Source organism: Phoenix dactylifera, chromosome 8 (genome assembly GCF_009389715.1).
Source record: "Phoenix dactylifera cultivar Barhee BC4 chromosome 8, palm_55x_up_171113_PBpolish2nd_filt_p, whole genome shotgun sequence".
Taxonomy (NCBI): Eukaryota; Viridiplantae; Streptophyta; class Magnoliopsida; order Arecales; family Arecaceae; genus Phoenix; species Phoenix dactylifera.
The window spans coordinates 3,602,107-3,673,624 of record NC_052399.1 but is presented as its reverse complement, the minus strand read 5'-3'; the positions used below and the strand labels follow the sequence as shown (position 1 = coordinate 3,673,624).

Below are 71,518 nucleotides of genomic sequence, written 5' to 3'. Positions count from 1 at the left end.
AAAGGCTTGTCATGTGGCCCTGTCCACAAGTAGAAAAACATACATATCATGAGGCATTTAGACAGCTGGTTCGCCTGTCCCAGTATCGCTGCCCTCCAAAAGAGGGCCCCTACCCCACCCTTGAGAACATGGACAAACAGCCGCTGGCCTTTTCCTTCGTCCATCTCTCTCTTGCCTCGTTGGAAATGGTGCAGCTTCTCTAGAATCTCTTTAATAAGGCCCAGGTGGGACTCTGCAGAGCTTCGGGACCCACGCATCACAGTAGGGTTGTTTTGTCGCTTGTCTTGATGTGGAGGACCCGGTCATCCCCTTTGTGGTGTATGTTCTGTCATCTCTGGGAAGGGGAGAACTACTTTGTCCCACCATGAGATGGAAAGCTTTCCATTGCCATCCTAGGTTTCAAGCTGAGCCTAAGATCTCATCATCTTCCGTGATGACTTGTTTTATTCCCAGCAAAAAGGCTCTTACAACCCTAAGCACGTGTAATTGATATACAGCTTGCAGGAAATCCCGATCAACTACTTGCTTATATCCAATCTTCATTCTTTCCAGCCACCATTTAATGATTTAAACTGCTCGTATTCTGTACAAAATATCACTTGACTAGCATGCGCTCTCTTCTTTCTACCTAGGAGAACATGCCTATAATAGTTCGAACATCCTCTCGGAAGGCCTAAATATTTGTAGACACACAAGTAGCAAGCCTAGCTGCAAACAGAGGAGCAGCTTCCACTCACCAAACTTCCAGCACCCAAAACTACCAGTTGACCATGGCCTACAACGGCCCTCCAGTTTAATCTTTCATTAACGCAGACCAACCTCAATTTCTTCCCTGTTTTGTCATATCTCTGCCATTTCCATGTCCTTCAGTTGCATCCATGATGTTCTTCAAATATCCTTCATGGGAATCATATGCTTAAAAATCCAGCCTCTAATTACTCTCTTGTTTCCACCGAAGACAAACTTAGTATAATGTTTCATAAACACCACGATCATTGCTCGCTTACCGATTTCTTTATGATCTCTGTAGGAACCCATAATGCAGGGCCCCTTTGTGTGAAAGATCCAGATTGACTGTTGTCCGTAAGTTTTATGCATTCTCAAGTTTCATTTTATATTATATAATTTAATTTTTCTGACTGAATTTTAGATAAATCTTGGGAGTAAAAAGTACATTCACCAATTAGAGAACAGCTAGAAAGAGTAAGAAATTGATAAACAGTACTTAATGTTGCATGCCTTCAAAAATTCACCATAGTATTACAATATATGCTAAGAAGACCAGCATGATATGCTTACCGTATCTCGTACTAATAAGATATAAACGTTTACAGTATAGAGAAAATCAAATCTGATGTATTGCAAAATCCTGTAGATACCTAGATATTTATGGAAAGTTGAAGAGGTCTGTCGCTAATGGCTATAACTCTGCATTATTTTCTATGCACGAAAGTTATGTCTTTGGGCACAAGAAACAGGCATCCTGATATCTTTCATGAAAGCTAAATAGCTTCTTAATATCTCAGGAATTTGGTCTACTGTTAAGGGTGCTAGACGTTGATATTTTTTGCTAGTGCTGTGATAGTATATGCTAGTTTGGAACTTTTTTAGATGTCAAATGGCATACCATAGGCTATAGACACATTGCAGAAGGCTTGTTCTTTAGAAATCAATACATTATTGCGTTATAAATTTCCAAGTAAATTGTTCTGGCTGATATATTTTTCTTCTTGCTTTGTTGAAGTATAAACCATTTTTATCCTACTCAAAAGTTTGTAGTACTGACCCATACCAAGCGGTTCAGTGCATACCATACCATAATGACCCAATATGAAACTAGTACGGTATAATAGGGTCTCAGTACATCCACATGCCAAGCCACATGATATAGTTGCTGTGCCAACTCCAGCAGCTTACCATATGTCAGTACAGGAATGCACCATACCTATCCAACTCATATTGATAAGCGATAGGTATAAATTCCACTGCCAAGACTAAAAATCTTGACTCTAATTTACACATAACCTATAGTCTTTCCCGGCTTCCTGTTATCAGTCAATCCTCAAAATTATTCAAGCCAAATCCACTAGCCCCCCCAAAGAAAGAGTCAGATAACTGCAAACCATCAATTCCTATGATAAAAATGCAGTGTCCCAACTACGATAAGGAAGAAAAATTCTAGAAGCATTGCTAACCGCGGCACTTGTGTCCGTCTTAAGCTTCTCTTGCAAGCAATCCATAAAAACAATGAAGAACTTGAACCCCACTCATGATAACTATTATACTCATCTAACCAAGGTCCACCGAACTAGTACCGGAACCTGTACTGGTCGGCGCCCGGTATGGTTCGGTACCAGTTCCGTACCGAACCAAACCGGTAGGGCGTGCCAGTTCACGAACCAGCATGCCCTTTTTTTTTAGTTTTCAAAAAAATTTAATTAGTAATCATTCTTTTTGAACTTTTTCAATGAATTTAAATCTAATTTGATTTTTTGATTTTTGGATTTTTTTGATATTTCTTTGATCCCGGTTTAACCTAAATGATACGTCGTATTGCTTTAAAATGATATAAGTCATAAAATAAGCAATATAAAATATTTTCAAACCAAGTAGTGACATAAAAATCAAAAAATAATACAATCAATTATATACATTTAAAGTCCAACATACATACCAATATCTAAATCGGGTTGAGTGGCAATGCCTCGTAGATATCCGGATCATCAGCATAGTCAAATGGCACATCAGCCCACACATCTAACCAAGCGGTATTGTAGTCTTGTACGTTGATCCCATAAGGAACGTACGCCGGATTATAAGCACTCTCGGATCTCTCGCTAAAGCTCTGACTCTGAGAGGTGTCCTCTAGTTGATAATACAACTATAGATTTTTTGGAAGGAGAAGCGACGAAGCCGCTTTCAAATTACATTGGGAAGGCCTTCTCGGGCCTTTCCAACGCCACCTGATGCCTTTAAAAGTGGTCCATACCCAACCTGGTTCGCACCGAGTCGGCACCGAACCGGCCGATTCTGGTTGGTCCAATATCGGCTACGGCTGGTAGGGGCTGGAACCGAATATGAATGACGAACCGACCCGGTTTCGCACCGGGTCGGTTCAGTACTGCCTGAACAGGGCGATTCGGCCTAGTTCGATAGACCTTGCATCCAACACTATCAGTGGTTGACTACAACGTTCAGCAAATATGGTGTATTAAGATATTCCGTTATTACAATTACTGAAGACATAATTTACCTTACAAGATTTAGCATATATGTCATATATTAACAAGATTACACAATTAGAGTATCTCTTAATAGTCTGATTCGCTTTGCTTTGTTCTTGAAAATATATTACTCACAACAAGCTAGTTTAAACTAGTAAAAATTGTTGGCCCCCCTGCCTCTCCATGAATGTAAAGAAAAAATAAGGAACATAAACACCCAGAGAAAGAGAGAGAGCTGGAAGCACATGCATTTACACAATAACAGGGCAAATAGTCAATAAAATCTGGGCATATACCAATAAAATTAAAGGAAAAAATGATAAATTAGAAGACAAAGAAATAGAGAGCACTATACTTGGGGAAGTAATTATACTGTACAAAAGAGCGACAAGTGGTGTGTGGGAGAAGAGGCTTGCAATTTAGTTGAAGAGAAATGGGTATCCATAACACCTAAAGTTAGCAATCATATAGACAAATTAAGAGCTCATTAAAGTTTCAGAGATAACCAAGCAATAAGACATAGGCATGCATCATAGAGAAATCCGAACAGAAGTTTGAAAAAGAGAGGCTATGCAAGATCATTCAAAAATGTTACTGAATAACCACACAAGATGAAGGAGCACAAACAGAAGAAACAAAGAGAATTTATACAAAAGGCAAGGTGGAAAAAGAAAACACAAGCAACAAATATACAAGATTAGTCTACATGTGAAAAGATAAGATACCCACCATCATATTTGATCATCACCAAGCAATATGCTTAAAATCCCTACCACCATACAGAAAACACAACTGAAGGATGAAGCTTGCCATTCTAGCATCTATTTTTCTCTGGAACAACACCCTTGCCCAAAGTGTAAATCCTCCATAACAATCTACAACATGATGGAAATTATTTGTGCCACAGAATAGTAGAAGATTAATGCAGTTACCATTTATTGCCATTTAATCTGATATCCATCAGATGGTCTCACAAATTAAAAATCAAGAATAGAAAATCAATCCATTTACACAAGTTACAGGTACTAGCTATGAATATACCTTGATATCTTCTGGCGTCTGCATAGGTGACAGATATGAGCTTAGCATATATCACTATGAGATGAAAGTGAATAGGCTCTGCCTAATCTGTTTCTCAAAAACAAGAGAGATATTATGAGACAAATGAGCACCAAGAGAAACAACTTAAAAATAAATAATTTGGGAGAGAGATCATCAGTTGACTAGGCAAGCAAAAAATATAACTCGAAAAAAACAAAAGGCAGTATGTTTTATTAATCAGTGTATCATACTACACCAGAAACCAAAAGGCCTAATCAATTGTAATTGCCATGGAACCTGTTTTAGATTAGTAATATTACCCCTTTTACTAGTTGCAGATTTAATTTAACTTTTCCTATTTCAAACATAATAATATGCCCCAAGAATAGTATCAAATCAAGTATTTCATGCTTCTGGTTTGTGCATCATATCTAGAGTTGTGCATGTGCAATGCATGTGCCTTTTTTTTTTCAGTAATTGATGCCCGTCCGCCTAGGCAAGGAGAAGAAAGCGTGCGAAGGGAGGAAAAACTAATACAGTGGAAGCATAGAGAGGTGAGGATTTTTTTTTTTTCAATTAAGGTGGGACCCGACTTTCCATGTAGCTGGACTTTCTATGACTAAATTGCCCCTCTTTGGGTTCCAATACCAAAAAGAGAAATAATATGTTTCAAAAAATCCAGAAATACTCTTTAGATTCATATCCTAGAAAGTAGAAAGTAAGTTTTCTCTTTTCTACTGAAGTATCAAATCCCAAATTTATCTCCGAACCCTGAGCCCTCAGATTCCCCCTCTCCCTTCCCTCCAAATTTTATATTTTCCTCTCACATTGCCCACTCTTCTCAAGCCAAGTGCATGGCAATGCTGAGCACTAGATTAAATAAAAAGTAAAATCACCGTATCTGAAAAATCAAGAAAAAATAATATCTAGATCTGAAAAAAAAACATAAAAGAACAATGAAACATCCTTACAAATTGTTAAAAGAAAAAAAGTAGCAACCCATCGAAATATCCAAGCAACCAAGAAACCAGAATATACCAAACTAAAAATCAGGATATTTATTTGTAAAAAGAATTTTCTAAAAGGCCTACCCTATCTAGGACAAAAGGAAAATCACCATATGTGAAATAATCAAAATCTAATCAAGAATGAAAGCCTAATTAGTTCTAAAAAAACGTTAAAAGTATAAGAATTTCTACATATAGAAGAGACAGATATCATACATTATTAAAAGGAGACACAACGCGAATAATAGAATGCTGTCAAAAGACAATAACATATTTAAGACACTAATCAGAAGTTACTAAAAATTAAAAAAATAATATTTATTAAAAGATTTCAAGAAAGGCCTGCCCTATACAAGAAAGGGAAAATCACCATACTCAATATAATAAAAAAATCAAAAGAAGAAGGCAAGAAGATTCCAATAGTCTTAAACATAAAACTAACTGGAAAGAGACAAGATAAAAGAGAGAACAAGAACTGCAGATCTGAAAGAGACAAAAGCACATATATTGTTCCTAGAGCAAACAAACATACCAATAGGCTATCATTGAAAGGCTTAAACTCATCAAGAGAAAATGTTCAGACTGCTCGAATCATACGTCTAAAAGAGACTTGTAACATAAGTTTTTCAACAGCTCGTTCAGATTGCTCGAATTTATAACCAACCAAGAGCTGTTAAAGAATACAAAATCCATATGGTTAGGATAAGATTTCGTCAAAAGGTTTATAAGAGAAAAATGGAAAATCATCATATCTGTAATTTAAAGAATTGAAATCAAGAAAGAAAGATGAACTAGTTCCAAGTATGAATTACAAATCTAAGGACAACAAATAGCACATTATATATTAATCAAACTTGAAGAAATAAAAGCAATAATAAGTTATCATCAATAGGACTTAAGTTATCAACACTAGAATCCTGTACATGCATCCTACATGCACGTTCTTTGCACCTCTATCTATTGCCTCTCTAATTATAGAGATGGATATAATTTTTTACACAAGAGAGAGAGAGAAAGTGAATGCTTTCTATTTACAATGCTACTTTTATCCATTTCTTCTCTAATTATAGAGGATTAGTTTTAACTAAGAAGAGTTTCGGATCTATAAGAATTCCAATTAAAGAAGGATAGAAAGATTTTTTTTCATGGGCGTTGTGCCCGAGGTGCAGATGGGAAAGAGATTAGAGAGCACCATATTATGTTTATGGATTGGAGCCCTTAGTGTATGCAGATTGGGAGGCATATAGCTTGAGGCTCTAAGGCCGAAGATGTGAATAGGTGTGCAAATGGGTCGGATCGGGCTGGGTCATGAGTGACCCCGACCCAACCCGGTTTTTTGTTCGGGTCTTAATTTTGGACCTAGACTCAACCCAATAGAAGATCGGATCAGTCCACCGCTACAATTTTTGACCCAATGGGTCATTCGAGTCAGGTCGGGTCCATGTATAACCCGGATCCAACCTAAAAAATTCGGGTCCAGCTCGGATTCGGATTGGGTCAACCCATCCATAGCTTCAGAACTTGTTTGCACCTCTGTGGGCTGCGGCCCGCAGGCCCAAATATTTTTACATATTTGGATCGGGTCGAGGCCAGGCATGTCGTAGGATTGAAAATCCAAAATTATCCAAATTTCAAATAGGTCGGGTCGGGTCTGAATTCAGTAAAATCAGACCTGACCCAAAAAAAAAAAAGAAACGGGTTCAATTTTAGGATCCGACCCGACCCAACCCTACCGGTTCTCCAAAACAGGTTGGGTCGGGTCGGGTCACAGATCGACCCGACCCATTTGCAGCTTTAGATGCAAAGCTGGCCTCAAGCCTTTCCTGTTATATTAGTAGATATTTATAACACCAACTGGAAGGTATTATATGATAAAAGATCTCTATTGTCATGAAAAGATTATATAAAAGACTTGTGCTATACAAGAAACAGGCAAATCACATTATCCATAGAGTTAAAATCAAGAAACATTAACTTTCTTGAAGAAAGTTGTAAGAAACTAGAACTACAGATCTAGATGAGATAAAACAAAACATAAACTTTCAGAAAAATAATATAATAATAATAGGTGATGATCAAAATGCTTGGACTTACTTCACATTCAAGAAACACCATATAAATAGAATTAAAATCAAGAAAGATTAACTTGTTTCAAGAAACCTAGAAGAAACTAGAACTACACACTAAAAGAGACAAATAACATATACTTTTAAGAAACAAAAAACATTAATAATAGGCTATATGACTAATATGTTTGAACTTGCATCACATTCAAGAAACCATCTAGAAACATACAATGAATAAAAGATTTTTGTACTTACAACAAGATTTTACCAAAGGCCCAGTCTAGAAATATAAAAGAGCCAAATAACATACACTACTAATAGAACAAACAACACCAATAAATGGCTATCACTAAAGGCTTGAAGTTATCAATATAATTGAAACACTAAAAAGAAGGTAGTGAAACATAAAAATATTAAATCTTTTCTGACACAAGATAAAGAAAAAAAAACTTTTATATTAATAATTGAAATCAAGAAAGATTTGCTGGTTTTAAGAAACTGATAGGAACAAAAATTGAACAACTAAAACCAATAGCAAGCCATCACCAAAATGCACAAACTTGTCAAATTATTCAAGGTGCCAACAAGAAGTTGTTAAAGAACAAAAGGTTCACACAATTAAAAGAAGTTTTCATTTAAAAGCCTACTCTATAAAAAAATGTAACAACAGAAAATCAGAACTAAGAAAGTAAGACTAGGTGCTTCATATATATATCAACCCTTACAAATCCAAAAGATGCATAACATGCAATACCATAGACCAAATATAATTAATAGTAGAAAGTTACAAGATATTCAAGACAACAATCAACAATTTCAGAAACATTTCATAACAAAATTATCTTGTATACCAAGACTAATTTTTAAGATATTTTATAAAAATAAGAATTACACATCTGAAAGAGACAAAGAAGATAAACTATTAAAAGAACAAAAAAAAAAACCAACACCTGGCCATCGTTAAAAGAATTTGAATTTGTCAAAATAGTCAAGAAACCAAGTAGATACAAAAGAATCAAAAATTCATATCATTGTCAAAAGATTTCATTTAAAATCTTGTTTTATGAGAAAAACGAAAAAGCATCATATCTGGAACATACAAAATCGAAATCCAGGAAGAAATACTTGATGGTTGTTAGAAAAAACTAGAAAAAGGAATTGTATGTCCAAAAGAGATGAATAACTTATATGTTTTAAAGAATATACAAAGGTAATAATAGACTATCATCAAAAGTCTGCCAATGAATACAGTTATCACAAAAAGTTTTCATGAAATCTCACAAGTCAAAAAAGCAACATACCTAAAATCAAGAAACAAAGTCAAGCTGGTTATATTTAAAAATACATATATTAAGACAAGCAAGAATTGGAACTCCGGAAGAAATGAATGGCATATGTATTTTAAAATCACACAGAGAACTGAAGAGAATCTCTCTGATAATTTGTTTGAAAAATCAATCAAAACTAAACCAAAATAGAAAAGCACATAAAAGAAAAATAAATACTGAAATATGTAGAGCAACTGTTAAATCCAACCCAAAAGAAAAGTAAAACAGGAAACACATCCGTTATAGAACGTATATTGAAACAAAGAAACCCGAATAAAACCCAAGAAAACCAAACTAATGGCAGCCAAATAGACACCAAACAATGCGATTGCTAACTGAATCAAGACAGTCTTTCGTGTCCAAGTAACTATACGGCCAACACGATCGTACAGAACCGAATCGCAGCAGAACTCAAATCCACAACGACGATATTAAGAAATAGAGACAAGGAAGTCAAGAAGACGTACTGAAACGCAGATTCGAGAGTTCCGACATCCTTGCCTCGTTTTCCGCCGGAGCCGGAGCCAGAGCCGAAGCCGAAGCCTTCCCCACGACTTCCTCTTCAGAAGCTCTCTGTTCCTCCCCTCCTCTTCTTCCAGACATCAAGCAGGAGGGACGGAGTCTTGGCAGCTCGAGCCCAAGAAGTCGTGAAAGATTGACTTCCGTCGATCCGCACAACCGCCATTATCCAACCCCTTCTCTCCATCTATTATTCCCCATTTCTTTGGTAGGTCGTCAAAGAAACCCTTCAGCCTCCTCTTATGCCGCTGCCATTCGAGGAGAGAGACCTTGGAGCCCTGAAGCATCAGAGGACTAAATAAAGATGGGCAACGGAGGAGAGGAGGCCGATGCGTCGCGGATCTTCCCGGAGGCGAGCTGTACCCTAAAATGCGTTGACTGACTCGCTTGTTCACGTACTCACGATGGCGGCGATGCGCCTTGCTTCTACGTTTTCTTCAGCGCTCGCTCCTTTACCATCTTAAAATGGTGCTTTTGCGGCATCAGACTTCGTGTCTCGGAGGTTCCATCGGCCTGTCATACGAATCACGCAACGACGAGACACAACCTACTCCTGAAAGTTATTGGAAGGTGGTCCGATGGGGTGTATTTAACTCATCATTTGGTTCCAGTCGTCCTAATCAACGCTAGCCTTGGTAGGACTGGCTTGACCAACTAATAATGCCAATAAGAGGATTTAAACACTCCAGTGTAGCAGAGAAAGACCTCACGGGCTTTTGACACAAAAACATTTCAGCAAGGTTTCGGCGAAACAAGAAAAGCACTTGACATTCTTGCAAGCAATGATTGTTGCTGTTCTTGTCAGGTGAGTCGATGGTGATCAACAAGAACGAAGGCAAAAATTTCTGCTGCAAACCCAGCACTTCTTGGAAGATATCGTTCACCATAGATTACAACAACAATAAAAAATAATAATAAAAAAAAAAAAACTCGGGGATCGAAATCTTCAAGCACAATAGAAAATTATTTTATGTAAAAAAAGGCTGCTATACAGTTCGTTCCTTTCAGCATGAAATTACTGGGGGAGAATCAGGGTCCATAACATTCCAAATACTATTAGCAGCAAGAAATTTACACCCTTTCATCTCCTCTGGAAATTGAGGCACTTGATTGCCAGTGCAAATACCACAGCAAACATGATGCAGAAACCAACTACCATTACTGCAGCGATGGGCAAGAACTCATGCCTGAACCCAAAGTGGTCTTGCAGAAACGTTCTCACGGTAGTCGAGCGTGCACCGTCCGAAAGAATCATGAGGCTGTCGATGTCCCCAAATTGGGAGGTCAAGAGGCCATATAGAGTCCAAGATATTGGATCAGCCCAATAATACCATCTCCACCATCTAGGCATCCTCTGCATTGAGAAAAAAGCAAATTTTCTATAAAACATTACCCAGATGGCAATAAATGATACAATGGTAAATTTGGACCAAAGAAGTTGACAGGCATGCTACTTAAAACAGAACCAAAACAGAGTGGATGAAGTGGTGCTTCAGGGTGCTTTCTAATAACCACAAGATCTTAAAAATCAAGGGGGAGGGATTTGCAGACAGCAGTAGGCCATAATGGCTTAGGCAATGGAGAGGGCCTGTGCATAAAATAGCTGGCAAAGAAATGCTTTGGCGTTTAAGCAGTAATACAATTACATGCTTAGGAAGAACAGCATGAAGAAAGCATAGAACACCCTGATTGAGGTTATAGGTGGTGAACCATTATAACATGAGCATATACAAGGTAAATAACAGCAAACTCCAAAAGCAGCATCCAACTGGAGCCCAGGAGGTTCAAGCGCCATGGAAGACCAAAGATACCACAAAGGAGCCAAGGAGGGGAGGACATAAGAACGAATGCTGTTAAATGGACGATGTTCAAGGATATAGCTCTCCACCTGAATGAACGATGTACATCAAGCTAAAGCCAGGTAATCAAGCAAAGCCTTATCTGTGGTTACACCGAACACACAGAGAGACAGAGACAGAAGCACACTGAGAGAGAGAGCCGCACTGTATATAGCCTGCACAAGATAGCTTTTTCCATTTTTTTAAAGCTAAATTATGGCCTCCCAGAAAACATGGTACACTAATAGAATACAAAGAGACACCTAACTTAGTTTCAACTCGATGCAACTAGGGAACACTCCTTTGAGATTCCACAAGACTTCAAAAGAGTAAACAAAAGAGAAGATTGACAGGGTCTTATAAAAAGAAGTGGTTCTCTCCACAGGACAGATTAAAAATCAAACACCATTTCTAGATCAACAGAAAAGGAAAGAAAAAGATTACATTAGATGAGCAAAAGTTGCTGGTTCTTACCTTGTGCGTAATCATGAATCCACTAAAGAGATTCCACAGAGTGTAGAATGGCGCAGCTACTATTGGAGCCACAATATGATTCGGAGTGATTGCGATTGTCATCATACCGAAGAAGGTGAAGTACAGCAAAGTGAAGTACATAAAGAATATATACCATAAAAACTTCGTAACTGTCCATTCGAATGAGCCCAAAGAATAGAATATGGTCCCATAAATAAGTGCTTGCACAAGAACATACGGGAACTCGATAGAAACCTGCCCACAGAACAAAATGCACCAATTAGGTGATTAAGGTCGTCTTATATTGAATACATAAGTCCCTGAAAAAGGTCAGACCTGGGCAAATGCAAATGGTAGTGCAGAGTACATCCCTGCTGCTCTTTCTCTATATGAGACAAACCGTTCGATGGAAACCATAGGTTGAACAGCAGTGGCATTGGTAATTCCAATAAATAGGACAGCAGCATACATGGATCCCATGGCATTAAAGATATCTTGCTGTGTCTCCCTGTAAGTTTAGATTAAAAATATAGTCTAAGAGAAAAAATAACCAAAAGAAAAAATATATTTTAACCAACTTGCATAGTTAATAATGTATTGCAAGAGTCAATAAAGCACCAAATGATTTTCATCCATAACATATTATAAAGAATGAAGAAGTGATGAGATGTTCAAAGGATTACAATTAGATTCTCTCATATTGCGATCAAACATTATATGTTTATCAACACCAGCCCTCGGTTATTCCCATGTCAATCATTATTGGAACACAGACACAATACATTTTTGGGTAGGGCTATGAGGAAAAAAAAACAATTGAATTTGGTGCTGCTACAGAAATCCAAAGCAAACATTTTCCAGCAGGACATGTATCCAATGGGTGGGCCTCCCATAAAATTCATCCTTAGAATAACAGCTCCTTGGAGAGGAAAGGATAGAACCAAGACTATTTCAGGTTCAACACACGCTCCTAAAATCCTGATCTATTGCAGTGTCGGTTCTAACTAGCCAAACATATCCCAAAGCAACTCATACCTTCTTAAAAAAGCTAAAACCAATTAGTTAAATTATGAATTACACATGTATCACCCAGCTTGAAACGACAATAAAAAATGTTTATGCTATAAAGCAGATCATAGAGAACCCTTGAGAAAGTTGCATTACCTACGAAAAAAAATTGCAAAAATATTCATGAGTACCTTCTAGAACCAAATCCCCAACAGATTGTTCCAAACATCACTGAAATGATAACAGTGTAGAAGAAACGAACTGCTGTATATTGAGGATTCCTCCAATATGACAGATTCTGCTTCCAAAGACCAGCAAGATACTGGACAAGATATGACTGCGAATACTTGGTCGGAAAGCTAATCTCCTTTGATTCGCTGTTTGGCCTGCTTAAATTTTCAACTAAATTTCTATTCTGTCTGAAACATATAGCACCAACAGAATTAGAACAAAATAAAGGTTGAAAAAACATCACTAATCTTTGAAAAAAACTACACTTACTGGAAAAGTCTAGACTTCCGATAGTAATCCGCAAAGTCCAAACAAAGACGATTTTCTATCAATGGATTAGTCACCTCAAGCATCCATGCAGCGGGATTATAGCCATCCTTGATCTTAGGTACTCCAGGAATTGCCTAAACAATCATAGTGATTTATTTAAGCAAAGGGAGAGAAGCATTTTTGCAATTATTAAGAAGATAGCATGCATGACTACAGAGTCTACAGACTAAAGAAAAGAAAAGAAAATACCTCAAAGAACTCAATTAGCTTGCAGGAATTGGGGCCTAAAGGGCCAGCATATATAAGTTCTCCTCCACGCTTCATAAACAGAAGCTGTAAATACATACGTTGCATCACAAATTAAAACAAAGAACAGACATACTTCCTTTGCTTGTACATTTGATATGCCACTAATAATTTACATAACTTCCTTGAGATCATGCTACCAAAAAGTGAATTTACATCTAAGCAGTCCATGGAATGTATGTTAATTGGTCGGTGATATTAACGAAAGCATAATCAAGTCATTTCGAGGTCGGTTGGATGGTTTAAATTGGAAAAAGAAATTATGCAGCATTTTTATGTACAAATGCTTCCTTGGATGTGAATAATCAAGTAAGGTCAAACAAGCAAATTTACATACAACTGCTTTCTCAGATATGAATACCACCATAAATCAAATCCTAAATGTAAGGGAAGAGATAAACCTCGTCGAAAGACTCAAAAATGTCTATGCTTGGTTGATGAATTGTGCACACGATTGTCCGTCCAGTGTTCACTATATTTCTTACAGTTCTCATGACAATTGCTGCAGCTCTGGCATCCAATCCTGATGTTGGTTCATCCATGAACACAATAGAAGGATTTGCAACAAGCTCCACAGCAATTGTTAACCGTTTGCGTTGTTCTGTGGACAAACCATTGACTCCTGGCAGTCCAACAAGGGCACCACTTAACGATGTGAGCTCAACAAGTTCCATCACCTCTTCTACAAAAACCTGCAAAAAACCATGGCATTCCAGATAACAAATTCTGAAGTCAAAACATTAATTTGAAAATAAAACTAATTGGTTATCAAAGTTTTACCCTTCTAGTCTCCAAGACAACATGAGAAGGCAATCGGAGCCATGCTGAGTAAAGAAGTGACTCAATAACAGTCATACAAGGAGAATGGACATCATTCTGTTCGCAATATCCAGAGATTCTTGCAAAGGTTTCTTGATTTTTTGGATAGCCAGATATAGTTATGGTCCCTTCTATCAGTCCTCCAGTCTTCCTACCAGCTAAAACATCCATGAGTGTAGTTTTACCAGCCCCACTGACTCCAACAAGTGCTGTGAGTATTCCTGGCCTAAAAGCTCCAGTGACATTAACCAACAATTGCAGTCGATCCTCTAGTATGCCTTGTTGTTTCAATTCCTGCTAGCAGTACTGGATAAGAATGAAGAAATATTTAAAATTTTATTTAACATACGCAGCGAAAAAGAGAGCAGCATAAACCTACCACAGGCACATCCACATAGTAATTGATATTGGTAAAACACATAGACAGAGGTTCAAAGGGTAAAACCATGCCCTTCCTTTCCTTACCATTTGTTTCTGCATTTAAAATAAGTAATGATTAAAATATAAGTACTGTTACATGTTTCAAACCAGACTACATAGCTGAGCAATAACAACACAAAACCAAGCAAACTAAGTAAAATGGTATAACCAAGCAGTTTACTCTAAGCAAGTACAGTTGACTGCAATATCAAACCAGAGTAATGGAAAGGACACTAGAGATGTTGTAGCTTATTCAATTATGTAATGGTCACCAAAGACTCTTGCAGCTTGTGTAGCTCAATAACCATTACAAAAAATCAAGAAAACTAAGTGAAATAGATTTCACTTTTAAATTAAATATAAAAAGATAACAGCAGAGCAATTAATCTGCACAAAAGCAAAACCTCGATGCATAAACAATGAACCATGGATCCTGCATTTATTACTCGAATGTGACAGCAAGGACATCAACAAGTCTATGTACTGCTTGCCCATCTTTTTTCACAAAAACCAGTCCACGAACTCCAAGAAAACAAAGAAAAATTTTGACCTCTCAGATTTTCTCCATGTGAGGCACAGCATCAGACAAATCATGTTAATCAAAAATAATATCTCTGACCTGTCAGCATGCTTTCATGCAAGTAGGATCTTAATTCAACAATATGTCCCTTCCCTTTCCTCCTTTGATCCCTCTCCTGGAGTTCCTCTTTAGAAACCACAGCTTGTTGCTTCCCCAGAGCTGCGTTAAATTTAGACAACATAATAGCAACTCGATTAACCTTAGCAAATAGAAGGTAAAATAAACTTGAAATGCATTAGCAAATCCAGAAGGGAGCTTACGACTGAGGTAAGTCAAAAACAAGGTGAGCAGGATGTTGAATATGACCGTATAACAGAACAATGCACAAACGCCAATCCAAAACCAATAACTCTCCGTAAATAAACCATATCCTTTAAGTACTGCCTCGCCTAATGAAATATTAAGATTGGCAAGTTTCTGCAACAAGAATAAGTTATAACATGGTAAAATATCAGTAATTCATGCAATAGGATACCTCTCCAATAATTTTCCTTATGGTACAAGCATACTAAAAATAACAAAAGAAACATATAGCCAAGTAAAATTATAAGGTTTTCATGACATCAAGGCATTTAACAAGCAAAGTTTAACACATGCCCCAATATGTCATACCTTTCACTATCTCCCAAGAAGAGTGGCACACAAGGAAGGAAGCATTTTTTGCTTCTTATATTCTAAATTTCCCTTTGAGCAACATAATTTATATGCATCATAGAATGCATTTAAATAGCTTTCAAAATTTGATATATTATACATTATCATAGTCGATCTGTGTGAACAATCAAGATAGTTTAAAGTACGTGACTTGCACCAAAAACATTGATTATATTTTCTTCAAATTGAATGATCTCACAGACCCTGTTGCATAATCATGTCTTGCTCGAGTAAGTATATTAGTTCCCTTCTTTCTAGATCTTCCCCACTAAACTAGAGAAGGGCACTTGTACCAATAGTAGTGAAAAGTTGAACTGACAGTCAATATATCTGGTAAAGCTTCTATAAAGGTGTAAATTTGACATTACCGACCATAATGTTTTCAACATACAGCCTTGAAAGATTTTATGAGGAACCATGACCAGAGATGACCACTAAACCAAGGACTGCCAATACAAGGACTCCATTACCTTGTTCCAAGAATGCCCAAGGAACTCATTAACTGAAAGAGCATTCTGAGCATACATCAAAGGAGAGATCCAGTAACCCCAAATCCACCAGTTTGGAATGCTATCTGTTACAAGTAAAGCAATAAACATCAGTAGAAAAGATAACATCCACCATACAAATACACACATTAAGGGGAAAAAAAAGTGTTTTTTGATAAATCATTACCTCTAGAAATGATAAATCCTCCAAGAATCATGACAACCAGCATAGCAAAAGATCCAAAGGTATTGGCAACTATCATATTTCGACCCAAGGATGCCATCACACGGAAAAGAGCCAAAGACATTTGGTGCAAAAAGAAAAGCAACAGGAACTGCGACAGGAATCTGCAAATCAACACACTATGGTGACTCTTTCTAAAAGCAATCTCCAAACTTAACATATAATTTCATCAAGGATATGAGCAGCTATTACCTCGTAATTTGTGGATCATAACCAACCACATAGTAAGTAACTGCCACCCACATCACAGACTCTGCTAGTGAAGTTGGAATGCTTAAGAGCCAAGAAGGAAGCATATAAGTCCATGGTGGATAAAAGTGCAAGTCCCTATGCTTGTAAAGCACTGGAAGCTTTGTTATCAACAATGAAACTTCAGTGAACCCATTGAACAGAATCATTATCATTGCAAAATACAGTGCCCCAAGATAGACAATTCCATCATCTACAGTCCTATGGTGCATTGTTGTCCGGAAGAACACTGTCATTGTCACAAGAGCAACAAGCAGAAGCTGCAGAACAGCAATAACAGTCACGTTAAAGCATTTCTTAAAATTTGAATTTGTATGTCTCAAAGTATACTCTCAGATCACACTTCAATATCAAAAAAACTAACAAAACTCATAAATGCCTAACACATTAATCAACTTAGCCAAAATTCCTAAGTATATCATCCATTCTAGCAAATTTACATCATCACTGAATTTCAGATCAGCTTGAAAGCTCATAAAGCAACAGCTACCACATTAATCAACTTAGCCAAGATTCATCAATAGCTAAATCACATTATCAGATAAAGAAAATCGTTCAAAAAATAAATGAAATGACATATGAAATAATATATGTTGATGCCAAAAATTAACATGCTGCCAAGTACGCCATTAGTTAAGTTAAAGAAAATAAACATCATTATAAAATTCTAAATCCTGTATTATAACCAGAATTTTCTCAAATTCTATTTGCTTTACGATTGCAGCAGTTTTTTATCATTAATAAAAGAAATAGTTTACCCAAAATAAAAGAAAAGACATAAAACCATCATGCTATATTCATAAATTAATTCCATGAATGTTCTTCTCATCTTTACCTGAACAAATTTGAAGACATAGACAAATGAATTTCGTTTCATCAATAACAGCTGCCAGGCAAAGTTGGCCTTCAGAAGCTCAAACCTTTTCACACCATAACTAGAAGTTGATAGAGCTGCAGGATGGTTGCGAAGACAGTTATATGGAACAGCCAGTTCCTCGTATAGTCTCTTACCGACACGAAATGAATTGAAAGCATCTGCAAACTTCGATACAGGTATAAATTGGTACGGACAGTCATGTGGATACCAGTACTGCCGCTGATCTTTCTTGGATGTGACCTGAAATGACAAGTAGCATAATGAAATGAGATGAGCTATATATCAAGCAGAGGATCCTGAACCACATATAGAAGGCCAGAGATATGAGTTCTTACTTCTTGCAAAAAGTCAGCCACATTTTTCCTTTCAGGGCACCTAAAGCCCATGGCAGCAAAGAAGTCAATAGCAGCATCACGGGGTCCCTGATAAACAATCTGACCTTCAGATATAAGAATGACATCATCAAATAACTCATAAGTTTCAGGAGCTGGTTGCAGCAATGATATGATCGTGGTTCCATCAAGCGCATGGGTAGAATGTCTAAGATACTTGATGATTTGATAAGTGGTTGAACTGTCAAGCCCAGTAGATATCTCATCCATGAATAATACTCTAGCTGGCCCAACTAGTAATTCACCTGATATAATGGTTCTTATGTGATATGTATCATTTGAGAAAGAAGTCATGGAATATTTACCAGCAATTGTGAAACTGATAGATAATCAAGGAAGAGAAAGACGAAAGTTGAAGAAGACGTATGATAAGTAAACTATTTACCTGTTGTAAGTCGTTTCTTCTGTCCACCTGAGATTCCTTTAACCATCTCATCTCCAACAAGTGTGTCGGCACAGATGTCCAGCCCTAAAATCTTGGCTAGGTAAAACTTAGCACTTCAGAAAACTTAGCCTCTTATAATAATCACTAGGAAACACTTAGATCCATCATGCAGCTAATATACCAGAAAATAACACATAGCATGCAAGTCTCACACAAATAATGCAACTCATAAGAAATTGCATGCACTGATAACATTCAGCTCATTTGAATATGACATTTTTCACCGCCTTTGGTTTCAGATATAGATGTGAAGAATTCATAATCTACGTGGCAGGTTACTAAACTTTGTCCAATAATTCTCCCACTTAAATGTGGTAGGCTTCTGGGATCAAGGGATGATTAATTGAATTTTGAGGAAGTTATGTAACTGCTCCTCAACTGTAAAACCTAACAAAAATCCTCTGTATCAGTGCAGAATTTTTGATCTTGGCATCCCTAAACAAGAGAAGCACCAATTGAACCAAAGAGGCTAATCAGTAAGTCAAAAGACATAACTATTTGGTTATGAAATTTAAACCCTTCAAGGTTCCTAAGACTTTTCAAGGGCCTAGATAAAGGGAGAGTATGCAAGTTTTGACATAGGGAAGTGTGAATCTTTAGGACATACATTTTGAGCCAGAAAGTGAAATTGAAACCCAAACTGTAGCTCTGCATGCAAAGCAACTCCTCGCAGCTATCTTATAGATATACCCATTATGGATATGGAGTTAATAAGTAGGAGATACATCCAGACATGAGCACTTCCCAAGGTCCTTATCAGTTAAAAACACATGTATGTGCATCCTGGATGCAGCCCCCTTAACCTTTGTAAATGATACAAAAATTCCATGATTTTAGGTGACACAGTCGCTCTTGAACATATCAAATCGTTAAAAGAAATTCCAGATTTGATGACTTTAAAAAGCTAACTAATAGCTATAAGCTAACTAAGGGGAGAAGGGGAAAAAAAAAGCAGTCACAATCAAGAATAAAACTGCATTGAAGAAAAATGAACTTTCAATTATGGCAAGCAATAAATGCTGAAACTTTAAAGACAAAATATCTTGTTTCTAGACAGAAAGTTTCTCAAAAAGGCGGATATATTCTTGTAATTCTAACATCACCGTACCTAACAAAATGATTAGATGTTATTGAAAAAATGTAGTTATTTAAAAATTAAAAATTGTTCAGCTGATAATTATCAGTTCCCCTTATCCTATTAACATGATGGATCACTAAAATTTGATTCATGTTACAATGAGAAGCAAAAGTTCACCATGCAAGTTTCCAAAAATACCAGTCTGGTACAGCTAATGTCTGCAAGAAATCAGCACCTCTAGGTGTAAAGAATTGCATGCTTCAACATGACTGAAGGCAAAATGACCTAAAGAATGCTTGATATAATGACTAGTTGACTGCACACAGCTTTCTTAACTTTCAGAACAGCCTTACGCTGCAATGTAGCAGTCATGCTATGGAAGTACGAAAACTGCCAACAGCTTTCCTAACATTTTTCCAGAACAGTATCAGTATTACCAACAGATACAGAAATCACATTTGAAGATAAGAAAACACACTACTGATGAGCTAGCAATTGCTAAGTGATATTACTTAATGATAGAATATGGAGACATTCAAATGGTACAGGCATATACCTTGAGTATATATTCCACTACAAAGTTTGTCTGTTTGCCCTCTAGTGCTAATGCCTGAAAAGAAAACAAAATGAAGTGTATAATCTTTGCAAACAACTATGAAAACTATAAGATAGAGCCAGCTACAATCACGAACCTTCATAAATATATCCAGATCCTCATCAGGTTTTATTCCCGCATTCTTCTCTCTTCTTAAAAGTTCCATAAGCATGTCTAGATGCAGGCTCATGTTTCAGCAACAAATCAAAACCAAAAACAATTTGGATATCAAGATTTCCCAAGCTTACCATATTTTATTCCAACACCTTGACAATGTCCTGCAAATTCTAAGGTTTCCCTCACTGTCATCTCTGAAACATGCCAGTCTTGCTGACTGACATAAGCAGAAGTTCGTTGAGGAACAAATTCATCTAGATTGTGCCCGTTGTAAGTAATGTTCCCTGACATCTATAAAAAAAAAGAAAGAAACTTTGTTAGTCAGCCAAGATAAAATCAAAGCAGTGCAAACATAAGGTACTGCATTTGCAAGAAAATAGAGTATGACACATTAACTTCTCCGAATCAATAAATAGGACCACATGTGATGATCATAGCTATAATGATGAGGAGGAGGAGGACGATTATAACAAGGTAATACACAAATTTTATTTTTTTTGGTATAGTATACCCAAGTCTTATCAACCCAAGCCATGTGAGAATCACCTGCATCACTCTTTTAGTTTCATTGGGCAGCTGCAACTGCAAGAGTGAGAAGACATGGCCGAGCAACAATAAAAAATATGAGGCATTTTAGCAAGTTTTGCTTGCTGATGGGAAAAGGTTCGAGTGAGAATGTACTACAAACAGAGCAATGATAACCCTCCAAATTTTGCATTCAAGTTATGTATAATGTACTCTCCCTCTCGCTAGACTGTGCAATATGGATAGCTTTTTTAGCATGTTTTTCAGTAAGAGGATGAAACTTTTACCAATACAGGTAGAGTGTGTTCTAGTTGCGAACCCCCCCCCCCCCCCCTCCTATCTAAATCAGCAGAAGAAACATAGTGCCCTCATTAGTCATCACAAAGCCAATGTTAATACAAGGCCACCAATACAGCCAAATACAATTAAAGTTGCTTAGCTTGTGAAACAGGGAAAGGTGGCATACCTTTAGATCAGAACCAAGCCGTCCAGCAAGAGCCAAAAGCAAAGTTGTCTTTCCAGAGCTTGGAGGTCCCAAAAGCAATGTCATTCTGCAAACACCAAACATAAGCACCTGATAAGAACTAAATTACATGACAAAGAAAAAGTTATAATTGGAAGTCCAGCTTCTTTTTACCTAGAAGGACGGATGATCCCACTGATGTTATCCAATATTGGCAATTTTGTTCTCCCGCCTGGGAAGACCCTCAAATACCTTAGAAAGGCCTTCCCCCAAAAAAATAAAATAAAATATTAGATCAGAGAAGCAACAAAAAAAAGATAACAAAATCACTCAGACTACGCTAGGTAAGTGAAGAGGCCAAGTAATTCACTAGCTACGTTGATATACCATTCATGATGCTAGCTTGTCAGCAACACGAGTAAATATAAGCAGACACTTGAAATTGAAAGATCAATTTGCAGAATGAATGTTGTACAAATTACTTGAATATAAAGATGCAATACATATCCTACCTCTGTCATGTTGAAGACAAAATTGGGAATTGTGGGCAGCGCTCTACTTCCCACATGAACATAAGCATCTACCTTCAGTTCCTGAAATCGGACCTCGATCTTGGGAAATTCTAGACTCACTCTGTAAAACCAAAGGCAAGAAATGACACAAGCAAAGAAAATACCAGCAAAGACAACATCAACTCTATAATACAACTACAAGTGTAAGACGAAGTCAAACTCACATAAAAAAGCACCCTTTTGATTTTTTAATCATGCAGGAAATGCATCAAATTTCTACGTGAGACAATGGACAAGTGTAGAGAAAATGCCCCCAAGTAACCAGAGAGAGTCATCAAAAAGGTGCTGGAATCATTAGACTGGAAAGAAGGGACAAATTGCATATATAGACTAGGGTCAATTCAGAAAGGCCTGAGACAAGATAGGCATATAGAAATTAGAGATATCACGACAAACCATATAACAAGTAAATGATTGCATACGAGGAAAGATACCAAGCTTGTCAACAACGGGGAAAAAAACAGTAAAAAACTTATGTGAATAAAGCTAAAGAATTGGCTAGAACACTGGTTTACAAAAGATGACTACGAAAATTCATAAGCGCCACCAGTACCAGCTCTACATGACTACATACCCGGATAAAAGATTTCTTTGAAAAATTTCCGGAACTCACTCATATAAATAATTCAATTATAACAGTAGTACGGAAAATATTTGTAAAACTTGAAATATAGATTCCAGTACCAAACTGTGATAATATTTGCTGCAAGCAATACTACAGTCTTGCATAAAACCGAGGGAAAAGAACATTGACTTCCACTCCATGCTCGCCGCATTAATATTTGATCCAAAAAAAAAAAACTTGTACGCTACCAGGAAAAGCACGAATTCGCATGAAATAGAGGAAAAGAAATACTGATATGGATTCGAACAGGAAGAGAACGTTTAAAAACTTTATATTAAAATTGAGAAGAAAGTAAATAAATTTTGGATGCAAGAAAACTAAAAACAAAAGAATATGTCAAAGGTTAATGAAGATCAAAATCCCCAAAGAAAATGTAGCTGCAAAAACAAGATAGCATGCTTCGATCATACTCGAAGTGGGGCCAAGATTCCATGTCGAACCAAAACGCAGGCACGACAACAACGAAAGAAAAATAACGAAGGGAAAAGAGAGAAGCTCACGCGTCGAATCTTCGTCGGATCCGCTTGAAGAACTGCTCGGCATCACCAGAATCGCCAACAAGGCGGTCGATCAAGTCCGTGCGGTCCCCCGCGGAGAGGCGGGCGACGTCGACCTCGGAACGAACCCCGGCGTTGGCCCGGAGGATGCCGCGGCGGACGCGTGCGAAGGTGGGTAGGCGCTCGAGCGCGGCCCACCGGAGCGCCTCCTCCTCCTCGTCCCCGCATTCCCTGAACGAGCTCGACCTCGAGAACGCCGCCTCCGCGGAGTTCCACATCCCGACGATGACGACCACCTCAGTCGCGACGAGGACGATAAAAGGCTGTGGATACTAATAGAGCAGGAGGAGGAAGGAATACCGCAGTAGCAGAAGAAGAAGAAGAAGAAGAAGAAGAGGTGAAGAAGGACGGATGGGTTGTGGTGATTGCTTTCACCGACTTCGTAGGCTGTGAGGGGGGTTGGTAGGTCGAGCATTTATTTCCCCCCCTCTTCCAACTCCCTCTCTTTCTCGCTCGCCTGCTGCCGTTTTCTCTGCCTCTCTCCTTTCTCGCGGGTCCTCGGGGAGGAGTGAAGGGCAAGTGGGTTTAAGCCTGATTTCTTGATTTTCTTGATTTCTTGATTTCTTGATTTCTGCCTGCTCTGGCGGTTGGTTTGTGACGTTAAAAAGCGTCTTAAGCGCGAGCGCGTGCATGTGATGCGCGTCGGAGGCATTAATTGCCGGAGAAAAGCGACAGGCGCCAGAGTAGGCCGTTGGTTGGGTTTGTTTTCACCATCGCCAGTTTGGTTTGGGCGCAAAGCTTTTTTTTTTTTCCTCTTAAAAATATAATTTTTTAAAAAAAAATTTAAAAAAAAATATTTAAAAAATATTTTAACATATTTAGTTGTCCATAAAAAAGTGATAGATTTTTAGAGTGCTTATGTTTGGTTGATACCCACTTTTCTGAAAAAGTTATGCGTAATTCCTATTATACCTTTAATAAAAATTAGATTTTTAATACTTCTTTAATGCTAAAGGAGCTTTTTTTTCGAAAAAGAATAAAAATAAAATAATTTCCGGCTCACGGAAAAGTAATTTTTCTATATTTCTTATGAAAAAAACTTTTTCATGAAACATGGGAATCATATTCCCATGGAAATACAACTTTTACATCTCTCTCCTTTGAAAACTCCAACCAAACAAAAGGCATCTCATTACTTTTTCGTTGATCATACTTTTCTTCTTCTTTTCCCACAAACCAAACGGGCCCTTAGTTTTTTTCGTATCAATCTAGCATGAATAAAAAGCCAGCAAAACCAAAAGAAAGAAAATAAAGAAGCAGTACAAAAATAGTTTCTTGACAAGACTAACAAATTTTTCTTAAATGCTGAACAGCAAAAACGGCAACCTAATGTGTCATCCTATTCACCGCATAATATATACATACAATTCAGAAGGTATTGCATTTCTCCACTATTTGAAGTAAATCATAGAGCATAGAGTTTTCACCATTGGTGCTTTGCCCGCCCAGTGATGATTCGATAAATTTTGATTTTTAAGCTCGCATCGCAGCTACGAACAAAAGTTTACAATCAGTAAAATAAAAAAAATAAAAAAGCAATATAAAAATAATCTCTTGACAAGATCAAATGAATCGCTTCTAAATGCTGGACAGTAAAAACAGCGATCCAGTCTGCCACTCTATTCACCTTACGATATACATATACAACCTAGAAAACGCTGCAGTGCCTGAAGTATATCACATAGCATCGCAGAAGCTTGCATCCATTGACACATTGCGCGAGACACGTGACCTCGGAGATGGGCTTCGTACGTGGTGTATCGGTCCATCACTTCTTAAAAAAATGATAAGCGTTTTAAACCAGATAGATTATATTACTTCGGCCCCGCGACATGGTGCAATGGACCTTTCTATGACAAGTAGTATGGTGTTGAACGTTGAATTTAAAAAATAATAAGAAGAAAAGGAAAATTATGATCTCCTTTTTTTTCTGAAAACATCTCTGAGAAAGTGCAAATAAGTAGACTGGTTTTCCATCTTTGCAGGAATCCAGTAATCATCATTTCCATGCACAGAGCAATGCCAGGGTAATGATCAAGTATGATATGAACCCTCGGCTTAATGATCTGTGACCACGCAAATTCTAATCAACCATGCTAGCGTCGCGCCACATTAAGAGATACCTGGTGCGAGGAAACATGAGACATGTAAAAGGATATTTGTAGTAGATAGATAGATAGATAGATAGATAAAATAAATGTTGGCTAAAGAATAGATTGGCTTGCTAATTTCTTGGCAATTATGATGTGTACTTAGGTGAACCAGAGTCTGGGAGGATATAATCTCAGTTCTCCATGTTCTCTCCGGTCCAACCACGAAGCTCAATAAAACATGGCCGTCGTACGATTGGCAGACTGGCTGTCTCCAGTTCAAGGTTGAAGCGGAGAGAATCTAAACTTATCTATGGTACCAAACTAAACGAGAGTGCAGGCTCTTAACGACCCCATTGGAAACTCTTAGGCCATGGACTAAGAATGTGGGCCGCTGAGCTGTGTACATAGGTCAGGGAAAGAGGCAGGGAGAGATCGTTTCAAATTTCCAAAAAAATCACCACAAACAGTGTCGGCAATCACTTTGATTTCCAATCCTGAGTGGTACTCCCAAAATTTCATCGTATGATTGCAATTATTTTGGTAGGAATTCTTGTCTCTCTGTCTTGTGAGACCATAGGGTAGCAATTGTACTGTATATAAATTAAGCGACGAGGGGACCAAGAGCGTACCCGTGCGCTCCGATGGCTGGGAACCACACGGCACGCTGCCCTCCTCCTCTTCTTCTTCTTCTTCTTGTTTTTTTTTTTTTTTTTTTGGTAGATTGGTAGTTTGCGTCAAACGAACATGAGTCCAAAGAAAAATAAAATGGCACAAAGGTATAGAGACAAGATCAGATCATGTCTACAAAACTTTTTCTAAATAATGAGCAGCAAAAGAGGTAACCCAATCAGCTGTCCTATTTGCCTCTAGATACACATGAACAATCTGCATAGAAATGCAACTGGATACTGATCTCCGGATGTCCCTGAGTAATAGGTAGTCATCGTTCTGCCGCTTAGCCTGCCGAATCGACTCAATCACTATCGAAGAATCTCCCTCTAGGATGATGCGACACTTCTCGCATAGGTGGTCTTCTCCCATACCGTCATGAGCTCAGCTTCAAAAGCAATCACGTCGTTGGTGCGCTGCCCGCCAGTCGCAATCAATCTAGAACTGTAGTTTCGAATCATAAATTTTGTTTCTTTTATATTTTCGTCTGCTAAGATACTGCCGTCGAAATTTATCTTAAGATGATCAGAAGATGGAGGCCGCCGAGAAACAAAAATCATGCAAGGTAATGTAGAAGCGGTGTGGAAGACTCAGATATTCCTGACCCACCCTCGGAGGGCGACTGGGCAGCGGAAATGGCACGCTGTCCTTTCGAGGGCCAAAACTCAAACACATAACGCGCATTCATTGGGGTGGGTGGAGCCACTTCCTCGCCCACGGAAGGGAAAAGCATTGATTGATGCTGTTCCGAATCCCTCCATGCCAGGGTAAAGGTAGCCAGCTAACTCGGGAGAGGAGCGAAGGAAAAAGTACGGTCAAAATATATATATTTGAATGAATTTTTAAAAAAAAATAAAAAAATAGAATTTTTATGAAAATAAAAATTTATATTTTATGCATAATAAAATTTAGATAGAATATGAAAAAATCACCCTCTACTAGCTATAAATTGAAGTATTTTTTTTTCAAAAATATTTTTAAGTTTTTGATAGAATAAAATATTTTTTAATTAAAATATTTTACTATATATACATATAGTAAAATAGATGCTCAAAGCTTCCCAAACGACCTTTTTCATCCATATGACCTATCATGGCCTTTGCTATAATTTTGGGGTTCCTGCTCCTTACTTTCGGAATCCGTCGGTGCAAGGTGGTAGTAACGAGTGATACATAGGCATCCCTGTTCAACCACGCTGACCCATTTAATGGCTTGCAATATGGTTGGGTATGATCTTAATGGAGTTTAAAAGATTAGAAAAATGAGATCCTGGGGCTTGCTCCAAGAACACACCTCTTTGCTCGGCAATCAATATCCTACATCTGAGTCTTTTTATAATGCACCTCCAAGTGTGTTAATCTAGATAATTATAACATAAATAAGTTTTTTTTTTTTTCTTAATAAGTAGGTAACAAATTGATCCTTCGTACCATTAATATACTATTTTTGAGCAACTTATGCCATGTATTTTTTGTAAACAAATTTATGCTACCTAATAATAATGCCATGCTGATAATTTTTTTGAACTCGATTTAGTTAGCACCATCCAATCGAATCCGATTCAATTGTTTACTCGTTTAATAAGCTAATTTTTAAGTTCAGCCAAAGTCAATTATAGCAGTCAAAAACTTTCGCATAAGCTTTTTATCGAGATACGTGGTCTTTACCTCTAAACCTTATTCTTCGACTGTGTGATTCATGTTCGTTTGGCATGTTGTCTTAGATTTTTTTTTTTTTTTTAATCTCCGCTTTGCTACAAGATGGAGCTGGTCCACAACTTTTGGTTTCATTTCCAACCAAAGACGACGACTGATGGAGACGGATTGGAAATGATGCTCATGACGAGCATGACTTGTGGCAAAAATTTTGATTTTTAACTGCTTATTCGCTGATGCATGTGTTCAGAAAATACCACAATCACGTATATCAGCGAAGAGTATATTTTGCATCTCTTGTAAGCAAACACTATACCAACAAGCCTGTTGATATTCTCTTTGTTGTAGTTTTTTTACACATTAGCTCTTACAAATTACAATCTATTTGATTTGAATATTGTTCGTCCTTTAGTTTCTAAAATTACTTGGTAATGCCTGAAGTACATTTGTCAGACATACAAGTCCTTCCCCTTGACTGCTTCAACCATGGTGTGGTGAAGACCTAGAAGCTTAGCAAGCTATGAAAATGATTCATATATCTTTGTTTGCTTTTCAAAGGAAGATCATGACTCATGTCACGTTTTCCCTTAGAAGTTAAAATCATGGACGCGGAACTCTTGTCTCCCTTTCGTTTCCACCATGTTCCTTGTGGCGTTTATTTCTGCGAGAAAAACTCCAAATTGCCTTACAATATCTTTTCTCTTGTCTCTTTTTTTTTTCTCGGGACATTCTCAGGAGCTATATCAACTTTGGTGAATATCATGTTGTCTGAATTCCAAACCGAAGTCGGAGCACAGCTCGGTTGCCCCTGAAATCGGCAGAACCCAAGAAGGACGAGGTGGCCGAGGTGTGAGGGAAGTCTGGCTTCCTCTGAAGATGGCCTGCAAGAAGTCTGCTTGTCAAAAAGTTTTCTCCAAGAATCCTTCGATGCCTAAGTCAGAATAAAGAGGCGACAATATGTTAAAAAAAATTTTAGCAGAGTGGTCTGGCCCGGATTCGTCCACCCCAGCCGAGGAGGCCCATCAACTTTGGCCCGCGCCTCTAGAACCTCGAGGTGAAAAGGCTGAGGTGAGAAGGCCAATTTGAGAAGACCGAGTAAGAAGGTCGAGATGGAGGCCGACTAGAAGAAAGTAATATTGTACAGCAATCTTTCCTTTCATATTTTATATTTCCGACTGTTGTCGTTGATGAATCCGGACCAAGGTTGAAGCACTGCTTAGACAATCATGAGGTCGGCTGGAGACAAGCTGAGTAAGCTGGTTGAGGTATAGGACACCAGTCTCTTCCCGAGATAGCCTGCAAGAAGTCCGCTTGCCAGAGAGTTTCTAGCGGGGGAACCTCCGATGTCTAAGTCAGAATAGAGAGGCAACAGTATAGAAGAGATAAAATTTTGGCAGAGGACGATCTGATATCGTGTAGTGCGTGTTCTTGCATTATCTAAGGTCCCAGCTAATAGCACAACCTTGATGTGGGTGGCATACAGTATTGAACGCGCATCGAATGAACAGTTGCCACAATAACCAATGCTGTTACGACGGTCAATTGTCAGAACTGTCAGTCCTTATCAGCACATGTTGATTGGATTTTTAGACTGTTCACCTCAGTTGGTTGGCTTCTTAGCTGGAGCTAAAGTTGCGTGCTTCCGTCTATACCGAGATTATTGAGGTCGATCTTTATCCGAAATCGAGGTATCCAATATTTTTTCTATCATCTATCATTGTTTTAAAAAAAATTTCTAATTTAAAGTAGGGAAGGATTCGGCCGGAGACAGTCCGGTAAATTTTTCTATTATTTCTATGTATAGTTCGGTTTATCTCTGTCAATTGACTGATGCACTCCAAACATCCAATAGGGCAGCATTTTGCTATCAACACCTTCCGTTAGTGATGGAAACAGGAGACCTACACGTACCTTTTGTGCAGCTGGGTGCATGAGTCCAGCTTATTGAATAGCCATAATACTCTACCGAAGAGGAAGAACTGTGACAGGCTAGATAGGGAAATAATAAATAGACCTTAAGAAAGAAGGGGAGAAATGGTTGGATGACCCTTTTAAGTACAAGAGAAGAAAATACTAGTGTTGACGTCTTATCTTTTTTTTGATTCTCCTCATACTACGACCAGTCGCATACGCTCTTTCTTCCTCTCTCACACATTCTTTCTCCTCCAACCCCTCCTAACCCGGATAAATAAATACTAAAATATCTAAGATAAACACTGATCATAAAATAATAAATATATATAGGATTAAAAAATATAAATTTTATAAAAATAAATAGAAAAAAGTCCGGCTACTCTCATCAGAGTTACCTCGTAGTAAATAATAAGAATGGAGAAGAATAAATAAAAGTTCAGAAACAATAAATATTAAGTGCTCAAAAATAAATATTAATTTGTTAAAAAAATATTAATTTTTATTAAAATAAATACTAAAATGTCTAGTATAAATACTTAGTTTGTAGAAATAGACACAAACACGAGAGTGGGAGGGGACAATGATGTGTCATGTCCTATCTCATTAAGACATATGTACTGTATTGAAAAAAAAATATGAGTACTATTCCATCCTATTAATGCTGCCTTTTTGGATTTTTTTTTGGATGTAATGATGATTGGGGGGAGGGGAGGTTGTTAATGGTTGTTTAGAATGCCTTGAGATGGTAGTTGGATTCGGATTTGACTCCACTCAAGACACGTCTTAGTTTACATAAATTTTTTTATTAAAATAATTTTTTTTAAAAAATAATGCTTGAATATACTATATCTAAAAAAATAATTTTTTCATATTTAGTTGATAAAAATAATACATTATAAAATAATTTATATTTTATTAAGCATCTATTTTTCTAATATATATATATATATAATACCTATTATATTTTTAATAGAAATAAAGAACTTATCTCATTTTATCTAAAATTTTAGAGTACTTTAAAAAAAAATACTCTTATTTTCAACCGGTGGAAAAGTGAATTTTTTTTATTTTGACATGATTCTTCTTTTCCATAAAAAGTAAAAAACTTGTTTTTCAATTTCAACTAAATATGAGATATTTTTTATTTTTTTATTGATCATATTCTCTCTCTCTCTCTCTCTCTCTCTATATATATATATATATATATATATATATATATACCTTTTCCTTATTTTGGAATCCGTTAGTGCGAGGTCGTCGTAACTGACCCATTTATTGGCTTTCAATATGGTTGGGTATGACCTTACAGCATAATGGAGTTTTCTTCCTTTTTTTTTAAGTGGATTTACTGTTCGATGAAGTTTTCTACCTAAAAAACAAAAAACATCAAGGAGTTTTCTTAGACAAGTGGCTTTAAACTAGAAAATATTAGACAAATGTGACCCACAGATAAATAAACTTAGATAATTATAATGTAAATAATTCTTTCTTTCTTTCTTTGATAAATAGGTAACAAATTGGTCCTTCATACCATTAATATACTCTTTGGAGAAACTTATGCTACTTATTAATAATGCCATACTGATAATTTTATTATTTTTGAATATATCAGTTATACCGGCCTAAAATTTTCACTTAAGCTTCTTGTCGAGATATGTGATTTCTACCTTTAACCTAGAGCTAATCATGAGCCGAATCTCGGATATAAGCTATATTATTTTATTTTTCTTAACATCCAAGTTTGGCCTATAATCAGTTTTAATCTAACCCTTTACTCATTTACTTGGATTTTTTTATTCCTTCACTTTGCTCCAAGATGGAGCATGTTCTTCATACGATGGTCCTAGTATGGTTTTCTCTCTAATGTGTTGGTTTAGAAAATATCACCATCACATATATCAGGAAGAGTAAGAGTACATTCTGCAGCTCTTGTATGTAATATTTCTGACCTTAGTGCAAGCAAACAAGCACTATGACAGACAAACCCGTGACTTTCTCTTGCTTAAAAGTTGTTTACACATAGCTCTTGCCAATTGCAATCTACTGGATTTGAATATTATTCCTTTATATCTAAAATTACTTACCTTTCCCTGAATTACATTTGTTAGACATACAAGTCCTTTTTTTCCCTTGGCTACCTTAACCATGGTGTGGTGAAGGCCTAAAAGCTTACCACCGAGTTGCGCAAATGATTAGTGTCTCCTTGTTTGTTTTTGAAACAAACGAAGATCATAAACTCAGGTCATTTTTTCCCGTGGTGATCAAAGGTAAAACCATGGATGTGGAACTCGGCTCCCTTTCGTGGGGGGGGGGGGTTTCGTGTACAGGTCGCAGGTTTTCGTGTGCCTTCTCCGACCCATGGGCTCACTGCCTCACGTATGGGTACGTCACCTCAACGCCACCTTGGTACAGATGGAAGGACAGCATATCTGCCAACAAGCCGTCCGGACGTGGGACATCCGGTGTTCTAATTTAATCGACACCTGTGCGTTTCGAACTCGGACAATTCAGATGAAATTATCGTTCCCTTACTATTAGGCTACCACCTTGGTGGCTTTCCTACATTCTCCTTGATCTTTCTTTCTGCGAGAAAAACTCGTAACTGCGGACGTGAGCCTGGGGAGGACACGAGACATGAGTGTATGTTCATAAGAACTGAGATGTAAATATAAGAAAAGAGAGGAACAGGATGCATATTTAAAAAAATATCATTTAGAAACTAATATGGTAAAAATAATTATATTGCATCATTAAAAGGTTAAAAAAATAACCTTTTTTTTTGGGACTATTAAGTCTGTTTGGAGAAAAAACTCTCTCTCTCAGATTAGGGGTGGCAATCGGGTCGGGTCGGATCATAAAAGGGTCGAGTCACATATAGGTCGGGTCAGAAAATCATAAACTTGAACCCGACCTGTTTATTAAACAGGTCAGAAATTACAACCTTAACCTGACATGTTTATTAAACAGATAACCCGATCCGACCCGTTTAACCTGTTTAATAAACAGGTAACCTGTTTACCCAATCCGACCCAACCTGTTTAACCTGTTTGCCCACCCTGATCCGTTTAACTTGTTTAGACTTGTTTAACCTGCTCAACCCAACCGGTTTAACCTGCCCAACTCGACCTATTTAGACCCGTTTAACCTGTTTAGACCTGTTTAACCTGTTTAACCCGTTTAACCTGTTTAGACCTGTTTAACCTGCCAACAGTTAAACGGGTTAAACGGTTTAAACGGGTCAGACATCTAAAATCCATATCCGACCCAATTAATAAACAGGTTAAATGGGTCGACCTGTTTACGACTCGAATCTGTTTAGGCCAAACCCAAACCTATTTATGGCGGATCGAACACGGATCAGATTGGCGGGTCGGGTCATATTTTGCCACCCCTAGTCTCTCTCTCTCTCTCGCATACACACTATAAGCTACACGAGGTACAGTCGATCTTCTTTATCACCGTTTTATTGGCATGCATCTTAAAATATTTCAAACAATCTTCAGTATAGAAGTAGCAAGTTATAACTTGATTAATAAACAATTTATTTTAAGTATATATAGACTTAACGTAAATAGATTTGGATAACCAATAATCAATCTATCCAAATCTGCTTATTAAATGGATTGGATTCAGATTTATATCTTTAACTGTTTAATCCATTTTGAATCGTTTGATAATTGGATGGAATTGTAATCGGACACATTTAATCCATTTAAGACTTATTTAATTCATTTTAAATATGCTGTTTTTGTCATATTTAATCCGACTTAGTTAACTTATTTAACCCACTATTTAACTCATTTATGTCATGCGAAACTTACTTGACCTATTTAACCTATTTAATCTAACTTAACCTCTTTAATAAATGGGTTATACGGCTCAAGTTATCTATTTAATAATTAGGTTATGTTGAGATTTTTTAGATTTTTTTAATCTGTTTAATAAATAGATTGGGTTCCAGTTGACAAATTTTTGATCCAATCTGATTTGATCCAATTGCCACTCCTATGGTAACCGGCAAACCCTATTGCATAAAAGAGGGGGAAAAAAAAGCATCAACTAGTGGAGCAAGATGCGCTGCCACAATAACACACATCCCTCGGGATGCATCCTTCTTCATGCTTTCTCTCCGCCCATCCTCCTCTAGATTTTGCAAAAATAAATACTAAAATATCTAAGATAAACACTAACTCTAAAATGATAAACACTTAGTCTACATAAATCAATACAAATATCTTATAAATAAATAGAAAAATATCTGGCCACCTTCGTGAAGTTGCCTTATGGTAAATGATAGCAAAGAAGGGTAAATAAAAAGTTCAGAAGAAACACTAAATGCTCAAAAATAAGTACTAACATGCTAAAAAAAATATCAACTCTGTAAAAATAAATGAACACTAGTCTGCATAAATAAATATAAATATTATAATAATAACGATATTATTAAGGCATGAGATTGGGGAGAGAGGGCAATGTGCATGTACCATCTCATTAAGGTATGAGTCTGTATCAAGAGACGTGTAGAAGAGCATGAGTCCCATTAATGCTCATTTTTTTTAAGGTGTGGGTATGAAATGCCTCAAGATATGTGCCGATTGGCTTAGCTAGACTCGAGTGTAGCCCAATCAATCTATCGTGATAGAGAAAGGATCAAGTTATACTTTTGTTTGAGTTGAACGATTAGACTGTTGGATGTGATCGATCTACTACTTTTAAAGTACTAAAATCGTATTAAAGCCTGCCGACCTATGCATCAAATAAATTTTTTATAATTTTTGAAATTTGCACACATATATTTACATAAATATATATAAATGCTTATACACATACATACAATAACATCCCCGTTGATTATGCACATATATAACCGAATATAATCTACTATCTATAAATTATTTATATAATAAAAATTATATAATTTAATTTTTTTAATTTATATATTATTGGCAGAGGTCTAAAGAGCCGAGTTAGTCCTACCGCCTGCCAGCATGGATTCCTGATGTCTCTGGCATGTGGGTCACACGTGGCGGAGGCCGACTGGATGTCGGTCAAGTCGACTCGAGGCGCTTTGTACTAAAGAGCTCCTGGATGGTTGAGGTATTAGAGTAGCGCCTTCACTAACAGCAATTGATTTTGGTGTAATGGTAAATATTCGATTCTACATATATCATTGGATTAAAATTGAAAAATTTAAATAATATAAAAAAACCAAACATTGATACGAATCTTCCAATTATATACATACATATATATTAAATAGATAGTATAGAGGTAGTAAATTATGTCCCCATCGTCGGTACGTAGCTTTCATTCATCCAACTGAAAAGAGAAATGACTCTTTAAAAGTCACACATGCTGTAACTTCTACATTACTGTTCTTGAATAAGGACCAGCCTAGTTAAGGATCACCCGACAAAAAGCTAGTGTTCATAAATGCAGCAATTGGTGAAAGTGATGATGTTTTAGTCCTAATCTTTTCTTCTCGTAAAAATAAAAAATTGAATGCCGCATTTAGTTCGCTAGCTAGCAACAACATTGAATGCCACCAACCATACTTTGTGCGCTAGCATTTAGAGGCTTCCCGATGAGAATGACCGTCGAGCTCCAGCTTCCACAGGCTATTGATTGGTTGGAAATAGCGCTCTCTCCGACCCCCTGAGCTGGTGAAGACTTTGCGAGCTTTACCAAATGACGGGATCAAATTCTGGTTTGCGGAAAGAAGAGCAAAAAAAAAAATGGTCAACTAAAAAAAAGAAAAAAAGAAAAAAAAAGAAAAAAATACTTTATGTTTAGTTGGAGTTTTTGAAAAAAAAAAAAAAGTAGCTCTTCTATAGAAATAAGGTTCTTGCATTTTATGAAAAGAAAAAAATAATATCTAGTCGCTTGATTCATAGTAATTTTTTTTTTCTTATTGGAATAGTTTTTTTGAGAATATGATGCATGGGAAATAATTTTAACATGGTTGATAATGAAAAAATGGCACATCCTAAAATGTCTTATATTGGGTTGAGCATCTACTTTTTTGAAAAGAATATATGAAATATCTCTTATATCCTTAATAAAGGAAAATACTTTACTCATAGTCATAGATTTTGATGACTTAAGAATATTTTTGGAAAAAAAAAGAAATTTCAATTTTTAATCGGTGGAAAAATAGTTTTTTCATGTCTCTCATGAATTTTTATTTCCTATGAAATATAAGAATTTTATTCTTATGGAAATGCTACTTTTTTCTCTCTTTTATTTGAAAACTCTAACCAAATAAGAAATATTTTTTTTATTTTTCTATAATGATACCTAAAGAATATCTGATAGAATACAATAAAGCATGCCTAAAGGAACAAAGCCAAAACCAAGGACTCCCACAACTTCCCACATAAAGTTTAACCCTCTAAATCTCACCAATCCTATCAACCGCACCAAAACTTCTTTGTGCCATGTCCCTAAAGAATACGCAATAGAGTACAATAAAGAAGACCTAAAGGAGCAAAGCCAAAACCAACCGAGGAGTCCCACAACTTCTTGCATAAGGTTTAACCCTCTAAATCACACCAACCCTATCAACTGCCCCAAATCATCTTTTGTGCCATGTTCCTGAAGAATACACGATAGAACACAATAAAGAATAGCTAAAGGAGCAGAGCCAAAACCAACTAGGGACTCCCACAACCTCGCACACAAGGTTTAACCCTTTAAATCACACCAACCCTATCAACTGCACCAAATCTTCTTTTGTGCCATGTCCCTGAAGAGTACCTAATAGAATATAATAAAGAATACCGGAAGGAGCAATGTCAAAACCAACAAAGGACTCCGACAACCTCTCACATAAGGTTTAACCCTCTAAATCACACCAACTCTATCAACCGCACCAATTCTTCTTTTGTGCCATATCCCTAAAGAAAACCTGATAGAATATAATAAAAAATATCTAAAGGATCAATGTCAAAACCAACGAAGGACTCCCACAACCTCTCACATAAGGTTTAACCCTCTAAATCACGCCAACTCTATCAATTGCACCAAATCTTCTTTCGTGCCATGTCCCACACTAGCGGTGCAAGGCCACCATTCGGCATTGTGCCATTGGTGATCAGAAAATTCTCACGCTATTATCAAGAAAAAAAATCTCAAAAAAAATAGTCACATTAATACAGAATAATGGTACAACAGCACAGGCTCTTAACCAGGGCACTTAGGAAAAAAAAAAGAAGAAAGAACACTCCATGTGATACATTTAAGGCTGCAAATGGGTCGAGTTGACTCGTGATCCGACTCGACCTATTTTGGAGGACCCATGGGGTTGGGATGGATTCTACAATTAGATATATTTTATTTTTCAGGCTAGGTCTGAATTTACTGAATTTAGATTCGATCCGATCTATTTAAAATTTGAATAATTTTAGATTTCAATCCTGTGGCCTGCCCCGCTCCGATGCTAAGTGTGCATCTAGGAAGAATCTCGATGAAACAACCACTTCAGCCTGTGGCAGGCACCATTGATGACCTGTGGACCCACTGGAGGAAATCTACTAATAAATAAAGAAACAAAGCTGGCATGGGATTGTTTTAATCGTATGGATCCAGCTTCCCGTCGTAGCCCCCGAATTGGATTACAATGCGTCAAAGAATCTAGATCGTAACCCATGGGATCCACGTCGATAGCTTTTCAGTCGTTCGGACTAGCATTTTCCTAACTAACTAGATAGCCAATTGGCTAACGAGGAGAAAATATTTACAAGGCCATGGAGTCGCAAACATTTTTCTGGCTGGAACTTGTAAGGCGTGGGAAGGAATCAGGACAATAGGTTACGGAATTCCAAAAGCAGTACTTTAATTGCCAGACCCGAACCGGACACGGCCCGAACTTGAAATTTTTGGATTGGATCTAGGTTATACATAGACCCAACCCGACCCGAATGATCCGTTGGGTCAAAAATTGTAGCCATGAACCCGGCCCGACCCAACCCGATCTTCTATTGGCTTGGGTCTAAGTCCAAAATTAAGATCTGAACAAGAAAGTAGGTTGGGTTGGAGTTACTCATGATCCGGTCCGATGCAACCTATTTGCACCTCTAGATAGATGTGGCGTCCAAATGTAGTGAAAAGGACAGCAACGGACAACACTAATCTTAACACGACCCCTAGCAATAAACTTTCTTTGGCATCAAAATGTTGGACACCAGAGCACTAACCCTTGCACATGGAGCCACATTGGCCTTGAGACTAAAACTCACATGTTATTGTACCACAAAAAAGAAGTGTACAACTTTATTTTAGAGCTAAAATCACGGATTGCTCTATGCAGCGTTGAATAGATCTCACGTCAGTTCTCAATTTGGAGGGCAATTCATGGAATTGCATATTATTGACCGTCATATTCTACAATCACCCTCCAAGTGATTGAAAGTATAAGGTATCGATATACCACCCCCTCCCCCCCAAAAAAATAATAAATAAATAAATAAAGGTATGCATAGCCGAAGATTATTTTCCCTCTTTATCGAAAAAGAGGAAAGCATGTGAAAAGATAAGGGCATCAGAGAAAAATTTCCTCAACTCTCTGGGGCTTTGCAGCAAGATTTACGTTAAACGATAAAGAAGAAACGAGAAAACGAGGAAGAACAAGAAGAAAAATTCCCCATATTTAGCATCTTTCAATTTGCTAATGAAAGCTGGTTGGAACAGCATTTCCTTCCGTTGGAGGGAACAAAAAATAAAAGATCATTACACTCTATCTACTTCTTTTTTCTAATTATACAGCAAGCAAATTTTCGAAATATAGGGATCTGGAAAGCTATATGTATATGTATATATATGTTAAAAATAATATTTTTGTTCAAGCATACCACCATACCCGCATGCACATGCACATAAGACAATAACGGAAAGACCAGCTTGAATCGAAAGCACTTGCTAATGATGCTTTGGCAACCTAATAACGGCACAGGCTCCACCGGCGTCCTGATGTCCCACTAAGTTTTAGTGTTTACTTTAGATTGACTTCCCAGATACTATGAAGATCTAGAAAATTGGAGGAAAAAAAAAATGTAATCAGTAACTATTTTTTGGGTACATTGGCTAACATCCAGATTCGACTGGGAAAGGACCTGTCAACCTAAACGGATCCAGGTGGCGATGGAACACTGATCCCCATGAGGCTCAGGCATAGAAAAAGCTATTCGGCCTTTGTCTGAATAAAACCTGTCCTCAACTTTTCTGCAGGACACTAAGTGTATACATCATCCATCACTGGGAAAATAAGGGGGAAAAAAACCTTATGGATTTGACTATATTTTTGTTATTTTTTAGATGCATCATTATCTTATCGCTTTGAGACATATGAGAACATTCGTCCACTTTGTTGGGCCACTGAAAAATCATCTTGTACAATGAAAGCTTGGAAAACTATGACCTATATGATTCTTTTGCTGACATCCACTCTCCTCCAATAAGAAGCTGATCAAATAAATTGAAACCAGGGAACTGACTTATTCTGAAAAATACCAGCGGTGAATCTATGTTTGAAATGCATCCAAGGTTCCAAGTTGCAGCCGCTGTTACTGCACCATCCCATCTCTCACCAGCTCTTCCAATCCTCTTCTCAGTCTCTCGGCAGCAACCTCACAGGCAGCCTCCTTCAACCCCCCAAAAGATATACGGATGTACCCAGGCCCACCACTGGCGCTTCCAGGAATCACCACCACGCCATGCCTGTTTACCAGCCATCTGACAACCTCGTAATCGTTAGAAAATTTATCCGGTAGCTTCGCCCAGAGGTAGAGGGCCCCCTCTCCACCCTTAACAGCATCTTTCCCTAGTGGAGCCAAAGCCTTCACAAGCAACTCCCTGTTCTTCACAAGCTTCTCCACCCGTTCTCTAATCCATTCAGGCCCAACTTCCAAGGAATACAGAGCCAAACGCTGACCTATGATCGAAGCGCAGATGGGTATATTGTCCTGGATTTTGAGGAGTTGTGCTCCAAAACCCTCCACTTCGGTTGGGTATGCAATCTGCAATTGTTAGCACAAGTGAGAATCACATACAGACTTGAAAGTGCAGGTCTACTAATATAAAGTACATATCCCATATAACATACTGAACTACATGTAAGGTTACCCCAAGAGCAAAATAATGTTCCCAATGTTAAGTTGGTTTACACATACTTTGGTATGACGGGCGCATTATAGTGGATAGATGCTTTGATATTTATTTCGGCAGACAATGCACAAACCAGGTGTCCGGATGCGAAAGGACAAACACAATTACAGCTCAACCAGTGTTCGGATATATGTGAAAGAAAGGAACAAAACGAAAGCATGGCATAGGTTTTAAAGAAAACTCTTTTTATTAGGTCCAAGTAAATCAACAAAAATGTCAGGTTTGACAAAGAAATACCTGTTACCAGAGTTACATGTATATTGTAAATAAGTACTAAGTGTACAGACTGCTGTGAAAAACATGGGCTTTCGATCCAAATGAAAAAATGCATCTACAAAGTAATGCTCATCTAACTTGAAATGGAGGCTTTTATCAGAAATTATGCAAATGAGTGCTGGAAACTTGGAACACTTGATTATGCAATCCAATTACAACTTAAACAACAGAATAATCACCAAAGAATCAACTTACATATCCTACACGCCATCCCATCATTCCATAGGCCTTGGAAAAGGAGAAGAGGTTAACTATGTGGTTACCCTCTATACATGAATGCTTCAACCCATCATACATAAAATACCTGCAAATGAAATATAGAAAATAACTAAGAGAATCAAGGAGCAATCAGCAACATTAAAACTTTACAGACTTCCTTTTACATAATAAACCAATTGACCATTCTCTAAGGAGGCTCGTTTCCTCTGGATACTAAACCATTTTTATGTAGAAGAGAGCCAACATAAAGGGAGACTTTTGTTTCCAAAAGGAAAAAATATTTGAATTGGCACTTTTGAAGTGATGTTTCCATATGTAGCTTAATCTCATACTTCAGTGGAGATCCTATTCTAGCTACAATGCCAGCAGAACTCTTCATAATGGAATAATCCATAGTTTCACTCCTCTGCTTAAGGATTTTGGCCAATAATGCTGCAGGGTCCATATTTTTCAAGCATACTAATTACTGATATTTGTTTCAAATAATTGTAGCAGTAGAATATGACAAACACTTTACACTTCTATGATCTTATTCTAAAACAGCACACAGCTATTGATGGAAGATTTAATAATTCAATATCTAAATTTTTTCTTTTGCTTCATAAATACTTCAAAATTACAAAACCATGTTGGTGCCCCAAATCAACATGGTAACAGCTTCCTCCACCCAAACACCGTAAGGCAAACTTAGCTGATTCCTCCACCCAAACCATTGTGCAAACATTGATTATCAGCAAACACAATAACAGCAACATACTTTTCTGGTGTCAGGATGGCACTACTATCATTAGTGCGTGCCCAAGAAAATAAAAGGCTTGCCTCACTAGTCCTAAATTTCACCTAATTCAATGCCCAATATGCGTTTTTCAGCCAACATGAAATAATGTTGGCTGCTGTACTCTTGACATGGTACCATACCATCTGCTCCAAACTAAATATTCATATAAGCACAATTTATAATTCATATGTTGAGAATTCCTTTTTTCAATATTTAACAGTATGCGCCATTTGCAATGAAATGATATAGCAATAACTCTGACCATTTTTTCATTAAAATTTACTTAGATTATGGAGCTAGTAAGGGATCTTTCTGATTCCTTATTAGATTTATCTTTTTCTGTTTGTTCTTTGTTTTTATCATTGGAATCGAATCAATCATTGTTTTGGTTCATTGTTCTTCATTGTGACATTGATTTTTCTAGATCTAAGAGTTGGGATAAGGTGCAGCCAGTAATCCCCATGAATAGTCTAGGATTCCACACGCTGAAAAGCATAAATCCACAAGAGCGTTACCTACAAATCGGTCTAGGCAGCACAATCATCAAAGGCATGAAGCATTGGAGGACGGATCGGCTTGGTGTGGGGCTTTTGACCGAGGGGGCCCCATCAATTTGGTATAGATACAAGGGATATCTTTATGCACAATAAAGTATAGTATTGACTAAATGTTATCATGTATTACCCAAAACTGATTTGGACATTCAAAATATAAACTTACTCATAGGTATTATCTACAACAAGCCACACACCAGCGTTGCTACAAAGATCTGAAATTCTCTGCAAAGAGCACAATATATCAGTAATTAGAAACAGTGGATTCATGCTTGTGTGCACGTGTACGTGTGTGTGTGTGTGTGTGTGTGTGTGAGAGAGAGAGAGAGAGAGAGAGAGAGAGAGAGAGAGAGAGATAGATAGATAGAGAGAGAGAGAGACCTTCAAGATGGGCTCTGGAATATAAGCCCCAGTTGGATTTCCTGGATTTACAATGGTAACAAGCTTGGGTATAGGTTGGTTGCCCTCCCCTGATAGAGTCTTTTCTAACCAGTCTGCGTTAAATAAATGTCAATAAAAATCTGGCTTACCGAGCAGAGACAGGCTAAACCAGAGAGATATCCCTGCCATTGTCACTTCAAAATCTAGTCAAAGTATCAAGTCTAAAGGAATTTATTTGATAGGTAAGTTCTACCTTTATCAGACCAAAAAAATAAAATAAAATAAAACAATGAACAATAAATAGTCAGAACGACCTAACCTTCAATCCCTATGTACTCTCCCAAATGCAGAGTTATCTTTATGTACTTCAACAGAAGTCAGATACTTTCAGCAGATATGTTCAAGATTGCACAAAACACTACATAACAGAACTTTTCCTAATGTCTTACGACTCTTACCCTTAAAAATTAAGGGCCCCATGACCGACAAAATAATGTGTATTAATGTAAAACTTGAAACTGAAAAAAGGGGAAATCTGCTATGTGCATAAGATGCCGCCAAATAAATAAGTGCTGTCAGATGGGAATATCTTCTAAATTAAAGACATGACAATGAGATGGATTCTGGAAGAAAATGTGAAACTTCTAATGATAAAGGAAAAAATTGTCTCTAGAGCAAAAGATATAGGAGTGAAAATTCATGTCATTTTTTTCAGGTATATGTCAATGATCATTAATGGAAAGCCCAGAACAATCTGAGATCCCTATCACAGAGAATCCAGTTCTAATTATAAACAACTAAAGGCTTACACGTGCTATGCATGTGAGTGGAGATGTACAGACTCCCAGCTGGAGCCTCACAAGCACCTCTGGAGAATAGCATATAATGGTAGATATCATGCATAGGTCATTCAGATTGGTGGGGAATCCAACATTTGGATTAGAGACAAAGCCCCACATCTTACCTACTTCTGGTTGAAGAGTCTTGGGATTGGAAGGACCAACAAGTATGTCAGTGATGCCTGTCATCTGGAAGGACATGTATGCGTTGAAGTAATATGGTGCAAACATAACAACTGAGTCCCCAGGATCACATAGGGTAAGCACAATATTTACGAATGCCTGTGAAGAACATAAACAATACTTGAGTACCAGGAATACCAAAATAATTGGATGCAGGACAAAAGGGCAATATTTTTTTTTAAAAAAAAAGAATGTTGCAATTGTTCAAGCATGCTCAACTTGATTATAACAACATCCAAGACCATATTATAAATTAAAATTAACTTTTCAAAATAACAGGAGCTACTTTGACAAATCCGGAACATCGCATATAACAGAAGGGGGCTATGAATTGCTACCATTTACAATTTAAATTGAGAAAAAGGTTAAAGTTTTAGAAGAAGAACGAAGATATGTTTTTGAAGGTTTGCAGATAGTGTATGTATCAAAGAAGAAATTATACACTTACATCAAATGCAACAACACTCAGCATTTTTCATATTCAAATATGAAAGGGGCGGAAAGAAATAAAAATCCATAAATAACAACAAATATACATGGATGTATTATGCAACACTTTCCCTTTAGATGTTTTATTGAAGCTAATAAAATAAAAGGACTGATAATAAATCTCATACATTTCAATTATCATATAACCATCTCAACTGATTCAAGGCACGTTGGACTTCAGAAGGTGGAAACTTACATTAAATACTCTTATTACTACAACAGGCTGATTTTTCAGCTCTGTAGCAAACAAGAATAAAATATTCCATACACATTGTCTCTAACGTAGTACATTTCGAAAAGACTGTCCATAAAAAATCCTTCTAAATGTTAAATGGCTTAAATTAGATAGTTCCATCCTATTATGGTTGATAAAAGAATGGAGAAGATAACCTTGGTATGGCACTAAGTTAAAAGTAAACAGACTAATTAGAGAAATAGCTTAATATAATACAACTAGCGCACATTTATAAATTGAAAGTCAGATTCAGCAGTGTCAATTTTGATACGAGGAAGAATAGTCACCGACTTCAAAACTCTAACTATTAGAGAAAGGTGCAGGATTCCATTTGATCATTGAATTCAATATCAGATTTTGGCTGTCATAATATTTCCAGAAAAATAAAATTTATATGTTCAGTAATTTCATCCATAGAATAGAGGCCTCTGCAAACAGATGCAGTTTTATTAATCAACAGCTTAATAAACTTGAAAATAGGTTTAGGCTCAAGCATCATGACCGACACTTTCCAATCTTATACATCTTTCACTTGAGTATTATTGCAAGTGAACCAACAAAGGCTTCTAATTGTACCACAAGACATTTTTAACAGAAAGGTGCATTAAACTGAGAAAGCAAGAGCAGTTAAAGTGGCAGGAATCAAATCCTGATCCAGTACAGAATGAAATCAAAACTTCTAATCTGAAACAGAAAGAAGCAAGGCAGAACATAAAAGATCATGACGACTTTTTATGGTTCATAAATTACCTCTGAAAACCGCACTTGCAAAATAAAATAATTACACAAATTTTAATCACCTGATTTGCACCAGCTGTGACCATAACAGAAGACTTGTGTAAGTTATTCTCCCGGCGCAACTGCAATGTGAATACAAGTGAACAGGGATATCTATTTACACACACACACACGCACACACACAGAGACAGACAGAGAGAGAGAGAGAGATGTTTATATATATCCATATCTGACCAGTCATAAAAGAAATAAAAGAAGGAAAATACAATATCGCACAAATTTTAGCACGACATATGTGATCTTCATATGGAGCTGTAAAACGTTCCTAAAGAAACATAGAACGCCAGTAAGATGGAAATAAGCGATAACAGGTAAATTACACAGTACACTACTAATGGCATCCTTTTTCTAGCAATAGTGGCATGTAGAAGTTGATCTAGACAGTGGCTCAAGAAGGCTCCCCCTGCAAATACCTTCTATTCACTCATCAAAGAAGGATCTCTAAGAGACAGATATAAGCAATAAGGTGAATAATATGCTATGGCTCCTTTAGTTTAAAGTTTATGCCAAATTAATAGCAGTCACCCTGTTAATAGCACACCGTCAATAATCTCTTCCTGGTTGCTCTGGAAGTCATCAAAACTAAGCTCATCGAGTTTTTGCTTTCCATTTTTTTGAAGAAAACTGAATGCCTAATAAATAATGAACCTCTTAATCTTACATAAAGATACAATAATTCATTTGCATGTACCATTAGAAGGATAACCTAGATAGTAAGATAAAAACCTATCACTGAAAAAGGAATCATTCGACTAGTATTTAAATTGATGATGGTGGACCAAAGAAATTGGAGGTGAATAACCAAAAAAGCAGGAAGCAAACAATCAACTGCCTCAACAGCAAATGATTTATTCTCCTCGCCACTAAAATAAAAAGAAAATCAACCGCCTAGCTCTTTCTCTTGATTATTGTTTGATTGTCCAAGTGCTTTTGCCCATTAGCCAGCAGGAAGCAAGATTTAGATGAACACAGCAAACTCCACACTTTACATCAAAACTACCCTATGTTCCTCAAAAACCTGAATCTTTCTCCCCCTTTACATAAACATCACTACAAAATGATCTTTCACGAGCATACATGAAGTAGGAATTCTGAAGCAGCTTCTAATTCCCCACTCAAAGACTTGGTTGAAAGCACACAATTTATCCAAACCAAACTTTAATATTGAATGAGCTTTCTAACTTGAGCTCTCTGTGTGTGTGTGTGTGTGTGTGTGTGTAGACCAAGATCCGGTTAACGGGATATCAGGTAAAGTCAGGTGAAATCGGAAGATGATGGTCCAATATCGATTATCCAAGCCATTGAATTTGATCAACTACATATAACTGTTTGCAAACCAAGAATCATGTGATTTGAAGACCCTTAGCTTATAGATCAAGTGGTCAAAATAGGTATCGTACCATGTTATTTAAACTGTCCATGTTTGACCACTTGATGCATAAGGCTATGGGTCTCCCAAATACATGATTTTTGGTCTAAGCAATTTAAAGTTAGTACATCACATTCAACAACTCAGGTTATCGATGTTGGACCCACATCTTCCGATTTCATCTAACTGAATTTGACTTGAAATATGGTTGACTAGATCCTAATTCACCTCCACACACATCCAAGCATACATGCACCCCTCCTATCATTTGATGCACATGTTGGTGTTGTAATTTTTGATACATGTCTATTATGTGTATATGCTTTATAGACGCTAGAACACTTACATTTAGAAATAGACTGAATATATGTGCAGAATTTCTATATGCAGATATCCATCCATAGTGTCATTCTATGTGGATTTTGGAATTTGATGTGTCATACCCATACTCATGCACCATGTGACACGAGTCCAACATTGACCATATACCCATTCTTTACCATGATTCAGTATAGACATCCCCATACCAAATCTCCATATTGTATGCTAGAGTTTCTTACTGATTTCAAAATGTTAAAGGAACCCTCCCTACTCACCCAGGTTGCATTGCTATGACATTATCAATGATATAACATTAACCATCCACCAACCTATGAGCTCCTTCCAGAGTGGCCAACCTCCACTTCGCTTCCAACATGTCATCCAAAGAGCTCTTCCAAGTTTCCCCACACAACTACCTAATGAGAGCTCTTCTCAAGTTCCATTTGTCTAGAAAATAGAGTTGTCTTTTTTTGAGAATAATATGCTTATTCTTTTTTTATCTTTGTCGATATTCCAAGGGTTACCATAATGTAGCACACAAGCACCTAACTGAAAAGATTTCATATCAAGAACATCTGAAGAACAAATATTCAAATTGAATGAATCGAATTGCAAGAGCAAAATCAAGTACAAGGTATGTATCCACCTTCATTTTAGAAAACCCCTATGCTGGATGTGCAGTAGTTTCTTACTTCAAAGAACTTGCACATGCACATAATGAAGTGGGAAGTGGAAGAATAAGCACATTTTTTCAACCAGACTAACTTATCCTGTTAAAATCTGAGCTTTTACTTATGAATGCATAGGCAAGCACATAACACTGAGGATTTTAGCAGACAGATTTTTGTGTAAAAGAGTACAAGGTAAAAATTTGTTCATGACCATGTACTCTAATCTCGAACTAGAAGATTGATCTCAAAAGTAACAACAGCATCATCTGTCACAACAAGGATATCTATGATGCAAGAAAGAAGAGTGCCCTATCCAAAATTTGAAATTATGCTTCGTTGTAAATAGAATGATTTAAAGGAAATTTGCAAAAGAAAGCAATTAAACTTACCTACAAATCTACACAACAGAAAACAAGCTACAGCCTACGAGAAACCATTTCGTGCAAATAACGGCATGATATTTGCAAAAATCAAGAATTTCTGTAATGTCTTTAAAAAATAAAATCCATCATGACATAACATAATAATAGGCATAAAAAATGTATCTTGTTGAGCTAACAAAAAATCAAATTCTTGAGTTTGTAGGGAAAACGATGTACCTTCTCAGTCAATGCATGCCTTAGTTCAGGAAGTCCTTCATCAGCACCATAATGACTAATAGAAGGTTCCCATACGATTTCTTTTACCTTGTCTAGAGACTGTGCAGGTGGTTGCCAATAAACTACTCCCTGCACCCAATCGAGTTAAAGTATGAAATGATGTTTAGAATCGATACAGATCGAAGAGAAGGTATCCTAGAAAAAGATTTCGGGACATATCTGCTTCCTAATCTTATTTCAGTAAACGCAATCTTTCAGTGAGAAAAGAGAGGGAAAAAAAAAAACAAGGCTTCTCCATCCCACATGGAGTCACATAAAAATTGACCAAAAGTTGTAATCTAAAACGGCTCCACAACCACATGGACACAGCATAAAATGTTACTTATGAATTGCTACTTTATTCTATTTTATACAGATATCTCCATAAACTATGCCTCGTACAACATATATGGGGAAATAATTGGACGAGAATTGAACAATCCCATAAGCATCTAGGTTGCTTTCAATCTGCTAAACTACCACACAAGTCTAACTACGGTCAAGTTTTCAGGCACTTATTTTCTCTTTAACTGCTACAATAATGATCCAAATCCAATGCTCACCCTGCACTCATGATACACCAAAATCATCAGAAATTAAGAGAACTAAAGTTTGGAACTACAGCTACAAGCCGGAACGCTTCCATTTCCACATCAGCACAAATAGGCAGATAACAGATCTACATAGTAAAGGAAACACAGATGATTATTAAGAGACATAACGAAAGAAAGAAGCATCAAGGTATCAAACCTGTGCTAGAGATATGGGATCTTTAGCTTTCCGGATCAATTCTTGAATCTGAATACAGGGGGAAAAAAGAAAATTTCACCAATAAAATCATTAAAGTGCAAGTAACCTGCAATCTTGATGCTTTCCCATCCAAGAAGAAGAAAAATGAAAACATAGGGGAAAATCATCCAAACGCACATGAACCATGACAGGGGTATCAGTCTCCAGCGCCCTCCTTGAGAGCTTGGCGTGACTCCCCATCTCGTCGCCTCCTCTCCTGCAACACCGGCTGGTACTACTGCGAGATGGGCAAAAAGCGAGATATTAAAAAAAAAAAAAAAAACAGAATGGAGGAGAAGAAGAAAGAACCCTAATTTCCAGGAAAGCATAACGGCCGCCTACCTCGAAAATGGGGGCAAACAAAGGAAGGTCGCCACTTGACCTCCCAAAAACCCCAGCCTATCGCACTAAAGACCAGCCGCCTCAACAACCCCCACTTACCTTATCCTTCTCCCTTCCCCTCCTATAAATTAGTGGTGTCTTTTGGTGACGTTACAACCCAAGAAAGGGCTTCTTGAAGAAAAAGAATCCGATCCCAATTCTTGACCTCTTCCTCTCGCTCCTCCTTTCCCGCGGAATACTAATCCGAACTCTGTTCTCGCTCTCTCTTCTCGGTATAAAAAATTTCGAAAAATCCAAGAACCGATTAAAAACAAAAGATCCAGCCGTCGGTGAGTTGAAAAAGAGAAGGAAGGAGCGTGCTTCCAACTCTTACCTTACCAGATTCCTCTTCTCGCTTTCGCTGTCTATTTAATTAAAAACAAGGAATCATGGTGGATCCGGCAACAGAGCGAGCAAATCTCTGCATCAAGAAGAAGAATTCAAGAAAGCGATGTTGTTTCCAGTCGGCGGACGAAGGCGATCCGATCTGCGGCTCCTTAATTCTTTGATGCTCCTTTTTCAGGTTTTTTTTTTCTATTTTTTTATTTAAGTCGGATGAATTAAAATAAAACGAGTATAGATAGGACAATATGTTTGACTTTTCTATGCACACGTCAAATCTCAATATAAAATAGGGCACACATCATCCGTCGGCAATCTTATGGGAATGGATAAAATTTGGTATCGGCAAAAGTGGATTCGAAAGTCATCCAGCAACCATCAAAAAATTATTTTAAGTAAATATAAAGAATCTATGTAGCATAAGTTAACCCAATCTACCCAGCCCATAATTCTATCATCGAAACGATAGTATTAAAAATCTTGACATCACCCGCCGTTAAAATAATTTTATTAGCATTTTTTATTACAAAACTTGTTTCACTAAAAATATTTTTTTTTTAAATACTGCCATTAAAATTGATCTTAATAAAATAGAAAAATGATGGCTCTCAAAAAAGATTCATATATTTTGGAATACAGAAACTGCATGCAAAGAATTATAAATTTTTTTCTCTTATCTAAAATTTTTCTGAATCTAGCAACCGAGCAAACTCCTTAGGTAAGACATATATCATAAAAGTTTTCTGTAGTTGCATATTAATCCACATATCATCTATATTTATGTACATATCCCTGAAATCTGTTGACTAATTATGTTTTGATCCATAGTATGGAAATAAAATAACCTCCAATATTCTCTCAAATGGTGTTAATTTTTATTTTTTTGACTAATTTAGCCCCAGCCTCCTCACTCCACAGGTAGGCCCTTCACCCTTTCCTCTATATCCGGTCTCCCCTTTCCTCCCCTCCTCGCTTCCTTTCCTACAACCCTAACCCGCCAGCCAACTCCATCAACTTTTATCTCTCCCTCTTCCCCTCTCCATCCCCTACTCTCTCTCTCTCTCTCTCTCTCTCTCTCTCTCTCTGCGCGTGTGTAGCTGCTGTCATATAGAAATTGAGAAAGAGCGTGTGAGAGTAGAGAAAGGAAGTTAGCTTCCTTATCTTATGTTTGATGAAGCATTTCTAGCATGATTTAATTATGGACATGTTTTTTTGCTTGGCTCCAAGGCTCCTAAATGCATTCATGCTTTCTATGTTCTCTTTTTCTAGATTCATTGGTAATAAGGACAAGCAGCTAGCGGCATGTCCTCGGGTTCAAAATATATAACTCCACCAGGGGTCACATGTTATTATGGCTTGAGATTTGGCTTAAGACAATCCACTAAGCCACGCAGCAAGGGAAAACAGTTTTATGAGTGTTGTAGTTACTGGGTTGGATTGTTGTGGTTATTTGATGATCATATATGTCCATCTCTTTGTGATCTAGTAATTGACTTTAATTCAATTTGAGTTGTAGGTCACGGAAGAGCTTAGTTGTGGTTTATTTTTCCTTTAGGCCAGGATATCCATCACATCATAGTTGATCTAAAACATCAGATTGAGGGAGGCTTTATAAAGTTCAAAGATTTGGTTACGAAGGATATGCGAAAAACAGAGAGCATGAATGCAAAGAAGGATATGAAATTCTCTTCCAGAAGCTCGAAAAAATACAGAAGATAATAGCTGACCCCATAACGTGGATTTATATATTAGCAAATTTGATACTCTATGTACTTTTTCGTCCAAAATAATATGAAGCTATGCTTGACTCAAAGGAACTTGGTGCTTGTACTAACTTTTTATTTGAACAACTCAAGCTTAGTGGTGACAGTTGTGCCTTTTGTAAGCTTGTAAACTATGAAATTTCAGGTTAGATCTTAGGTGTTATTAATCTTGTTTTATAATATGCTACTTGGGAAGTTGGAAACTTTAAATAGTTGGGTAAACTGGGGAAGCAGAATTAGATTCCTATGTACGGACTATACTTTGCCACTGGCTTATAATTCTGAAAAAAGCTATGGGGGCGTTTGGTAACCCCAACAGGATCACCATGGTGATCTAAGATCCCCGGTGATCCGAATGCTGGGATGATTTGATCTCCGGTGATCTAAGATCAATATGTTTGATAGACCATGGTCCAGTGATTAAAAATCTCCGGATATCCATGAGTAACTTGTTTAGATGGTCAAAAATCCAAAATCACTGACCACATAATACCACAAATACCTTTGATATATCTTAAATGATTTTTTTATATATTTTTAATTCTCATAAATTAAAAATGTAAGTCAATATACTAATTCCTATAATAGCTCCATAATTATGTCACATATTCTACTTTTAGTAGCCCTTATCATATATTTATTAATAATATAAAATATATTATAATATAAATATTAATATATTTATTAATATGTTAATTATTAATATATTCTATAAAAATATATTTATTACTCCTTTAAATTATTAATCTTACAAAAATATGTTATTTTTCATTATAGAATTAATATTTTTTATTTATACTTATAATAGATTTTTTTAATACTAATAATTATTTTGATTAGAAAAATAAAGTGAATAGGAGTAATATAGTAACATATTAAATATTTTTGTTATATAATTATAAAATATAATAATATATTTCTACTAGAATTTAAAATTATCCTTCAATAATAATAGGATAATAATATGATTAGTAATATATTATAATATAATATATATCATTAATATAATATATAATATCAACATAATATATATATATATATATATATATATATAACATTGACATAATATATTGATAGTATATTGATATATCAATTTTTCTACTAACTTGAGGGATATTTTTGTCTTTAACTTTCAACCCAGGATCACTGCCATGGGGTGGTCTTGGATTCCTGACCTCAAGGACGGATACCCCATCACCGAATTGAGGAGTGATTTGAGAAGTAGAGGTGATTTAAGATCACCGCCACGTAGGATCACCATGGTGCAACCAAACACGGTGATCTCATCACATCCACCCATATCACCCTTGATCCTAGAACGATCACCCCATACCAAACGCCCCCTATAGGTCATCCGCTACTGATTGCTCCTAAGTTAATACTGCTAAACCCATAAAGTCAGTTGTGCTTGATCGAGCGGCAGCAGGGCCTGACTAATACCACCAATCTCATCATGTTTGGCATCAACCAACCTCCAATTGCGACATCTCATTTGAAGAGATAAATGATCATTAGCAAGTGAATGGTAACAGTATATTTGTGATGTACATTCAAACAATTCACATACACTCGTGCATCCTCCATCGTACAACAATGTCCACCCCTGCTGGAATGATCATGCATGTAAGCTAAGGAAGTCAATGTAATCGAGCACCTACATTTTCGCATTTAAGATGCAATATAACTACAAATATATTGCACCACATACACAATGATAATAAAATAAAGAGCAAAACCGTATAGGAACTCCCTGGAAAAAATCAATTCCATCAAATCATCAGAAAGAGAATTAGTTTCATCAAATCATCAGTCAGAAAGATAATTACAAATATGATGCTTCTGACATAATCCTGGTGCAGAAAACAGACACCTTGACAAAACCCTAGAAATAGCTATTTTCATCAAATGAGAAGCTAAAGAGAATCAGCTAGGCTTCAGCAAAAATAAAACAAGTTCTGCGTATGGCCATTACAACAATAAGAGGGAACTGGCTCTCTGGTTAACAGGTAGTTGGTCTTTGGAACATGGGACCACCTCAGATAAATGAAATAAAGTTTAGAATTATAGAGAATCGATCAGACGAGATTACCTAATTTTTCATTTGAGCGCAGATGACTGAGTCCGCATTTTGTTATTATGACTTATTAGCCTGCTTTATGCTGATATATTCACTCAGATTGCTCTGTGCTCGACTGATATATAACAAGTCCAATTCACTCACCGGTAGAAGTCCATGAGAGATCAACCAAGCCTATAGTTCAGAGTTAAAATGGAAACCATCAAATAGAGAAGGAAGAGGAATTTACGTAACAGAAAAATAGACAATATCTGGGGGGCAAAGCAGAAATATAGACAGACAATTGACAAACATCATCACCAGCTGGCCGGTAGGATGACAACAGAACGTGAACCCTGCAAAAACATTGGGTGAAATTTCTCCTTGGTTAAGTTATAAATAAGCTAAGCTAATTCAAAAAGTCAGAATTGTTTTCCTTTATCATCAAGTTACAAAATAATCGGTCTGACAACTTGAGAAGATAAATAATTCAAGTTTACCTGCACATTTAGAGAACTTACCTATTGGCATTTCCTACAAACAACTAATGGAGATAGCTGCTGCTTAATTTACAATTGTCCTGATCCTCCAAATCAAGAGAAGGCAGTCATTATGAAAAAAAAGGGGTGTTCATTTTACATTGAGCTTGCGCGACATCTAATTATAACAAGGATGAAAAATAAAGCAAATGATACATCTATAAGCCTTAGATAAGCAAAAACCTCTTGCAATATCAGGAGAAAAAAACAACACATGCCATGCTTCACAGATGCTTTCCAAAGGTCAAAAGAAGATACCATATAACTTAAACAGATATAACATGAATCTACAACTGTGCTTCACACGTTGCCTTGTTGTGACCAGCCTCCTTGCACCTACTGCAGTGGAGTGGCCTAATACTTGTCTTACGAGGATTAATTCGCTTTCTCTTTCGTCGTCCTGGTGGGCGCTGAGTATGAGGGGGATATGAATTTGCACCAGCTACAGAACTGATGCTCTCAATATCTGGGACTGGGTTGATTGATGCTGAATAGGTCAAACGATAACTTTCACATCTGAAATATCTAGAGCAATAGTCATATGCAGATCTACCAACACGATTAAAGACCGCAATAGCATGCAAGCAAGGCAATCCCATAAGCTGCCACCTCTGGCATGTGCATTCCCAGCTAGCAATATTAACAACGTTTATTGAACTACCATGAACCTCAAATACAGAATCAGAAGAACATACGACAAGAAGCATTCGGGCCTTGGGGATCTCTTTCTGTAATTTTTGCTCGATTGATGGTGTCAGTGTTCCAGCCCATGTGCTAGAAGTTTGCCTACGAGAATCCAAAACATCCTTTATCTTAGCATGCAATGCGCCAATCAACTGCACTATTGTGGACTCATCTTTCACTGCAATCCATCTGCTTAATGATTCTACAATGTTTGCTGAGAGATGATCATAACGTGAACCTCTAAATAAGGAATACGACCAATGTTCAGGCTTAGTAGACATTACCCATTCAGCAACATCTGTTGAAATATTTTTGATTCTATCAATGCATGTATTAAAGTCATCAACTACATAAGTCTGGGCAGCACTTTTGAAATTGTTGACAATTGCACGCTTATCTTGTTCTGAATAAGAACTCTTCTTCAATTCTGCTTTCAATTCCTCGATTAGATGAAACAGAGAGTAGGCATGGAAACTATCCTCAAAAACTCTAGGCACAGACTCATCTAGGCCCTTCTGTCTGCAAGACACAATCGTTATATTACGAGATGTTGATACTGCATGTTTTAACTGTACTAAGAACCAATGCCAACTATTGTGAGTTTCAGCTTCCACTGCAGCAAAGGCAACTGGGAAGATACCATCATCTCCATCCATCGCAGCTGCACCTAATAACTTCCACTGATTATTTGCTTTTAGAGGAATTCTATCAAGAAAAAGAAGAGGTCGACACCCATGCTCAAAACCATGAAGAGAGGCATGTAAAGAGACAAATACACGACGCACCTTCGAATCAACAGATGCAGCTAATGTGGTTATACTACCAGGATTAGCCTCCATTATTTTTTTACATAAACGAGGCAACTGATTGCATACCTCTTCATGCAAGAAATGAAGCTCTTTCTGGGCAGCCTCTTTTGCATGCCAAGCTTGAGTATAGTTCAAATTAATTCCATAATCTCGATAAATATCTCTTGCAATATCTCTGGGCTTTGACTGTGGATTATCCAGTAATTTTTCCTTTACAATCCTTGCTAACCAATGCCTTGTTGCTCGTTGGTGACCATCATCACCACTTCCAGCTCCACATGTGTGTACATTGTTGAATTTCTTGATTATAAACTTCTGCTTACGAGCTGACCCTGAAGCATGTATCCGCCATGGACAAGTCTCTACAGTGCATTTAACAGTTACGCGAACATTGTCATTCTTTATATATTTGTATGCAAAACCTTTGACAAAAGCATATTTACACAGTTCATCACGAAAGGCTTTCACGTTATCAAATTCTTGCCCGACTTCAGTAATAACACAATCCCAAGGAGCAGACTGTGGTCCAGCATTCTCAGCAGCATCTACAGCTATGATGATAGGGGTGCTTGAGTCAGCTAGGGATCTGTGAGTTGCCCTACAGAAACATGCATTCCAAGTGATTTTGTTCGTGGGATCAAGCAGCTAACCTGAGGAGATCTTATGGCATACCTGTCTTCAATATTGTCATCAGTGACAAATCTCTGCTGTTCAACAATGTCCACAGTCGGGGAAGAGGCAGAAAGTGTAACTGAATCAGCTGCAACAATCCTAGTTGCAATGTAAGAATTAAAAAGTAATGCAAGGGAAGAAAAGCATTTAGACAACTCAAAACAAGTACTCACTATTTTCCAATTTTAAGTCTGATCCTGAAAACTTCTTAAACTGGTTTAATTGCAAAAGACCAAAATTACAAGACAGAACCTAGAAAAATTCAGCAGCGGCCATGTATACGTAGCCAACATAATTATGATAGGAAACACAAAATAACATATTAAGAAACCATACTACAAAGGAAAGGTAAAGATACAAGTATATTTGTGATACAGTTCTTCGTAGATCCTAGTCCCCTAATAACTCGAGTAAAGCATATGTTTCATGTTGATACAGAAGATATGAATCAGATATACAAAGCAGAGTGATTTTGTAAAATATACCTCCCATTACTTATTCCTGCAGTGTTTACTTTCAACTGTCTAATATTTTCAGCAGTGGAACCAGTCAACTTTATGGGTATTTGCACCTACTACAGAAATCCTACCCCTAGGCGCCCTAAAAGAGTACAAGTTTATTAATTAAAGTTATTAAACACAATGTAGATAGCAAGAACTTAGAAAGTAATAACTGGAGTATATATACCTTTTGCTACTTCCATTGACAGCTGTAAGCCTCTCTGATCTGACACTGCAGACAGCACCAACTTTGTCAACTATAGAAGTACCTGAGTCAGCTCCAATATTCCTGTGTGCCCTAGAAAAGAATACAGTCCTTGCAAATTCACAACAAAAAGAAAATAGAGGTGCAACTCATGCAAATTAAAGAATGATTGTATTTAGAAACTCATATATCTTTTAAAGGGTGATGAAAACAGAGTATTGTTTCTAGGTTACCTGCTGTCAACCTTACTTGAGATGTATAGGTCTGTTGTTATAGAACCCATATTAAAATCAACCATGCGCCTTAGATCTTTGTCACTAGATATTGTGATAAGAGTTCGTTGGTTGCCTGGAAGAAAGTACTTGATAGACAAGGGACTACTGTCAATATTAAACATACTCGTTAATTCTGATTTGAGATCATCAAACTTCATGTCACGGCTGATATCTATTGCATGAGCTTCTCCACCACTGTAAGAGATAGTTCCATCATCATTTGAGACAAAATCTCCACCAAATTGGCAAACAGCTATAACGGTCCCCTCTACCATGGTTCTGGTCAACTGCATGTGGTTATATATTCAGGTGAAAAATAATAGAAAAATCAATAAACAAATAAAGCACAAAGAAGATATGCCCAGATATAGTATCTTATTATTCAGTTTATGCATTCATAAACTGAAGAGTATGGTATCTATTACCTGCCCACTGCAAATTTATGGTATCCTAGCAACAAGATCATTGGTGCTTTAAGGCACCTTTGAATTTCTTGCTGTGAGAAGTAATGGGCAAAATAACAATTAGCTAAATAGGAGTCCTTTTGCTAGGATAAGCTAGAAGTGATAAATTGAACTCTTATAAACAGTAGAAGAAATGTTGGCTGAAGGCATGATAGGACAAGCTAGAATGTCTGTAGCTTTTCATGAATGCTGGCCCATTCTAGGACAAGCTATTCTAATTTATAATTACTCCAGTACTGTTCACCAACATTTCGAAACATAAGGAGCAGTGATGAACTGTGAAGCTCTAACTACGAAAAAAAGCAAGATATAGACATCACTGAATCATGGTTTATGGATTTATGCATCCTAAAGTTCTTATATGCCATGCCTTCCAAGTTTTTAAAATTTGGTTTTGGTCCCTTTGGTAGAGTATTTTGGTAGTTACAGCAATTTCACTCAGGTTCGGAGTTTCGGCCAAAAAAGCTACAAAAAATCTAAAAAAATAAAAAAAAGGAAAAACAAAATCAAGGTAAATTATTTTCCATCATTTGATTGTATTTTAAATTATCTACGTTCATAACTTATACAGTTCGAGTAGTTTCAAATGAAGTTAAACCATAGGCAAAACATTTTCTATCAGTTTAATTGTGTTTGAAGTTATCTATGTTCATTGTTTATATAGTTTGGTAGCTTCAATCTGAAATTAAACTATGTTGAATCGACACTAAATATATTACATGAATGGACCAATATCTTAACTAAATTATAAGATGATATAAAATAATCAAGCACAAACAAACAAGATAAGTACATAGGAGCATAAAATAAATTATGTTTACCTATTTAATACCACATACTATTGCAAGGTGACTGATGCACATAGCAGTGGCCATCATCATTATCATAATGTGGGTGCGAGTATTGATAGTGAGAACAATACACCTGAGATGGCTCCTCACCAGTCCAAGAAGTTCTGAAATGTTTTATTTATTATTATAAAAAGAATGCCTTTGAAATAATGTTGTATTTAGTTGTTTAAAGTAATATTTTTACTGTTCTAAGATAAAGGCCATTAGAAGCCTTGGCCATCAAGAATTGTATTTACTACATATCCCTTTTTAACTCAAGAAAAAAGGAAATCCATTAAATATTGGTACTATATAGATGATGTACCTAATAAACAAAGAAATGATAAATATATGACAGAGAACATAAAAAAGCTTTAAAAAAATATTATGGCTAGTTTTAGTCAGTTTAGGCTGAAACTGACCTACTAGACCGGAACTACTCAGTTTCAGCCGAAACTTCACTTGTGGTACATGAGATTTTAATTTTTATTACTGTCGTAAGCTGTAACACTAAGCAGACACCAATATGTTGTACGGCTTTGATTTAACTTGCTTTTTGTAAATGATGGAAATTGCAATGGGTGTTCTTGGTTGCATATAATCCAATTGCCTGAAATTCCAGTTGTTGATTTTTTTTGGTTGTAAATATAAAAGTTACAAGTAGCTTGAGCTTGAACACAATTTGTGCTCTATGAAGACCATGGGTTGAATTACACCAACTTATCACAACTGGCTCATTTATTAGAGCTATATTTGAGTCCAAGTAAAGCTGTTCCCAGTGGAGGTAATGTAATTCCAAGCACAAAAGTCTCGATCCATAGTAACTTCGTCTAGACAACCCTTTCAGCTCTTTAGAAGCGTCTAAAAGATGATTTTCGTATGATAAGCCAAGAAAAGTGCTCATTTCAATTTATGAACCTTAATTGTTTTCCAGAGAAAATTTAATAAATCTCAAGTGATTGAAAGTTCTACTTTAAACATCATCTATAAATCTAGTCAGGAAAACGCACTTCTGCTCCACCAGTCTTGCTTCAAGACTTTGCAATCAGCCTCAACTTCATGGTCTAATAACAAAGCTAGTGCTGACTTTTCTCATAATTGGATCCCTGGGGTGGCTACTTCACTATATCACAATCATGAAGCATCCCATCCACCATCAAATAATATGGCCAAGGATCCAATATATCACAACCGAATAGGATTAGTTCTACTTTTTCATGGGCATTATTACTTAAACTAAGAACTGGATCTTGCATGGTGCTTCTATTCTTGTTCTTCATGGCTGTATCCTTCATGATTCTTGTTTCTACCATGTTAAAATCTTCCAACAATCAAACTGCAATCCATTAAGTCTATAAAGCAATCACATTGTCTTCCATCAAATGGGAGGCGACAAATTTATCCACATCTGAACCTTCAATTCTCTATTCCTTATTTAGTGCCCGGTATAATCTATTCCATCTTCATCGCCACTTAATATAGAGAAAAACCTAAGCATATCCTCGTTGTCATCAATATAGTCAAGCAAGTTGTGGTTTTCCTGCATAATCTTACTTAGAGGTTTAAAAAGCCTCCATGGTGTTGAATCAATCTACCCTAATACCGTATAATGTAATTCTAAATCAGAAAATCAAATTTAAAAAGATATAATTATGATTTTGGGTCAAAGTTAAATAGAGAATGGATACGTTGTTCATTCGATCTGCACATTCACACACTCTGTGGAAGAAGAAAGGAGGTAAAATCAGAAAATATACTGAATCCAAACAATCTTGAAGAAAATAGATATGACCGAAAAGTAAACTGATATATTTTTATGAGAAAACATTTATGCCCCTAATCCCATTACAATACTATTCAACAATGACAATTTGGCATGTGCAAACACATGAGGCACTTCTAGAACATTCCAAAGATGTCCCCAGAACAATATACCTTACCCTTATTGAGAAGTATCAATGGATACCCTAGCAGCATCCTCTAATGTGAAGCCCTTGTTAATTAACTAATGACCTTTTTTCCATTTTCACTAGGAATCTAACTATGCAAAGTCAATTTTTTTTATTATTAAAAAAATCTTAAAATTTTCCCCATAAAGTCTCTCCCTGTTTCTCCATCTCAATCACATCTTTTACTGACACTACAGCATTCCTTTTCTTCTCACCATATGAGTAGTTTAGATTTGTCTTGACGACAGAGAAATCACATATTGGGTATAAGCGACACATATTAGGAACATGGGGTGTTGCAGAAAATTTGTTTAAGTCAAATCTCCTCTTTGAAGTTCCAATCAGATATTGATATGTTATTGAGTAAAGCCAACATTACTCTTAACAGTTGCCCCAAGGATATCCATCAACAGTACCCATAAAAATAAGAATTGCTAATGTTGTTATATCTAAAAATTAGAAATAATTTGATAGTAATTAAAACCTAACAACTCATTTTTCTGCTTTGCAAGCCGCCATAAAATACAGCCAAATCAACCAGTCTTTAGCAGAGTAAGTAGAGGAAGATGGGAAGACCTATTTGTTTTTCACTACAAGATCTTAAACTTTGGCCGTAAAAATACAGATATAAAGCCCTGATATAAACTTACAGCAGAGAAGATTTAATAAAAGAAAACAGCGACATATTAAAGGGGGCTACTTGACCGGAATTAATACTTCCATCAAAAAGAATTGCAAAGAAAGTAAGAAATTATTTCCAGATTAGATACAAAATGACGGGACACATCATCAGACGAGAATCAGACAGTAATCATCGATGATGCATGCAAGAAAGAAAAAGAACCCTTGACTCTTGAATCTCTGATCAGGCATCATTAGGGCATCACCAATCGAATTTCGTAATCGAATCGAAACAGAAGAAATTTAGGTTTTCACGCACAAAAAAAAAATCTTCTTTTCTTTTTCTTGAGAGAACGTTTACCGCCGAGAGCGTTGCTTCTTCTCCGTTGTTCCACCGCTCTCTCCCCACCCTCGCAGGTTCTCCCTTTCTTTCTCTCTCTCTCTCTCACGAGATCGAAGAACGGGTTCGCGTTTGGACTGGACGACGCTGGTATGGATGTAAATAAATAAAGGCCATGTAGGCGGCGCCGACCTTCTGAAACCGTCGAACCCGTTACCGTCTTTCTTTTTTTTTTTCTTTTCAGTTAATTAATTAATATATATATATATTACAATTATTATTACATATACTTACTTTACTACACCGACAGCTCATCCGAGTCTCGCGTGAGCACTACCTACTGAGTCACCCATTACCGTTTTGAGGTGCCGACCGCAACGCGTTCGCCGATAACGAAAGAGCCTAGACCCTAGAATACATGATAGAAGGGTGATAAGGCTCGGACCCGATCACCATTATTTATCGTTACTATATTAAGTAATAAAAGTTATGTATTAGAAAGATATCTTTTAGATATAGTAATTGTAATAGTTATGCCGTTGCAACTTAAATTTCAAACACTCGGTGCATCTGACATTTGATAGATAGGTCCATGTCGTTTGAAATTTGTTACTCCTTTTCAACATCTTTTTATGGACATGTATCATGTATGAGAAGTATTGTGTGCTCGAAGGACTTCAAATTCCAAAGTTCACCCTTTTGCGATTTGCTAGAATATGTTACTCCTTGCCAAAGTAAGAGAGTTTTCGATTTTGATTCAACTCGCACGAAAAAGTTTTCAGAGTAGAGATGCGATTGTTAACATATGTGCTACTCTTCCATTAATTCTTTTATTAACACTCGGTGCAAAACCAAGATGGTAATTACTAAATAGGAAAACCACATTCTCGAAGTGTACATCCTTTTCTTGTAAGAACTCCCTAACTCTATATAAATATTCTTGTCTATAGCAATATTTTGCAAGTTTGAATTATATACAACTTTACATGTGTAAAGTCATGATAGGCCAATTGAGTGGATGGATGTCATTAAAGAGGGTGATGGATTCATCGAACTCTCTTAGAATATTTTTGAACTAATATCATGGCAAATTTGCTAGTATCGTTCCTTGTTAGCTAATCAAAATGCAATAAAAACCCTACTTCATCTTACGCTCTACCACTTTTCTCTACCTTCTGAGCAGCGGCCAATCACCGATAGATACTGAATTCGGCCATAAAAGATTCCATGTATTCCCTTTGTTTTGCTATCAAACTCCAACTTCGATGCTGCCTTTGGGAAGCAGGCTTTGAGCCCGAACTCCTCCTCCTTTTTTTTTTGTTGGTTGCTTTTTGCTAAAACGGGTGGATTATACCTGACGAGAGTACGAATACATCCAATAAAATCAAAAAATAAAATCCTCGGAGTGTTAGGAACAATTCCCCATCGCCAGCCCACAAAGTACTACCGGAATGACTGTCCATATAAGCAGCCATCTAATCTGCACCTCTATTAGTTTCATAGAAAATATGCTTAGCCTGAAAGGCCTCTCCATCCTTCAACATTGCCCAGATATCTTGGAGTAAAAGGTACTAAACTCTCTCTTTGAGAACTTATCCCACTACGTGTGCATGTAACAAAGAGATGGAGAGAAAGAGAGATGGAAGGCAATGGAGAGAATTTGATTGCTAATGGGACGCAGGAGAGATCTATGGAGGAGGGAACCGCTGTGTTTCCGAGAGAAGAGGAGCGTTCTATTTCAAGCCATGGCTATGAAAATTTTGACAAGGCTGTGGCTTGAGTCTCTCGGTTTCCTTCTTTCAAAAGGCAAGACTTCCTCCTATATTTTGTAAGCCCGTTCCTTCTTTTTTCTTTCTCATTCTCGCGTCCAAATTTTTTTAGAGTTGGATAAAATGTATACTCTAATGTTGTTGTTTTTTTTTGTTTTTTTTTTATGTTAGCTTGAGTTTGCTTGAGATTCCTATTTCCAATGAATTGAATTCTGGGTTTGGAATTTCCACTTGATGGTATAGTGACAAAATTCTTTTCTTTGAGAAAGAATCAAATATAGTTGTAGTTTTTCAATAGATATATGTATTGTTGTGATTTCTTTCTCTATTTTCATAAAAATATGTCGTTCTTGGCTGGCCTATGGCAATTTGACCATTCTTATTTTCAATATTTGACCTATTGAATTTGAAATCCCTCCCCCCCAGAAAAGCTCCGGTCTTTTTCGGGTACAAGCTTGATGATGGTATACAAATAGGGTGGTCTAAGTGAAATGGAATCGTAAGCAAAATAGGGAGATCTATTAGAAGAATAATGTGTCCTTTTTATGTTAACCATTGCTAATTTCTTGCAATTCTTGGTGGAGATTATTTCTATTTTCAATGCAAAATTAGGGGCTGAAATTTAATATTATTGCAGAAATTATAGATCATGAGAAGTAGTTGCACTTGCATCTGCTCTCCTCCCTTAGGAAAGCGGGCTTCAAGTTTGATCATTTTAAATAAACTTATCAGCATTTTGTGCATCATTTAATGTTTGGTATAACTATAAATTTTGCTTCTCTCTACATCCTGCTTTTTTTTTAATTCAATTAAATCCTGGTGGATAGCATGGGTTGCTTCATAGTGCCATATGAAGCTCAACTATATGGTATATTGCTGATTTGAGATTTCATAATTCTTAATTTGAGAATGATTCTTAAGTGAAAAAGATAAACCGAATCACTTGTTGCTTGATTTGCATAACTTCTTAAATTAAAAGGCCATTATTACATCTCAAAGTTTAAGATAGAGTTAAAATATGAACTATTCTGCACCACCACCCCAACAAAAGAAAAACTAAATATGTATGCTTTCCTTTTCCTTCCAATGTAATCAAATAAAAAATATCCATGAACAGAGAAAGAAAAAGAATCTCATTTGAGTAGTGCTGAGGGGCACAACCATGGTGCCAAAATCTTTCGAATAGAATTTCGTATCATGTTTCATGGTGGGATTGGTGCCATACAGAGTTGGTGCAAGACATCGCAATGTTATGCGATTTCCTTTATGCCATGCCGGTGCCGATTCAAAGAAAAAAAAAAGCGTTTCTATACCTCGCTTGGTGGAGCATTATAGCATTTTTATCACGTACAGTAGAAGCTTTTTTATTATTTTTGTTTCTACTTATTAAAAGTCAGACTTCCAAGCAGATGCATGCAATTCTGCCGAGGAGTTGCTTTTTTTATTATTATTTTTATACGGGGAGAAGGGGAAAAAAAAAAAAAAAGAGGACCTGCAGGCTCGTCGAGATCCCGTCGGATGCTTGGTGTCATTTGGGCTCTTTCTTGCATACGCTCAAACAGTGGGCTGGCGCCCCTAAACTCGGTGGGTGGTTGTTGGAAGGACCTATACTGCTTATTAAATCTGGCTGGCCAGAAATGCCTGAACTTTTGATAAGAGCAGCCTTTCACGAGGTTTGTTGTGAAGCGGGCCCAGATACAAGCAATAGAAAATATCTATGTAGATCCATCGGATCAGCTTTTAACAGCTCGGGGCATATAGGGCTCTACCTCTACTCGTGTAGAGTCTCGGATAGTGTTTTTCATGTGGGAGTTCCCACGCCCGAGTTTTTTCAAAGTCAATTTTGATAGATGCGTGCTAGATGGTAGTAGAAGGGAAGGTACTAGCTTTGTCGTCAGATGCCCGGATTTTAGAGTGGTTATTGCTGGTGGTTGTGAGATCTTCAATACGTCGATTTTGGGGGCTAAACTGAGAGCAGTATGGGCCGATCTGGACCATGCTCAGCAAATATTGCGGACTAGAGCAATTATGCTTGAGGGTAATTTGGCTATGATGATTTATTGGATCCAGGAAGGCATTGACGGCATGGGTGGGTTCTACTTCTTGCTTCGTGACATCCGGACCATGGTTGATGACGACATGGCATTACAAGCCAAGCACATTTTCAGATAGGCTAACCGAGCTGTGGACTGAGTAGCCTCGTATATGGCCAATCACTACAGAGATACTCTATGGGTTGGAAAGAGTAAGTTGCCTCTTTTTATTATTATTATTATTATTATTATTAGATATATGTTAAAAAATAAAAACAAAAAGAAAGGACCCGAGCCGCCGGTACCCGGTCTGACTTCAATCGCGGCTCGAAACTGCTCCCATTCCGGCATCTCCTCACCCGCACACCGCCTCCTCGTTACCTCATCTCCATCGACAGACCCTTCACCAAGTCCAGTCGCAAAGGGAGGGAAGAGAGACAAATGGGGTTTCACCTGCTGTCTCCAAGCTACTGCTGCGGCTACCAACCTTCGCCTCCAATCTCTCATGGCCTCCTCCGTTTCAGGCCCGTTACCGGCATCCCTAAGCCCAGTCCGGTACGCATCGCAACATTAAATTCATCCACTAGTTTCCCATATAACCCACACTTCTTCTCCTTTTGTTGGGAACTTGGAATCGATGCTTTTAGAAGGTGACAGTGTGTTGTCCTTGCCTGGTGATAGAGTATTATTCGAGGATTAATTGCCACCGGTAACGGGTTTGTGTTTGCCGAGATTTCTAGGACGACTATGAAGTTGTGAATGCAAGGGTTTAATGCTATGTGATTCTTCCTCACCTCCATCGCTAAGACGGTTTGAAAAGAGCATAGCTCTCTTGGGACAATAGTCGAACAGATGGAATACAAAGTGAAAGCCCTGGACCGTATCGGCACAAAGTCTATCTCAATGTCCTTGGAGTTGCTAGGGCTATTGCGCAAAGGTCCAATGAGGTTTCCTGTCTATCATGAGCACGAGTAACTGCGTATGTTACGACCTTAAATAGCTCGGCTGGTTTCATTTTTTAATTGGCACCATCCGTCTGCTATTCAGGTCCAGATTCAGAATATTCTCATATTTAACAGTACTAATATCCGCACACGAATCTCCACGTTTTCTTCAAAGTCTAGATAACTGCCTAGCATTTATATTCCACCCTAAGTTTTATTCTATATTGCTATTTTTATCATGTCCTGGTTTAGTTTGGAATGGCTTATGGTAGGCCTTTGGGTTTTCTTGATGCACGTAAGGTAAGATAATGTCACGTTAGCTTTCTTCTTCTGTGGTATGTCTTTTCCTCTTGCTGCTGATACATCTCTCTCCCCACCCCTAATGGCTGCTTTCATCAGTTCTGTGGCAAGTATGATATACAGCATGACTATATGTGCTATAGTTCTTACGAATCTATCTGTATTCTGTAGAATAATTCTGTAGCCTATAGCTATTGTTTGTTCCGAGGTGCCATGAATATCTCTCGACCTGCTCATTTTCTCTGCGAGCTTCCATTCTGCAATTCTATTCATAATCCTTTTGTTGAATATCTACAGCAGAAAGGGCAGTTACACCAATCTCGAAGAGCTTCCAAAGTTTTGGCCTACTATGGCATTACAACCCCTCCATATAAACTAGTAAGCGACATTATTTTGCTTTGGTTATCTAAAGCGGTTCTGTTCACTTTGGTTTGTAACTGCTGTCTGCCATCTTAAGACATATAACTTATTCAGTATACCTTGATCAATACTCCTGATGTTAGTTGTCTTGCATGTTTCTCTTTCTAGGATGCTTTGGAACCATACATGAGCCAGAGGACTCTGGAATTACACTGGGGAAAACATCATAGAGACTATGTGGATAGTTTGAATAAGCAGCTTGTGAAAAGCCCATTATATGGCCACACCATGGAGGAATTGATTAAAGTGACATACAACAATGGCAACCCGTTACCAGAATTCAACAATGCTGCTCAGGTCATTCTAGCTTCTGGGTCATCTAGTGTTGTTGAAAAATGATGATGTTTTTTACATTTTTATCTTTGGATTGTCTCCATTCAGTCTCCTTTAACTTTTTTTAGTTGTGGTCAGATTTTCTTTTTCCTGAAGGGTTCTATGAACGTAGGTTCATATTGTCATCTAAAGCTTCTGAAAAATGATGATTTTTTTACTATTTTATCATCCGATCATCTCCATTTAGTCTTCTATATATATATATATATATGTGTGTGTGTGTGTGTGTGTGTGTGTGGAGATCAGATTTTCTTTTTTCTTAAGAGTTCTATAAATGTAACTCGATGTTGTCATTTAAGGTGCTGAAAAAATGATGATGTTTTTTTTTTATACATTTTTCTCATTAGATCTTCTCCATGTAGTCTCTGTTAACTTCCTTGTTGAGGTCAGATTTTCTTTTTTCCTAAAGAGTTATATATATAAATGTAAGTTGATTGTTCTCTCAACTTTTCGCAATTTGTAGCAAATATTTTTCTGTCACAGTATTGTATTTTATTTTACTGAGCATGTGGAATAAATTTTGCGGGTATTTTGGTGGTAAACTTGGATTTGGAATCATTCAGGTCTGGAACCATGACTTTTTCTGGGAGTCAATGCAATCAGGTGGTGGAAAATTGCCTCAGGGAGGTGTGCTTCAGCAAATTGAAAAGGATTTTGACTCATACTCTAATTTTAGAGATACGTTTGTAGAGTCAGCCATGGCGCTATTTGGATCTGGTTGGGTGTGGCTTGTCTGTGAGTAATATTTACTTTGGTCACCATCACTAGCCTATTAAATTTCTGATTTTAAATCACTGAAGAGATTCACTTTTAACGTTACCATGCTGTAAGTCTGACTAGCAAGAATCCACAGATAACCCACAGCCTTTTATGATCATTTTTCATAAAGAAAATCAGTATATATCTCAGTATTACCTAGTCTTTGAGGAAGAGTTTGCTGCCAATTTGCTGAACTTTGTGTAATTGATATGGTCTTTAACAGTTCAACTGACTTATGTTTCATTCACAATATGTTTCTGCTAAAGTGATACCACACATTTTTAACATCTTTGTGTTGTCATGACACTGTTTGACTTACAAGTCATTCTGTTTTTATTGCTTGTTTCAGTGAGAACGGAAGAAAAAAAGCTTTCTGTTGTTAGAACATCAAATGCCATTTGTCCGCTTGTATGGGGTGATATTGTATGTTAAGCTTCAGCAGCTGAATCCTTCAATGCTTCCGATTTTTCTCGCATAACTGACCTGAATCAAATCATTCATTTCTTTCTTGCAGCCAATCATCGCTCTGGATATGTGGGAGGTAACTAAAGCTGAATCTTTTGTTTCAGTTTTGATGACTATTCATGCAACAAGCACTAACGAACTTGCTTTTGTTTTCTCTTCTATTGTGACAGCATGCATACTACCTAGACTACAAGGTATTCTAAACCTTATGTGCTAGCTAGGACTTCACCTTTAAATCAGTTATATTTGTTGCATCAAATTTATTTTTCTATCAACATTACATTGCTAAGCATTGGAAGACCATGTTGGAATTAGGTCACTCTAGTGAATTACCTAATGAATACTGTATAGAAAAATTTTAATATTAAATATGCTTGGATATGTCTAACTTTAAAAAAAAAATGAGCAGGATGACAGAGAAAAATACATAAATACTTTCATGGACAATCTTGTGTCCTGGCATGCAGCTACAGTACGCATGCTTCGTGCTGAGGCTTTTGTAAATCTCGGGGAGCCCAAGATTCCAGTTGCATGAGATGTTTAACTATCTACTTCTTTGAAAATTTTTCTTCAACAGGTGAGGTGAGATCTCCTTCTACAGAAAAAAAAAAATGCTGACAATCTACTTCTCTGTGAAATGTGTTGCTATATATCTCACCAGCATCCCAAAACAAAAGTTGGCTCATAAATTGCCAAGCTGAAGTTACAAACTGTTCCACCATATTTGCAATCATAATGTTTGCAAATGGTGCTAATATCTTTTTTTAATTAATTTCAGGATGAAAATATTTGGGCCATTCGTTGGCCTATCGAGTATTCTCATGAAGACACGTCGAGCTTTTGGTAGAAAATAAACTGAAGGTCGTATGTAAAGTATGGAGAAAGTGCACCGGCTCCCATGCCACCTAGACTTCCAGAAATGCATTGATTCCTGTATGTTTCCTCAGGTTTCAGTGTATAGTTTCCTCTTCGATGTTATTCATTTGTTGATTGCGGAACTCAGGCATGTTGTATATGTATCAATGATCTTTCAAGGATTCAAGGTTTAAGAATGCTTCTTGTGAGACTCATATAACATGTTTTGTTTTGATAATTTGTAGCCCCATCTTTTGAATAGCTATCAGGCTCACTTTTATGTGAAGTATATATTAGTGTTAGACATGGCATCCAAATTCCATCAGTTAATCATAAAACGGAAACTATAAAAGCCAATCATCGATCACTAATCAAACCATCAACCAAGACGCCAGAGTCTCATCTAACGATGCCCCTGCCGATCGTTGTATTGAAGGAAGGGGAACATGCAACCCACCACCTCGAAGTCAAGGTCGCAGATGTGCTTCAACTCACCCTTTTGGAGTTCCCAGGAGAATATCTTCCCATTCATGGCATGCAAGAACACCACATGGCAATCCAAGCAATAGAATCCCATCATCTTTGGTGCCGCTGTAAAGGTTGCCCGGCATTCCGGAGAATTTCTATGGACACCAGAAGAGAATATTTTCCAATCTCTTTATTTTTTACTTTCTTTTAATTTAGCAGGATGTACTTAAGTTAGAGCTATATAAATTACTGTTTTCACTTAAAAAAATAAATAAATAAATAACGAAGATGCAGCCACCATGATAGCAACGAGGCACGAGATTGGTCAGCAGCAGGTCCCCTCTCGCCAGGGGCCAGAGGCTCACGTACGTCGTGTTCCAAACGCCAAGCTTGGTTCCTCGACTTGTCGAGGAGAGCCCAGGTTTAGATGCGAGGGGAGCGGCGGTCGAAGACGGCATAGCGGAGACGGCCCTCCGACCGGCTTAGACATGCGTGGTGGCCGATCCTGTCCACGGGCAATTCCACGACGGAGAAGCACGACGTGAAAACATCGTAGCTTAGCAAGTGGGTTTCACCGTAAAACCAATGGAGCATTCGATCGTCGACGGCGACTCCGGATGGATCTGGCCAGTACTTGGACGTGATCCTGAAGTCGTGCCGGATGGGATTCGGGCACAGACTGCTTCCACTCTCCAACGGTGGAAGAGGAGGCTTGCACTGCAAGCGTCCGCCCGATCCGAATCACCTTGAAGCCAGGGGGAGTTGCAGTAGAAGAAGCACTCTGGTGGACGAACCCGATGGCCCAGCGCCGAGAGACATGGCCGGTGAGTTGGGGGATGGCCGTCCACTCCTGGGTCGCGAGGTTGAGGACGTGGAAGGATCTGCCGTTGGAGGCGCCGAAGAGGAGCAGATGTCGACTGGAACCCACGAGGCATAGATTGTCGACGGGGAGAGTGATGTCGAACGTGAACTCGGTGACTGATTCGGCGGTGGCGATGAACTTGGGCGCCGTGTGCGGCGGGTGCCGGTTGCAGAAGAAGCCAAGCATGGGAGGGCGTGTCGAGCGGTAGCGGCGGAGGAAGAAGGGGTCGGAGGTCAGGCGGAGCCATGCTTTGGACGCGAGCCCGCATCGGAGGAGGGAGTCTCGAGGAAGTTTGAGAAAGATCTGAATTAAGATGACGTCGACGGGGATCTTCTTCATGAGAAAGGGAAGGGAAGGCGTTTCTCTGGTCGACATCTTGAGGACCATTAATGATGCAGGACGGCTACAGGGAAGAGAGGAAAGGAAGAGGAAGAAGAGGCGGGAGGAGGAGAGAAGAGAAAGCAAGTTCATCAACTTGTTTCATATATATACATACATACATACATACATACAAGTTGTATATATATATATATATATATATATATATATATATATATATATACAACTTGTATGTATGTATGTATAGAGAGAGGATCAAGAAATAATAAAAAATTTCTAAAAAAACAATCTTAAAAAATCCTAAACTCACAGCATACAAATAAGCCCAATCAACATAAAATAAACAAAATAAAATAACATAAAATCAATTCAGCCACTATGAAACTGGCTGGACCATTCTTACCGTGGCTCCGTATAACAGGCGGTCCGGTACCGATGTCCGCACCAATTAATGTGTCATTGCATGATATTATATATAATTGTATGAGGAGATGATCATGAGCTGAGATTTTGAATCATTTTTTTCTGAGCTGAGATCTGTTCTTGCCGATCGAAGCTTAGGATTTTAAAGAAAGAATCTTTGGAAAGGAACGTAGAACGATATCGTGATTGGAGAGACTTTTAAAAGGTTTCTTTAATAAAACTTGATATCTTTTTTCTTTCGGAAAGTAGCGGCTTGTGACTGGGGTTGTATTTTTCGTGCGAAAGAAGGATTCTTCTTCCTTCGCGCAAACCCACCGTTGGATCACCCAAAATGCGCTACGAAGTCCATCACTACCTATGTCCATATAATATGTAAACTAAAAGCATGCAATACACGCATACATGGTTGCACTGATTTACATGATGATGATTTTGTATTAGTTCTAAGATTTTTTTTTTTCGATGAAAAATACTAGTTCTATAATCTTCATATTAAATTGGGCTTGTTGTAGGTATCCCTGATTCAGCCTTGAAAGTTTCTTGTCTCATAAAATTTCAGATGCTGATGGTAGACAAGCAGAAGCAAAATTCATATGGTGGTAGACAAAGGACATCATTCTAATGATACTAGGGCAGATAAGATGGTCAATGATCCAAAAAAAAACCTATAAGTGAAAGGGCTGAAAGATAAACCCTGTAGTTCTGATGTCAGACCAAAAGAAGGTATATCACTGTCCCTAGTCTTCAACATTACGAAATTATAGCCTCCTTGCTTTGTCAAGCTGGTTCTGATATTTCTGTTGCTCCATTGACAGTGAGTGAAGCTGCTCCTGTCCCAAACCAAGCTGCTGCGCGGAAGCTTCTGCAGAAAATGAGCCAGCCGTCACATGGAGACAAGCATTCTAGGGTTCACAAACACAGACACAGAAGCAGACAAGAGGAGTCTCCAGTTTTTAACTTTAGATGAACAGGGAAGAGGAAAGGCATTAACTCGAAGCCCATAGTGAGGGGGGAAGTCCAAGATGTTAGCTGTGATGAGGAGCTAGCTGTGATGGACCTCAAACTCTTCTCTTC

General features: G+C 37.3%; 4 protein-coding genes across 22 annotated transcripts; 1 reads left to right on the top strand and 3 right to left on the bottom strand.

Moving 5' to 3' along the window:
• Positions 1–10,130: 10,130 nt before the first annotated feature.
• On the bottom strand, positions 10,131–23,348 carry LOC103717446 (ABC transporter G family member 31). Its single transcript, XM_008805834.4, has 24 exons — positions 22,956–23,348; positions 21,771–21,891; positions 21,433–21,521; positions 21,262–21,346; positions 20,402–20,561; positions 20,251–20,327; positions 20,115–20,168; positions 18,421–18,511; positions 17,979–18,280; positions 17,602–17,883; positions 16,710–17,026; positions 16,461–16,621; positions 16,256–16,359; positions 15,392–15,548; positions 15,171–15,290; positions 14,511–14,605; positions 14,093–14,425; positions 13,714–14,004; positions 13,256–13,339; positions 13,007–13,140; positions 12,697–12,924; positions 11,834–12,005; positions 11,498–11,752; positions 10,131–10,539 (listed from the first exon to the last, which is right to left on the bottom strand). Exons 1-24 carry the CDS (start codon positions 23,228–23,230, stop codon positions 10,267–10,269), a joined length of 4,260 nt encoding a protein of 1,419 aa, XP_008804056.1. The 5' UTR covers positions 23,231–23,348; the 3' UTR covers positions 10,131–10,266.
• A 15,263-nt stretch (positions 23,349–38,611) lies between these two features.
• LOC103720842 (aromatic aminotransferase ISS1-like) lies at positions 38,612–48,965 on the bottom strand. 3 transcript variants are annotated; one of them, XM_008810771.4, is made up of 11 exons: positions 48,760–48,965; positions 48,387–48,651; positions 48,183–48,282; positions 48,006–48,053; positions 47,217–47,345; positions 44,259–44,318; positions 42,677–42,833; positions 41,713–41,825; positions 41,498–41,556; positions 39,976–40,084; positions 38,859–39,356 (listed from the first exon to the last, which is right to left on the bottom strand). In XM_008810771.4, exons 3-11 carry the CDS (start codon positions 48,243–48,245, stop codon positions 38,904–38,906), a joined length of 1,191 nt encoding a protein of 396 aa, XP_008808993.1. In that variant the 5' UTR covers positions 48,246–48,282; positions 48,387–48,651; positions 48,760–48,965; the 3' UTR covers positions 38,859–38,903. The 3 variants fall into 3 exon arrangements, with proteins under 3 accessions (XP_008808992.3, XP_008808993.1, XP_026665700.1); XM_008810770.4 differs by lacking the exons at positions 48,387–48,651; positions 48,760–48,965 and adding an exon at positions 48,354–48,372 and having other exon boundaries at positions 38,612–39,356; XM_026809899.2 differs by lacking the exon at positions 48,760–48,965 and having other exon boundaries at positions 48,387–48,668.
• Positions 48,966–52,268: 3,303 nt separating this feature from the next.
• On the bottom strand, positions 52,269–60,613 carry LOC103720843. Of its 13 annotated transcripts, none has more exons than XR_005512696.1 (6): positions 60,496–60,613; positions 56,229–56,557; positions 55,978–56,106; positions 55,291–55,389; positions 52,889–55,216; positions 52,269–52,781 (listed from the first exon to the last, which is right to left on the bottom strand). XR_005512696.1 is itself a non-coding variant. In XM_026809905.2 (6 exons), the coding sequence occupies exons 4-6, from the start codon at positions 55,780–55,782 to the stop codon at positions 53,413–53,415; spliced, it is 1,899 nt and encodes a 632-aa protein (XP_026665706.2). In that variant the 5' UTR covers positions 55,783–55,890; positions 55,978–56,088; positions 56,229–56,312; positions 56,395–56,557; the 3' UTR covers positions 52,269–53,412. The 13 variants fall into 13 exon arrangements, 12 of the variants coding, with proteins under 12 accessions (XP_026665706.2, XP_026665701.2, XP_008808995.2 ...); XM_026809905.2 differs by lacking the exon at positions 60,496–60,613 and adding an exon at positions 55,776–55,890 and having other exon boundaries at positions 52,269–55,216; positions 55,291–55,378; positions 55,978–56,088; positions 56,229–56,312; positions 56,395–56,557; XM_026809900.2 differs by having other exon boundaries at positions 52,269–55,216.
• Positions 60,614–64,570: 3,957 nt separating this feature from the next.
• LOC120111521 (superoxide dismutase [Fe] 3, chloroplastic-like) lies at positions 64,571–68,590 on the top strand. Of its 5 annotated transcripts, none has more exons than XM_039128683.1 (9): positions 64,571–64,831; positions 65,821–65,898; positions 66,049–66,237; positions 66,837–67,008; positions 67,382–67,455; positions 67,547–67,573; positions 67,668–67,691; positions 67,907–68,079; positions 68,276–68,590. In XM_039128683.1, exons 1-8 carry the CDS (start codon positions 64,718–64,720, stop codon positions 68,030–68,032), a joined length of 804 nt encoding a protein of 267 aa, XP_038984611.1. In that variant the 5' UTR covers positions 64,571–64,717; the 3' UTR covers positions 68,033–68,079; positions 68,276–68,590. The 5 variants fall into 5 exon arrangements, with proteins under 5 accessions (XP_038984611.1, XP_038984609.1, XP_038984610.1 ...); XM_039128681.1 differs by having other exon boundaries at positions 64,572–64,831; positions 65,818–65,898; XM_039128682.1 differs by having other exon boundaries at positions 64,572–64,831; positions 65,818–65,898; positions 67,907–68,074; positions 68,276–68,363.
• The last annotated feature ends 2,928 nt before the right edge of the window (positions 68,591–71,518 follow it).

Coding starts and splice junctions, on each gene's coding strand:
- LOC103717446 (XM_008805834.4), bottom strand. CDS start 23,230: ATGTGGAACTCCGCGGAGGCGGCGTTCTCGAGGTCGAGCTCGTTCAGG. Junction 15,549..16,255: donor TTGGGCATTCTTGGAACAAG/GTAATGGAGTCC, acceptor TTCTTGTTGCAG/AAACTTGCCAATCTTAATAT. Junction 10,540..11,497: donor GATTCATGATTACGCACAAG/GTAAGAACCAGC, acceptor TTCTCAATGCAG/AGGATGCCTAGATGGTGGAG.
- LOC103720842 (XM_008810771.4), bottom strand. CDS start 48,245: ATGGGGAGTCACGCCAAGCTCTCAAGGAGGGCGCTGGAGACTGATACC. Junction 44,319..47,216: donor GGCATGCATTGACTGAGAAG/GTACATCGTTTT, acceptor TTCACATTGCAG/TTGCGCCGGGAGAATAACTT. Junction 41,826..42,676: donor GACTCTTCAACCAGAAGTAG/GTAAGATGTGGG, acceptor TATTTAACGCAG/ACTGGTTAGAAAAGACTCTA.
- LOC103720843 (XM_026809900.2), bottom strand. CDS start 56,545: ATGGTAGAGGGGACCGTTATAGCTGTTTGCCAATTTGGTGGAGATTTT. Junction 56,107..56,228: donor TCAAGTAAGGTTGACAGCAG/GTAACCTAGAAA, acceptor TGAATTTGCAAG/GACTGTATTCTTTTCTAGGG. Junction 55,390..55,977: donor GTCAATGGAAGTAGCAAAAG/GTATATATACTC, acceptor CATTGCAACTAG/GATTGTTGCAGCTGATTCAG.
- LOC120111521 (XM_039128681.1), top strand. CDS start 64,718: ATGGGGTTTCACCTGCTGTCTCCAAGCTACTGCTGCGGCTACCAACCT. Junction 67,009..67,381: donor TGGTTGGGTGTGGCTTGTCT/GTGAGTAATATT, acceptor TGCTTGTTTCAG/TGAGAACGGAAGAAAAAAAG. Junction 67,692..67,906: donor CATACTACCTAGACTACAAG/GTATTCTAAACC, acceptor AAAAATGAGCAG/GATGACAGAGAAAAATACAT.